General features: G+C 43.1%; 1 long non-coding RNA gene across 2 annotated transcripts; it reads right to left on the reverse strand.

The window, feature by feature from the left end:
- Nucleotides 1–6,605: 6,605 nt before the first annotated feature.
- Nucleotides 6,606–24,242, reverse strand: LOC119335460. 2 transcript variants are annotated; one of them, XR_005161882.1, is made up of 3 exons: nt 24,129–24,242; nt 20,190–20,191; nt 6,606–6,620 (listed from the first exon to the last, which is right to left on the reverse strand). It is a non-coding gene; the product is annotated as an uncharacterized LOC119335460 (long non-coding RNA). The 2 variants fall into 2 exon arrangements; XR_005161881.1 differs by lacking the exon at nt 6,606–6,620 and adding an exon at nt 10,848–10,860.
- Between the last annotated feature and the right edge of the window lie 47,847 nt (nt 24,243–72,089).

Consider the following 72,089-nt stretch of genomic DNA (forward strand, 5'->3'; position numbering starts at 1 on the left):
TTCATTCATCGGTAACTTTACTTGGAGCTATATTTTTATTCACCACATGATATGTGTTTTGCTTGGAGCGTCATTTTATTTTGTTAGTTTTTTCTTGATGATAGTTAGAATAATGTTTTGCATCTTTAGTTTCAATAAAAATGTCAAGGATAGCCTTTGCCATGCTTATATTGCTAAGTATACATGTTGCTGTTTGAAAACAGAAAGTTTACCGCTGTTGCAAAAATTCCCTTGAAAAGTCAGAGAATGGTATAACGTTGAATCTTTTTGAATATTAAGCTCTGATAAATTTATTACAGTGGGAATTTTAGTTCATAACTTTTGGAGTCAGGGAAGTATTGTACTCTTGCATTCTTTACAGACTGTATTGTTTTGGCAGATTGCCGTTATGGTTGCATTGTTTGCATATGTTTCCTTGTTTAATGATTCTGTTTTATGATAGGAGTATTAAAAATGCAGAGGAATTTATTATGCAATGTTGAATAATTATTTAAGTGATTTATTACAGTAGAAAATGATAAGGTTTTGCATTGGTTTATACTAACCTATCTCACGAGTTCTTGTTGAGTTTGTTGTGAATGAAGATTTTGATAAAAAGAGAAACCATGATATGAGAGGAATTAAGGAGACACAAAAGTTCAAGCTTGGGGATGCACAAGGCACCCCAAGATAATATTTCAAGAAGTCTCAAGCATCTAAGCTTGGGGATGCCCCGGTAGGCATCCCACCTTTCTTCTTCAACAACTATCGGTTAGTATCGGTTGAGCCTAACTTTTTGCTTCTTCACATGAGTTCTGCTATCATTGCAATGTAGTTTTATTTAGCTTTTCTTGCTGTTTGAATAAAGTATCAAGATCTGAAATTATTAAATGGGAGAGTCTTAACATAGTTGCATAATTATTCGACTACTCATTGATCTTCACTTATATCTTTCGGAGTAGTTTTAGTTATTGCTCTAGTACTTCACTTATATCTTTTAGAGCATGGTGGTGGATTTGTTTTAAAGAAACTATTGAACTCTCATGCTTCACTTAGATTATTTTCAGATTATTAAATAGCATGGTAATTTGCTTAATGTTAATATACTTGGTATTCAAGATATGTGAAACTTTCTTTTGAGTGAATTGAATACTAAGATAAGTTTGATGCTTGATAATTGTTTAGAGATATGGAGGTGATAATATCAAAGTCATGCTAGTTGGGTGATTATGAATTTGAGAAATTCTTGTGTTGAAGTTTGCAAGTCCCATAGCATGCACGTATGGTTAAAGTTGTGTAACAAATTTGAAACATGAAGTGTACCTAGCTTGTGCATCCTTATGAGTGGCGGTCGGGGATGAGCGATGGTCTTTTCCTACCAATCTATCCCCCTAGGAGCATGCGCGTAGTACTTGATTTTTGATGACTTCTAAATTTTTGCAATAAGTATATGAGTTCTTTTTACTAATGTTGAGTCCATGGATTATACGCACTCTCACCTTTCCGCCTTTGCTAGCCTCTCTAATACCGCATACTTTTCGCCGGTATCATACATACACCATATATCTTCCTCAAAACAGCCACCATACCTACCTGTCATGGCATTTCCATAGCCATTCCGAGATATATTGCCATGCAACTTCCATCATCATATTCATGATATACATTACTTTTGTCGTATTTCCATTGCATGATCATGTAGTTGACATCGTATTTGTGGCAAAGCCACCATGCATTATTTTTCATACATGTCACTCTTGATTCATTGCACCATCTCGGTACACCGCCGGAGGCATTCATATAGAGTCATATCTTGTTCTAAGTATCGAGTTGTAATTGTTGAGTTGTAAGAAAAATAAAAGTGTGATGATCATCATTATTAGAGCATTGTCCCAGTGAGGAAAGGATGATGGAGACTATGATTCCCCCATAAGTCGGGATGAGACTCCGGACGAAAAAAAGAAAGGCCATAAAAAGAAAGAGAAAAGGCCCAAATAAAAAAAGAGAAAAAGAGAGAAGGGACAATGCTACTATCCTTTTACCACACTTGTGCTTCAAAGTAGCACCATGATCTCCATATTAAGAGAGTCTCATATGTTGTCACTTTCATATACTAGTGGGAATTCTTCATTATAGAACTTGGCTTGTATATTCCAATGATGGGCTTCCTCAAAAGTGCCCTAGCCCTAGGTCTTCGTGAGCAAGCAAGTTGGATGCACACCCACTTAGTTTCTTTTGTTGAGCTTTCATGTACTTATAGCTCTAGTGCATCCGTTGCATGGAAATCCCTACTCACTTACATTGATATCTATTGATGGGCATCTCCATAGCCCGTTGATACACCTATTTGATGTGAGACTATCTTCTCCTTTTTATCTTCTCCACACAATCCCCATCACCATATTCTATTCCACCCATAGTGCTATATCCATGGCTCACACTCATGTATTGTGTGAAGGTTGAAAAAGTTTGAGATTATTTAAGTATGAAACAATTGCTTGGCTTGTCATCGGGGGTATAGAAGTTGGGAACATCTTTGTGTGAAGAAAATGAAGCATAGCCTAACTATATGATTTTGTAGGGATGAACTTTCTTTTGCCATGCTATTTTGAGAAGACATGATTGCTTTGATTAGTATGCTTGAAGTATTATTACTTTTATGTCAATATGAACTTTTGTCTTGAATCTTTCGGATCTAAATATTCATGCCACAATTAAGAATATTTACATTGAAATTATGCCAAAGTATTACTCCGCATCAAAAATTCTTTTTTATCATTTACCTACTTGAGGACGAGCAGGAATTAAGCTTGGGGATGCTTGATACGTCTCCAATGTATCTATAATTTTTGATTGCTCCATGCTACTTTATCTACTGTTTTAGGAAATATTGGGCTTTATTATCCACTTTTATATTATTTTTGGGACTAACCTATTAACCGGAGGCCCAGCCCAGATTTGCTGTTTTATGCCTATTTCAGTGTTTCGAGGAAAAGGAATATCAGACGGAGTCAAAATGGAACGAAATCAACTGGAGAAGTTATTTTTGGAAGGAAAGAAACCTGATGGACTTGGAGTGCACGTCAGGGGAGTCTCGGGCTGCCCATGAGGGTGGGGGGCGCGCCCCCCTGGGCGCGCCCCCCTGCCTCGTGGGCCCCCCGTAGCTCCACCGACGTACTTCTTTCACCCATATATACCTACGTACCCTAAAAACTTCCAAACATAAGATAGATCGGGAGTTCCGCCGCCGCAAGCCTTTGTAGCCACCAAAAACCAATCGAGACCCTGTTCCGGCACCCTGCGGGAGGGGGATCCCATCACCGGAGGCCATCTTCATCATCCCGGCGCTATCCATGACGAGGAGGGAGTAGTTCACCCTCGGAGCTAAGGGTATGTAACAGTAGCTATGTGTTTGATCTCTCTCTCTCATGTTCACTCTCGTGTTCCCTCTATGGCACGATCTTGATGTATCCCGAGCTTTGCTATTGTAGTTGGATTGTATGATGTTTCTCCCTCTCTACTCTCTTGTGATTAATTGAGTTTCCCCTTTGAAGTTATCTTATCGGATTGAGTCTTTATGAGAACACTTGATGTATGTCTTGCCATGATTATTTGTGGTGACAATGGGATATCATGTGCCACTTGATGTATGTTTTGGTGATCAACTTGCGGGTTTCGTGACATTGGGAACCTATGCATAGGGGTTGGCACACGTTCTTGACTCTCCGGTAGTAGCTTTGGGGCACTCTTTGAAGTACTTTTATGTTGGTTGGACGAATCTGCGATTGTGTGACGCATATCGTATAATCATGCCCACGGATACTTGAGGTGACAATGGAGTATCTAGGTCACATTAGGGTTTTGGTTGATTTGTGTCTTAAGGTGTTATTCTAGTACGAACCCTTTTATAGATCGATCCGAAAGAATAACTTTGAGGTGGTTTCGTACCCTACCATAATCTCTACGTTTGTTCTCCGCTATTAGTGGCTTTGGAGTGACTCTTTGTTGCATGTTGAGGGCTTGTTATATGATCTATCTATGTTATTATTGTTGAGAGAACTTGCACCAGTGAAAGTATGAACCCTAGGCCTTGTTTCCTATCATTGCAATACCGTTTACGCTCATTTTTACCACTTGTTACCTTGCTGTTTTTATTATTTTAGATTAAAAATACCTTTATCTACCATATATTTTGCACTTGTATCTTCATCTCTTCACCGAACTAGTGTACCTATACAATTTACCATTGTATTGGGTGTGTTGGGGACACAAGAGACTCTTTGTTATTTGGTTGCAGGGTTGTTTGAGAGAGACCATCTTCATCCTACGCCTCCTACGGATTGATAAACCTTAGGTCATCCACTTGAGGGAAATTTGCTACTGTCCTACAAACCTGTGCACTTGCACGCCCAACAACGTCTACAAGAAGAAGGTTGTGTAGTAGACATCAGTGACTAAGGAGTTAGTTACGAGAGGATGTATTATGAAACGAGTAAAGAGACTTGCCAGTAACGAGATTGAACTAGGTATGAAGATATCGGCGATCGAATCTCGGGCAAGTAACATACCGACAAACAAAGGAAATTACGTATGTTGTCATAAAGGTTCGACTGATAAAGATCTTCGTAGAATATGTAGGAACCAATATGGGCATCCAGGTTCTGCTATTGGTTATTGACCGGAGAGGCGTCTCAGTCATGTCTACATCATTCTCGAACCCGTAGGGTCCACAAAATTAATGTTTGTTGATGATATAGTATTATATGAGTTATGTGAGTTGATGACCAAATGTTATTCAGAGTCTCAGATGAGATCATGGACATGACAAGGAGCTCTGGAGTGGTCTAGAGGCAAAGATTCATATATAAGATGATACTATTTGGTCTCCGGAAAGGTTTCAGAATGCACCGGAGTTTTGTCGGAGTACCGGAAAGGGTTCCAGGAGGCCACAGGGATTTCTTGGGATTGTTGGGCCAACGAGGGAGAGCACACCAGCCCACATACGGCTGGTGTGCCTCTCGTCATGGCAGGCGGCCCTAGGGAAGGAAAGGGAGGAGGGCTTTCCCCTCCTCCCTTCCCCTCCACATGAGAGAAAGGAAAGGGGGGAGCCTCCCCTCCTGCCTTCTCCTCGAGCGCCAAGAAAGGAAGGGGAGCGCACCTAGGGCAGGCCACTAGGGTTGGCTGCCGGCTGATACGTCTCCAACGTATCTATAATTTTTTATTGTTCCATGCTATTATATTATCTGTTTTGGATGTTTAATGGGCTTTAATATGCTCTTTTATATTATTTTTGGGACTAACCTATTAACCGAGGGCCCAGTGCCAGTTTCTGTTTTTTTGTCTATTTTAGAGTTTTGCAGAAAAGGAATACCAGACGGAATGAAACCTTCGCGATGATTCTTTCTTGGACCAAAAGCAAACCAGAAGACTTGGAGATGAAGTCGGAGATGCAACGAGGAAGCCACGAGGCAAGAGGGCGCGCCCAGGGGGGTAGGCACGCCCCCACCCTCGTGGGCCCCTCGTAGCTCCCCTGACCTAGTTCCTTTGCCTATATATATACTCTTATACCCTAAAAACATCAGGGGAGCCACGAAACCAGTTTTCCACCGTCGCAACCTTCTGTACCCATGAGATCCCACCTAGGGACCTTTTCCGGCGTCCTGCCGGGGGGGGGGGGGATTGATCTTTCTTGCAATGGGAGAAGTGCTTAGCTTTGGGTTCAATCTTGCGGTGTCCTTTCCTAGTGACAGTAGGGGAAGCAAGGCACGTATTGTATTGTTGCCATCGAGGATAACAAGATCCTATTGCTTGAGTTAATTCCTCTACATCATGTCATCTTTCTTAATGCGTTACTCCGTTCTTATGAACTTAATACTCTAGATGCATGCTGGATAGCAGTCGATGTGTGGAGTAATAGTAGTAGATGCAGGCAGGAGTCGGTCTACTTGACACGGATGTGATGCCTATGTTCATGATCATTGCCTTAGATGTCGTCATAACTATGTGCTTTTCTATCAATTGCTCGGCAGTAATTCGTTCACCCACCGTAATATATGCTATCTCGAGAGAAGCCACTAGTGAAACCTATGGCCCCCGGGTTTCTTTTCCATTTTATTGAATCTCGTTTACATCTTGCTAGTTCCCAATCTACTATTTTGCAATCTTTAATTTCCAATCTATAAACCAAGAATAACAAAAATATTTACTTTACCATTTATCTATCTCTTTCAGATCTCACTTTTGCAAGTGACCTGAACGGATTGACAACCCCTTTATCGCTTGGTTAAAAGTTCTTGATTATTTCTGCAGGTATTCGGTGACTTGTGCATCGTCTCCTACTGGATTGATACCTTGGTTCTCAAAACTAAGGAAAATACTTGCGCTACTTTGCTGCATCACCCTTTCCTCTTCAAGGGAAAACCAACACAAGCTCAAGAGGTAGCAAGAAGGATTTCTGGCGCCGTTGCCATGGAGATCTACGTCAAGTCAAGCCATACCTAGTACCCCTCATAAACTCCTCTCCCTTGCATTACATTATTTGCCATTCGCCTCTCGTTTTCCTCTCCCCCACTTCTAAAACAATTTTCAAAAACCTTTGCCTTTTCTTCGCCCCTCTTCCATTCGTCTCTTTCCGCTTGCTTCTTGTGTGCTCGTTTGTTAGATTGGTTTATTGCCATCATGTCTGAAACGGGGGAGGTTATCATTGAAAATCTTGAAGAAACACTTGAGTCTTGTTCTTTGAATCATGAAACTGAAACTCTACCTAATTACAAAACAAAAATCTTTCGCATGGGGGACGGTAATATTATTTGGAAAAGTGTAATCCAAATTTTTTTTGATTGCACGGGGTCCATGCCTATTAATAAAAAGTCTATTCTTCTTCAAACCAACTGTTATGCAGATGCCATTGTTATGCTTGTTGAGAAATTGGAAAGAAAATTTGTGCATATCCATCCCGCTTTGCAAAAGGTGTTTTATGAACTTCCCAATATCAATCACCCAATAGCGAATTCAATTTTATAATACAAGAAGCTAGGGATATTTTTTCTTTCTTTAAAAAGGATGTTTAACATCCTCCGATTATAGATATTATGTATGATAAAGAAACCATGCATAGTTTGGAAGCTAGAGATTATCAATCTTATAGTGAAAATCTTAGGATGAGAGTTCCCTATTCTGAAATATCTCAGTCTTTGTACCATGAGGCTTTTGAGGAGTTTGATTGGATTACTAGATGAATTTATGTGGGGTTCAATACGGATTGGCTGAATAAAATGATGAAGGAACCCGTTAGAAATGAACTATGCATTTTATATGATGATATATACGGTGATGATCCCGACTATGGGTTCATGAATGTTAAAATTACAAATCAAAGCCATTTCCATGTTTTAAGTTCTTGTTATAAAAGAGAAATAAGGGAAAGGATAGATTTCCTAAGACGAGTTTTGGAGGATTTGATGAGGAAAGAATTGCATGCCGAAGATGGCAATACCTAGACTTATTCGTGTTTTTATGCCTAGCTAGGGGCGTTAAACAATAGCGCTTGTTGGGAGGCAACCCAATTTTTATTTTTGTTCTTTACCTTTTGTTCCTGTTTAGTAATAAATAATATATCTAGCCTCTGGTTATATGTGGTTTTATGTTTTAATTAGTGTTTGTGCCAAGTAGAACCTTTGGGAAGACTTGGGTGAAAGTTAATGCGATCTTGCTGTAAAAAACAGAAACTTTGCGCTCACGAGAATAACTGTCAGTTTTTATATAAGAGTGATTTTAGGTTGATTCTTTTTTCATAAGATTAATAGACAAATTCCTCTCGTCCTCCATTTTAGTTCATAATTTTTGGAGTTACAGAAGTATTGGAGAGTTATAGATTACTAAAGACTGTTCTGTTTTTGACAGATTCAGTTTTTCGTGTGTTGTTTGCTTATTTTGATGAATCTATGAGTAGTATCGGGGGGTATGAACCATAGAGAAGTTGGAATACAGTAGATTTCACACCTATATAAATAAATAATGAGTTCACAACAGTACATTAAAGTGGTGATTTATTTTCTTATACTAATGGAGCTCATGAGATTTTCTGTTGAAGTTTGTGTTGTGAAGTTTTCAAATTTTGGGTAAGGATTTGGTGGACTATGGAATAAGGAGTTGCAAGGGCCTAAGCTTGGGGATGCCCAATGCACCCGAAGGTAAAATTCAAGGACAACCAAAAGCCTAAGCTTGGGGATGCCCCGGAAGGCATCCCCTCTTTCGTCTTTGTCTATCGGTAACTTTACTTGAGGCTATATATTTATTCACCACATGATATGTGTTTTGCTTGGAGCGTCTTGTATGATTTGATTCTTTGCTTTTTAGTTTACCACAATCATCCTTGATGTACACAAGTTTCGGGAGACACATGCATGAATCGTGATTTATTAGAATACTCTATGTGCTTCACTTATATCTTTTGAGCTAGACAATATCAGTCTCATGCTTCACTTATATTATTTTGAGAGTCTTTGAGACCAGCATGGTAATTTGCTTTGGTTATAAAATTAGTACTAATATGATGGGCATCCAAGATGGATATAATAAAAACTTTCATATAAAGTGCATTGAATACTATGAAAAGTTTGATTCTTTATGATTGTTTTGAGATATGAAGATGATGATATTAGAGTCATGCTAGTAGAGTAGTTGTGAATTTGAGAGATAATTGTGTTAAAGTTTGTGATTCCCGTAGCATGCATGTATGGTGAACCATTATGTGATAAAGTTTGAGCATGATTTATTTATTTATTGTCTTCCTTATGAGTGGCGGTCGGGGACAAGCGATGGTCTTTTCCTACCAATCTATCCCTCTAGGAGCATGCGTGTAGTACTTCGTTTTGATAACTAATAGATTTTTGCAATAAGTATGTGAGCTATTTATGACTAATGTTGAGTCCATTGATTATACGCACTATCACCCTTCCACCATTGCTAGCCTCTCGTGTGTCGTGCAACTTTCGCCGACACCATACACCCACCATATACCTTCCTCAAAACAGACACCATACCTACCTATTATGGCATTTCCATAGCCATTCCGAGATATATTGCCATGCAACTTTCCATCATTCAGTTTATTATGACACACTCCATCATTGTCATATTGCTTTGCATGATCATGTAGTTGACATCGTTGTGGCAAAGCCACCGTTCATAATTTTTCATACATGTCACTCTTGATTCATTGCACATCCCGGTACACCGCCGGAGGCATTCACATAGAGTCATATTTTGTTCTAAGTATTGAGTTGTAATTTTCGAGTTGTAAGTAAATAAAAGTGTGATGATCTTCATTATTAGAGCATTGTCCCATGTGAGGAAAGGATGATGGAGACTATGATTCCCCCACAAGTCAGGATGAGATTCCGGACGAAAAATAAAAATATATAAAAAAAGAGGCCATAAAAAAAGAGAAGGCCCAAATAAAAAAATTAGAGAAAAAGAGAGAAGGGACAATGTTACAATCCTTTTTCCACACTTGTGCTTCAAAGTAGCACAATGATTTTTCATGATAGAGAGTCTCCTATGTTGTCGCTTCCATATATACTAGTGGGAATTTTCATTATAGAACTTGGCTTGTATATTCCAATGATGGGCTTCCTCAAATTGCCCTAGGTATTCATGAGCAAGCAAGTTGGATGCACACCCACTTAGTTTCTTTTTGAGCTTTCATACACTTATAGCTCTAGTGCATCAGTTGCATGGCAATCCCTACTCACTCACATTGATATTTATTGATGGGCATCTCGATAGCCTGTTGATACGCCTAGTTGATATGAGACCGTCTTCTCCTTTTTGTCTTCTCCACAACCACCATTCTATTCCACCCATAGTGCTATGTCCATGGTTCACGCTCATGTATTGCGTGAAGATTTAAAAAGTTTGAGAACAGCAAAAGTATGAAACAATTGCTTGGCTTGTCATAGGGGTTGTGCATGATTTAAATATTTTGTATGATGAAGATAGAGCATAGCCAGACTATATGATTTTGTAGGGATTGCTTTATTTGGCCATGTTATTTTGAGAAGACATGATTGCTTTGTTAGTATGCTTGAAGTATTATTATTTTTATGTCAATATTAAACTTTTGTCTTGAATCTTTAGGATCTGAAAATTCATGCCACAGTAAAGAAAATTACATGGATAAATATGTTAGGTAGCATTCCACATCAAAAATTCTATTTTTATCATTTACCAACTCGAGGACAAGCAGGAATTAAGCTTGGGGATGCTTGATACATCTCCAACGTATCTATAATTTTTGATTGTTCCATCCTATTATATTATCAGTTTTGGATGTTTAATGGGCTTTAATATGCTCTTTAATATTATTTTTGGGACTAACCTATTAATCGAGGGCCCAGTGCCAGTTTCTGTTTTTTTTTGCCTATTTTAGAGTTTTACAAAAAAGGAATACCAAACAGAGTCCAAACGGAATGAAACCTTCGCGATGATCTTTCTTGGACCGAAAGCAAACCGGAAGACTTGGAGATGAAGTGAGAGATGCCACGAGGAAGCCACTAGGCAGGAGGGTGCGCCCAGGGGTAGGCGCGCCCCCACCCTCGTGGGCCACTCGTAGCTCCACTGACCTAGTTCCTTCGCCTATATATACTCTTATACCATAAAAACATGAGGGGGAACCACGAAACCACTTTTCCACCGGCGCAACCTTCTATACCTGTGAGATCCCATCTAGGGACCTTTTCCGGCGTCTTCCGTAGGGGGATTCGATCATGGAGGGCTTCTACATCAACACCATTACATCTCCGATGAAGCGTGAGTAGTTTACCATAGACCTTTGGGTCCATAGTTATTAGCTAGTTGGACTCTTCTCTCTCTTTGATTCTCAATACCATGTTCTCCTCGATGTTCTTGGAGATCTATTCGATGTAATACTATTTTGCGTTGTGTTTGCCGAGATCCGATGAATTGTGGATTTATGATCAAGATTATCTATGAATATTATTTGGTTCTTCTCTGAATTCTTATATGCATGATTTGATATGTTTGCAAGTCTCTTCGAATTATAGGTTTAGTTTGGCCTAGTAGATTGATCTTTCTTGCAATGGGAGAAGTTCTTAGCTTTGGGTTCAATCTTGTGGTGTCCTTTCCCAGTGATAGTAGGGGAAGCAAGGCACGTATTGTATTGTTTTTTTGAACCTTGAAAACAGTAGGAGAGGCTCCTACTATGTAATTTAATTAAAGAATCAGTGTGTCAACTGTACAAGCATAATACAAAGCCAAAACTCTAGTAGGGTGCACCTATGTGTAGCTCAAAAGAAAATTACAAGTTGTCTAGGAAAGAGGTAATGAACTCCTTATTGTTGTCCCTCACACTATGGGTGAGGAGAGTCAGTGGCAAGTCTATTCTTCCAGGAGGTGATAGTAGGCGCAATACGTCTGAAAACTTTGTTGTTCCTCTCCTTCCAAATGCTCCATGCAGCAACTAGAAAAACCTCCATGAACATTGGTCTATCCCAAGTATGTTTTGTAGTTTCAATCTTGTGGAGTCGACAGTTGTCCAACGTCCAAGAAATAGACAAGGTGTTCCAGCATTGAACGCTAAAGGAGCAGTCAAAAATCATGTGATTTATGGTTTCTTCAACATGCATGTCACAGAGTGGACAATCATGACCGTCATCACCCACGTTGTAATGTCTCCGCTTTAGCATATTACGGGCGTTTAGTCTGTCATGCATCAAAAGCCAGCCGAACACGTATTGTATTGTTGCCATCAAGGATAACAAGATGGGGTTTTCATCATATTGCTTGAGTTAATTCCTCTACATCATGTCATCTTTCTTAATGCGTTACTCCATTCTTATGAACTTAATACTCTAGATGCATGCTGGATAGCGGTTGATGTGTGGAGTAATAGTAGTAGATGCAGGCAGGAGTCGGTCTACTTCACACGGACGTGATGCCTATGTTCATGATCATTGCCTTAGATGTCATCATAACTATGCACTTTTCTATCAATTTCTCGCTAGTAATGCATTCACCCACCATAACATAGGCTATCTCGAGAGAAGCCACTGGTGAAACCTATGGCCCCCGGGTGTCTCTTCCATATTATTGAATCTCGTTTACATCTTGCTATTTTCCGATCTAATATTTTGCAATCTTTACTTTCCAATTATAAAAGATACAAAAAATATTTATTTTACCGTTTATCTATCTCTATCAGATCTCACTTTTTCCATTGACCGTGAAGGGATTAACAACCCCTTTATCGCATTGGTTGCTTGTTCTTGATTGTTTGTGCGGGTATTCGGTTACGTGTGCGTCATCTTCTACTAGATTGATACCTTGGTTCTCAAAATTGAGGAAAATACTTACGCTACTTTGCTGCACCACCCTTTCCTCTTCAAGGGAAAACCAATGCAAGCACAAGAGGTAGCACCAGCCCCTTTCAGGGCGCGCACCCGCCCCTTTCGGGGCGCCCAAGGGCTGCCTCCCCTCCCTCCTCCACCTATATATATATGAGAGTAGGGAGAGGGGCAACACAGGCAACGATCCCCAAGCCGTGTGCGACGCTAAAAGGATCGAGATGGACCTAGAGGGGGGTGAATAGGTACAATTACAAATTTTTAATTGTTACTTAGCAATTTTTAGGCAATAATGCAGAATATGAAAGTGAGCCTAACAATTGCAAGTAAGATGCTAAGAGCTAACCAAGGTAAACAAGTAACACAAAGTATGTGAGTAAGCAAGCACAAAAAGGTATAAGTAATGACTACGATACAAGTAACCACAAGTAGGAAGTTAGGGTTAGTGATAACCGCAACTCCGAGAGACGGGGATGTATGCCGATGTTCACTTCCTTGGAGGGAAGCTATGTCACCGTTAGGGAGGTGGATGTTACCACAAAGGCACACCAACGCCACGAAGGCTCTCCCTATTCTCCTGTTGAGATAACACCACGAAGGCATTTCTCAACAACTAATGGTAGACCTTGAGGGTGTCTCCAAACTCTCACAACCATTCCGGGGGTAATCACTGATGAAGCCATGTACCTAGGGTAGGGTCATGGACCTGTCCAAGGTACCCTCCCCAAGGACACCTCTAGAAGAAACTGTCTTTCAGTCGACCTGGAAGGATTCCACTCGACGGACTCGAAGACACTCGACCACGAAGACTCACTCGACCACCAGGAGATCCAGGGTCACTCTGTATCCAAACAGTCTGTTATTAAGTAGTCTTTATGGCCATGATATCACTTTATGTAAGACGTTACCAGTAACGCCAGGCCTTTATGTACATTGAACCCTCCGCTACGTGGGCTGGCTGGTGTCCTGGCGTACTCTATATAAGCCACCCCCTCCATAGGCAGAAGGATTCGCACCCTTGTAACTCACACGCATATAATCCAGTCAACCGCCTCCGGGCACCGAGATGTAGGGCTGTTACTTCCTCCGAGAAGGGCCTGAACTCGTAAAACTCTTGCGTGTACAACTACTCCATAGCTACGATCTTGCCTCTCCTTTAGTACCCCCCCTACACTACTGTCAGTCTTAGAACCACGACAATCACAATGGTCGATTCCTCTCCGAATGACTCCTACTGCCTAGGAGTCTCCAACCTCCAAGAGTAACAAGATCAAGGGAACCACTCAAAACTTGCTCAAATCATGAATTCATTTGGTTGAGAGGAGAGAGAGACGATCTATCTTTTGATTGGAAGAACACTCAAGAATCCGCACAAACGCTTTTGGGATCTAAGACTTGGTGGAAGCAAGAGAGAGTGAGAGAGAAAAGTGTTCTTGGAATCTTTGCACTATGTTGGACCACTCCCCCATGGGTGGGGAAGAGGATATTTATAGTCTAAGTGCAAAAGTGGCCGTTGGAGGTTACTTATGCTGCACAGACACCGGACGTCTGACAGGTATCGGATGTCTGAACAGAAAAGTTGAGCCAAACGTCTCGAGGCACCGGTCGTCCGGACAGAAAAGTTGGACCAGACGTCCGGCAGGCACCGGTCGTCCGTCACATAGATAAAACTAGTGTAGTAGGAGAGGGAAGACGCACACGGAGCGGACGTCCGAGAGAGTCGGTCGTCTGGTGAACGGTCGTCCGGAAGGAATGGACTTCCTTTAATTTTGGCTCTGTGAAGTGGCACCAGCTGGCCGGTCACCACCGAACGTCCGGAAGTCAGTCGTCCGAAGGGAACGGAAATCCATGAATAACTCTCTAGGACATGGCACTGGACATCCGGAGAGCACCCCACATCCGGAGAGCAGGGAAGCACCGAACTTCCGGAGACTGATGGTCATCCGGACAGAAATAGAGGCCAAAAAGGCCAACTGAGATTGGAACACTTTCGAAGAGATTTTATTCTAGATTTTGAGCAACTCTTTCGCGAGAATCTGTGATCCCCTCTTAATAGTGCGGGATCCCTATACTCAAATAAAAGTAAAACAGAGAAGGATGTAAAGCCTTGCATCTTGTTTCACCTTCCTTTGAGTATCTTGAATATGTAAGTTTTGAACCACACTAATATCTTCCGAGAACCAAACCTGAGATGCACTTGCAAAACTGATTAGTTCCCTATATGTATGTTGTCAACAACTTATCAAAATAAGATTAAGGGAATGATTGCACTTTCAATCCCCCCTTTTTGGTAGTTGATGACAACATACATATAACTCTCAACAATGCGTAGACTTATGAAGCTTATGAGATATTTGAAACAGAGCTCCCCCTTATTGTATGCATGGTGAAACTGAATATGGTCAAAAACTCACATAGAACATTTCAAAGCACATAATGAGAATCATACAAATAATGCACATTAGAGCTCATCTCAACATACATAGATAGCATCAATGTTAACATATATCACAACATAGAGGTTCAACTTTAACACATAAAACATAACGATCCAACGAGCTCAACATAGTGATTCATCATACATAAATAACGAGCTCAACATAGTGGTTCATCATACATAAATAATAGAGAGGAAAGATAAGTCTATGATAAATCGGTACCCCCCCCCCCTTGGCATCAAGTACCCAAAAGGGGAAGGAACCATAACCCCAGAGATCATCACTGTCATCGTCGTAGCCATGGGCACCACTGCCTCCTGCCTCGTTAAAGAAATCTTCCCATTTAGGACTAGAAGGGAAGCCAAAGTCATAAGGAGGATCAATAGGAAGACGATCATCACTCACATCTGTGCCTCCGGAGGCTCTCAAACGAGCCTTCAGAGCATTCTTCGAAGAGACCATGCGAGTGACCACATCATGATTTTGAGAACAGTGGAAGGAGAAGGCCTTCATCATGGATTAATGGACCTTCCCGAGAAAGCGAGCAATGCGGCTGAAAGATCCCAAGCTAGGGGGAGTAGGGCGAGACTGAGCAACATACTGTCGAGTAGTTGAGGATTTCTTGGGAGCCCAATCATCCACCATATGAGGTGGAATGAATGATATGTCTCCAACGTATCTATAATTTTTTATTGTTCCATGCTGTTATATTGTTGGATGTTTTACAATCATTTTATAATCACTAGTACATATGCCCGTGCGTTGCGACGGGCAAACAAGATTGCAACTCTACAAACTCACACATATGGTTACCCTTGTATCTAGTAACATTGTGAAGTAATGTTATTGTCGGCATGTCTACCAGACTTTCACTAAATTCAAGAAGGCAAAACTTTCTCAAACTTGCGAAACTTGTGTTACTTTTGTATGCTTTTAGCAACTCAATGCTACTTGTCTTACTATTAGGTCAGCTAGAAGTGAAGCTCTGACGAATGTTGAATTATATTGCAGACTGTATTGCAAGGTGAAGAACATCATACCAGAATTTCATCAAACAAATTAACTAAACAGAGCATCAGACAAATATCTTAGCTAATGGTTATTTCCAACCCACAACGCTTAGGAGAAATCTTGAGAAAAGAAGTCGACATATTAATCAGAAATTAAATACGCAAGTCAGACGTAAATCTATGACAAACTGGCGTTAACCTGGTTACAAAGCGTATCAAGAGAATTCAAAACATATTTATTCCTATTTGATCTATGGTTTTTCTGCTTCCTTACTTGCATCTCCTATGAGATGTAATGGTATCTCGTTGTGTACATATTGTTGCCTTGTGATAAACTCCACAGTTGCGGAGGATGGTAGGGCGCAGATGCTCAATTGCAGGAAGGCCGATATATTGGCATGCATTCGTGTGTAGCCCCCGACAGTAGGAATCAGTTTGAATAAAATAGAACTTCAATTTACATAAATGGATGAAAGCATGCACAGAAGCTCCTTCCCTTACGTTGCTTGAATCTTGGTAGTACAAAGAATATATTGATAAGTTTAGAAAATGAAAAAGATTAGATTGATGATATCTACATTAAAATGGGGATACCTTAATTAAACCTATAGCAAATACATCTGCACTATAGAAGTAAAATTAAAGTGCTTAGATCCGAAATTAAATTAGCCAGACATCCACATTTGCTCTGCATTCATTTAAATTAAGACACACCCAAAATGTATATGTTTCAGTTAATGTGGGTGTTACTAAAAATTAGTCCAGATAGAATGCAAGAAAAAAAATTAATCAACATGAAAGATGCATAGTACTGAAAGGTGAAAGCCATGGCATATGCTATTTATTAAAGAATAAAGAAACCAATAGTACTACACACCAAGATTAAATCAGTATCCTTCTATAAGCTGTTGGCAATGGAGCAACATCAACTCAGGCAAAATTCATAGGTAGACCAAGCCATTCGCATTGTTTTAGCCGTTGGAGAAATTGATAGCTGAATTGCATCACCTACAATTACATAATGGCCTCACTTATAATATCAAACACTCCGTGTATAACAGAAATCTGCTCGACTCAGCTAGCTCTAACACATAGAGTTGTTATGTCAGGTTTGACCAAACACCAAATTGCTAGTATAAATTAGTGAAATATGCTTCTCTCACCTACTGGTTTGAGCAATGGCAACATCATCAATTTAGAAAAGATATCAACAATAGACCATCGATTGGTTGGAACATGGATCAACTATGCATGAGAAAAACAAACCGGCTCCAGGTGACCTGATTAGCATGGATCCAATAACCGACCATCAAAGAAATACATTCATAAAATAATACTGATATAATGAATGGCGAAAATGATGAGGATGATCCTAGAGTTGTGACAAACAAACATGATCCAAGATGAAAAATTAGATGAAGCCCCTCGTAATTGCAACCAGAAGACAACAAACAAAGATGAGGAGCTACTCCATGTGTGCTCCAGGAACAGCAGTGATGGTGCAGCAGAGACAAGAACCGCTAGATAAGCACGCTTACCCAACCCAGCACGTCGGACACACGTGCCACATCCACCATGGATCACTTTCCAAGTTGTTGGCGCTACCGACCCTCCAGCGTAGGATTCAGAAGAGAGGTTGCAGACATATTTGAAGCAATGAACTGTAAGTTGCCAGAGAACCAAAAACTGTCGGACGCCGGCTTGTTTTCCATCAAAGTCTGATGAGGCGACATTGGGCAATCTTCCGGTGAAGTAGGTAGAGGCAACATTGAATAGATTCTGCCAGACGGCGTCTTGTTTTCTGGTGAAGTCGGTGGAGGCGACATTGAGTGAATTTTCGGCAAAGTCAACAGAGGCAAGATACTTGTAGGTGACATTGAATAGATTCTGTCGGATGGCGTCTTGTTTTCTGGCAAAGTCGGTGGAGGCAACATTGGGAGAATATCCGGCAGAGTCGACAGTGAATTTGCGATGCAATTTAGCTCGATTTCTAGTCTAGCCTTTCTTTTTATTGCGGGAATTCTTGTGGAATCCTAATCAGGGCATCGATGGCTCCATATTGGAGTAATTCTCCTACACGGATCCGATCGAAAACGGACACGGCGGTGGAGTAAGGCAGCGGCGGCGGGCCGTACGCACGTCGTACACCATGCGTTCTCTCCTAGAACGAGCGATGAAGCGTCCTTACCGCAATATGGGTTGGCAACTAAAATAGACATATGGGCCGGCCGGCACAGTTTCCCTCCCTTCACGTACGTCCTCGTTGCTTAGTTTTTCGTTTCCTGTGCATGTGGGCCGGCTGTCCCGGTATCCTTTGTACGCACATTGTCTACTCTTTGTTTCTAGTTTCCTTTGCACGTACGCTCATATGTTGATCAAAACGGACCAAACCAAAAAATAGTGTAGGTAAAAATCATTAAAACGGGATGAAACAAAGCGGAATCAAACCAAGAATACCTATTAACTTTAATAGTAGGTACAGATTTTATATCATTTTTTTGTACTAACGTATTGACATAGTGCCCAGTGCCAGTTGTTGTTTTCTGCTTGTTTTTTACATCGCAGGAAATCAATAGCAAACAGAGAACAACCGCAGCGAAACTTTTGTGTAGATTTATTCTGGACCATAAGACACATGTTGGGCCAAAGAAGTACCTGAGGAGTGCTCCGAGTTGAGCACAACCCACCAGGGCGCGCCTAGGTGAGTTGTTCCCACCTCGGTGGGCTCCCACACCGCCTCTTTGATCTATAAATATCCCAATATTCTAGAAACCCTAGGGGAGTCGAAAAAATCTATTCCAGCCGCCGCAAGTTCTAGAACCACCAGATCCAATCTAGACACAATCACAGAGGGGTTCATCATCCTCATTGGTGCCTCTCTGATGATGCGTGAGTAGTTCATTGTAGACCTACGGGTCCATAATTAGTAGCTAGCTAGATAGCTTCCTCTCTCTCTCTTTTGATTCTCAATAGAATGGTATCTTGGAGATCCTTGTGATGTAACTCTTTTTGCGGTGTGTTTGTTGGGATCTGATGAACTTTTAGTTTATGATCAGATCTTTGTTTTTATCCATGAAAGTTATTTGAGTCTTCTTTGATCTCATCTATTCATGATTGCTTATAGCGTCATATTTCTTCTCCGATTTTTGGGTTTTGTTTGGCCAACTTGATCTATTTATCCTGCAATGTGAAGAGGTGCTTTGTAATGGACTCGATCTTACGGTGCTTGATCCCACTGACAGAAGGGGAACCGACACGTATGTATCGTTGCTATTAAGGAGAACAAGATGGGGTCTATTTCTACATAAATAGATCTTGTCTACATCATGTCATCGTTCTTATTGCATTACACCATTTTTCCATGAACTTAAGACACTACATGCATGCTGGATAGTGGTCGATGTGTGGAGTAATAGTAGTAGATGCAGGCAGGAGCCGGTCTACTAATCTTGGACATGATGCCTATATAATGATCATTGCCTGGATATCTTCATGAATATTTGAAGTTCTATCAAATGCCCAACATTAATTTGCTTTCCCGCCGTTTGCTATTTTTCTCAAGAGAAGCCACTAGTGAAACCTACGGCCTCCGGGTCTCTTCTTTAACATATTTGCCTTCACGATCTATTTTCATTTGCTTTTATTTTCAGATCTATTAAATCAAAAATACAAAAATACTTTGCTGCAATTTTTAGTATTTTATTTTATCTCGCGTTCCCGCAAGATCTATTTATCCAATCTACTACAATTTTACCTATCTCTTTACCCGTGAGGGATTGACAACCCCTCTCTTACGTCGGGTTGCAAGTATTGGTTCTTTGTGTGTAGGAGCTATTTACGTGGTGTTGTGTGGTTCTCCTACTGGTTCGACAACCTTGGTCTTATCACTGAGGGAAATACCTATCGTTGATGTGCTGCATCATCCCTTCATATTTGGGGAAATACCAACGTAGTTCAAGCAAACATCAAAAGGAATTGCTGGCGCCGTTGCCGGGGACGATCACGTCAAGATAGTCTCCCATCAACTCGCCAATTTTTGGTGCCATTGTCGGGGAGACATCATTAACATCAACCAGGTTCCTAATCACAAATCTCATCTCCTTGAAATTTACATTAATTGTCATTTGCCTCTCATTTTGCTCTCCCCCACTTCACAAAAATTTGCCATTTTATTCGCCCTCTTTTTCGTTCACCGTTTTCTCGTCAGATCCATTTTTTAGTGCAATCTTGTTGTGTAGTCACCATGATCAAGAGAACACAAAGTTGTGTGATTTCTCAAAAACGAACAACAATGATTTTATTAGCACTCTGATTGCTCCTCCCGCCACTAGTGTGGAGTCTTGTCCAATTAATACTGCTTTGCTGAATCTTGTTACGAAAGATTAATTTTCCGGTACTCCTAATGACAATGACGCGTCCCATCTTAACACATTCTTGCAATTATGCGATATGCAAAAGAAAAAAGATGTGTACAATGATGTTGTGAAGTTTAAATTATTTCCGTTTTCTTTGCGAGAACGCGCAAATATTTGGTTTTCTTCTTTACCTCGCAATAGTATCAATTCTTGGAATAAGTGCAAGGTCGATTTTATTACTAAGTATTTTACGCCCGCAAAAATCATTTCCCTTAGAACCCAGATCATGAATTTCAAGCAACTTTAACATGAGCATGTTGCACAATCTTGGGAAAGGATGAAATTGATGCTAAGGAATTGCCCAACTCATGGGTTAAATCTTTGGATGATCATACAAATTTTTTATGTGGGGTTGAATTTTGTTTGTAGAAATCTTTTAGATTCCTCCGCGGATGGTACTTGTATGGAAATTACTTTGGGTGAAGATACTAAATTGCTAGAGAATAGTATGGCAAATTATTCACAATGGCATACGGAAAGAGCTCCTACTAGTAAAAAGGTTAATTCGGTTGAAGAAATTTCTTCTTTGAGTGAAAAAGTTGATACTATTATGAAATTGGTTGCTAATGAAAGTTCTCCTATATAATTTTAATGATGTGCCTTTGTCTACTTTGATTAAGCAAAATAGTGATGCCATAGATATGAGTTTTATCTCGCGAAACAATTTCAATAACAATGCTTATAGAGGTAATTTTAATCCTAGGCCTTTTCCTAGTAATTCCTCTAATAATTATGGTAATTCCTATGGTGATCCTTCTTATAATAATAATAGGAACACCTCAGATCTTGAGAATAATATTAAAGGATTTATCAATGCTCAAAAGGTTTTCAATGCTATGATAGAAGAAAAGCTGAATAAAGTTGATGAGATGTCTAGAAGTATTGATAGAATTTCTCATGATGTAGAAAACTCTCAAGATGAAAATTTTTGTGCCTAAAGTTGAAGAATCAATTAAAGCTCTTTATGTTTCTCTGGATGAAAGTAAGAAAAGAAGCCTCTATGCTTAGAGCTAAAAGAGAATTTTTAGAAAAAGTGTTTTCTAGTGATTGCTTTCATAAAAGTGATGAAGATCTTAAAATCATTGGTGTTTTCTCTATTGATTATTTGTTTAGTAAAATTTAGATTGATGAAAAAGAGACTGGAGAAGAGTCAACTTTAGCTAGAAGGCGTCCCGATAATTCGGAGGGTGAAAACCTGTTGAGAAAATTGATAAAAGTGGGTTTGAAGAGCTCAAAACTTTAACTAGTGATGTGCCCACTCTTTAGGATTACAAAGACTTTAATTATGATAGTTGCTCTTTGTATGATTGTATTTATTTGTTGCAATCCATGATAAATTCACCCCATGCTTACGAACAAAATAAATCTTTTACTACACATATTGTTGATGCCATGATAAAAGCTTTTGAAGAAAACTTGGAATTAGAAGTTTCAATTCCTAGAAAATTACATGATGAATGGGAACCTACCATCGAACTCAAGATTAAAAATTATGAGTGTTTTGCTTTATGTGACTTGGGTGCTAGTGTTTCTACAATTCCGAAATCTTTATGTGATGTGCTTGGTCTTACCGATATTGAAGAATGCTCTTTAAATTTGCACTTGGCGGATTCTACTATTAAAAAGCCTATGGGAAGAATTAATGATGTTCTTATTCTTGCAAATAGGAATTACGTGCCCATAGATTTTTTTGTTCTTGATATTAATTTCAATTCGTCTTGTCCAATTATACTTGGTAGACTGTTTTTACGTACTATGGGTGCCGTGATTGATATGAAAGAAGGCAATATTAAATTACAATTTCCACTAAGGAAGGGTATGGAACACTTCCCTAGAACAAGAATTTGGCCACCATATGAATCAATCATGAGGGCATCATATGTATCTAGAACTAAAGATGACAACACTTAGATCCTTCGCATTATGCCTAGCTAGGGGCGTAAAACGATAGCGCTCGTTGGGAGGCAACCCAACTTGTATCGTTTTGCGTTTTGGTTTTCTTGTTGTTTTCAATAAAATACCCAATTATGCCTCTGATTAGATGTGTTTTTGTGGTTTAAATTAGTGTTTGTGCCAAGCAAAGCCTTTGGGATGATTTGGGTGAGAGTTGATTTGATCTTGCTGAAAAACAAAAACTTTTGCGCTCACGAAAATAATTCCCATTTTTAACAGAAGAGTGATTTTGAGTTCATTATTTTTGGAGAATATTAATATACAAATTTCTCATGTTGTTTTAATGTTTCAGAATTTTTGGAGTTATAGAAGTTTTCAAAATATCCAGATTGCTAGAGACTGTTCTGTTTTTGACAGATTCTGTTTTCTTTGCGCTGTGTTCTTGTTTTGATGATTCTATGGTTTTGTTTGAAGATTTTTTGCCATAGAAAATTTGGAATAAAGTAGATATAATGCAAAAATAATATACGAACGGGTTTGCAACAACAATTATAGTAGTGGTTTGCTTTCTTACACTAACGGATCTCACGAAGGTTTTGTTGAGTTTTGTGTGATTGAAGTTATCAAGTTTTGGGTGATATTACGATGGATGAATGAATAAGGATTAGCAAAAGGCTAAGCTTGGGGATTCCCGAGGCACCCCAAGGTATATTCAGGAAGTATCAAGCAACTAAGCTTGGGGATGCCCCCAAGTGGCATCCCCTCTTTCTTCTAACGACCATTTGTATTTTACTTGGAGCTATATTTTTATTCATCACATATTATGAGTTTTGCTTGGAGCGTCTTGTATGATTTTGAGTCTTTGCTTGTTTTGCTTTTTATTTTAAGTCTTGAATCCTTGCTGGACACACCTTTTTGAGAGAGCCAAAAATTATGTTATGCTTGCTCCTATGCTTCACTTAAATTTTTAGAGCCATGGAATTGCTCCAGTGCTTCACTTATATCTTTTTGAGCATGGTGTGCTTTGTTATTTTTGAGGAAATGCTCTCATGCTTCACTTAGATTTATTTGGGAGTTAGTAAATTTTTTAAGAAATTCTCTCTTGCTTCACTTAAATTATTTTGAGAGAAATAAATACTATGCTCATGTTCTTCACTTATATTTGTTTGAGCTTATTAAAAGCAACATATGAAACAAGTCCCAAAATGATAGATATACAAGGAGGATATAATAAAACTTTCATGAAGATCATTGGACAAAATAAACTTGGTTCTTTGTAATGGTTTTGAGATATGACGATATGATATGTGAGTCATGTTGATGAGTAATTATGCTTTAGTAAGAATATTGGTGTTAAGGTTTGTGATTCCCTATGCAAGCACGACAGTCAATAATTATGCAATGAAAATTACATCCTACTTGTGGTGCATTATTCAGTGTTAGTTATGCTTAATGCCCGCTTATGAGATTTTTCGTTTCTTGGTTGGACACTTCTCAATATTTTTGCTAGCCTTCATTTGCACTAAGTATGACCACTACTTGTGCATCCAAAACCCTTTAAACCAGTTTTGCCATAGGAGTCCACTATACCTACCTATATGCGGTATTTCCATGCTGTTCTAAGAAAATTTGTATGTGCCATCTCTAACTTTCAAAATAAATTCCTCTTTTGTGTGCTTGTACCGCTCGCGAGGCAGTGACGGGTGGATGATATTTTCCCTGCTAGATGTGTTATTCTCACGATGAGTGTTTATTCACTTGTCATTGCACGACCGTACAACAAAGGTATTATGGATGCCTAGTCCCGAAATACAAATTGAATTTACTTTATGTTGTCAAGTAATAAATTCCTTGGAAAGTGTAGGTATGGAGGGCACCGGTGGATACGGTTAGCCATGGAAAGTGAAAGAATGGTGGAAAAAGGAATAAACTTTAATTTCTGTTTGGGAACCGCCTATGATATATCTAGCATGGAAAGTGTCGGGAACTCTAAGTCGTTTTTGTTAGTGGGAAAAGTATGCCTCCCACTTTTCCTCTGGCTACTAAGATGTTTCAGTTCGCCAGGTTGTCTCTTGCCTGCTCATGGATTCAGCAGGCAGTTTAAAAGGTTGACCTATTTGGGAATCTTCGGATCTATGCTATCTCTCAATTTTCACTTTGAGCTATGGCACCTCTACAAATCCCTACTTCCCTCTAGAAAGGGCCTTTCTTTTACTTTATGCAACTTTTATTTTTTTACTTGAGTCTCCATCTTCTCTTATAAAGCAGCAACTAAGGGGCACTATGATCGTACTTGAGCATTGGGTATAGTTAGTATTTGAGTGTTTCATGAATGGATCAATGGTTGAGCATAATGGGCTAGGGATAACTTGCTTTAGTGTTAATATTTTGAAAGACATGGTTGCTTGTTGATATGCTTGAGTATTAAAGTCTTCATGTAAAAACTAGACTATTGCCTTGAACCATATAAAAGTCCAAATGTCCATGCTACAAAGAAAAGAATATGTGATGAACATGTTAGGCAGCATTCCATATCAAAGATTCTGTTTTTATCATTTACCTACTCGAGGACGAGCATGAATTAAGCTTGGGGATGCTGATATGTCTCCAATGTATCTATAATTTTTTATTGTTCCATGCTGTTATATTATCATTCTTGGATGTTTTACAATCATTTTATATCATTTTTTGGTATTAACCTATTAACATAGTGTCAGGACCCCGACTCAATGTCACACCGATCTAGCATGTAATACCTCATATCACTTTGCGACCTCACGCACGGTATTCCCATGGGTGTCGCCTTACCAGGCCCGGGACCGTTTGCACCTTTTGGCACACGTATATCATAATGTCGCTAGCATCCATATGAAAAGGAGCCCGGGCTAACATTGCTAGTCGTGAACCCAAAGTTGCACTAACTTACAGGGACATGCATACATGACCCAGGAATGACGTGTCGGGCATCAGCTAATGAATCCGGGCTGTAGAAACTGGGCTAGCAGGACTCTGATAAACCGGACTGTAGTAGGCTAATAGGACTCCGGTAGACACCACGTGACATTTGCTCAAAGGGACAAACACATGAACGAAGAAGGACACATGCCGGCCAGCCTAAGTGTTCCAAAGTAGTAGCAAGCTACCAAGGCTCAGTGGAAGCACTAGGAGACATTTCCTGGTAAGAGAGGCTACCAAGGATAAACAACTAGATAGTCAGATCCCACACATACCAAGCATTTCAACCATACACACAATATGCTCGATATGTGCAAATACAACATGGCATCACAAGATTACTCTACAACATCAAGTACTTTATTTAAAGCTCCAGAGAGCATACATAACATTCACACAGATATGGGTCACACAAGCCAGCATTCAAGTCATACAAACATACAAGCCAACAGCGTAAGTAACATGTCTGAGTATAGACATCTAGAAAATAAAAGAGGCTTGAGGAAGCCTGGCTATCCTACACGGTCCATCGTGTGCTCAGGATCACCACCTGGGCCTCAGCTACTCATCAACATCAAGGTCTACGAAGAACCCACCGGAAGGGGTTGCAACATCTTCTATAAAACGTAAATTAAGCAAACATGAGTACAAAGGTACTCAGCAAGACTTACATCAGATCCTACATACATGCACATTATCAAGAAGGGATGGTGGGGTTATTGCAGCAAGCCAACTTTGACTCTTGGCTAAGCTATCTTATGAGACACCAACTTGTAATTGTTTTGCGCACTCGAGTCCACTAGACACCTCTTCAATACACTACCGGGGATCCACCTCCGTCATCCTACGAAAGGGCCATCCTCAACACTCACACCTATCTTGAGGCTTTTAGTAGTTTCCAGTTACTTGTCTATGCACTGCATAGGCAACCAAGTAGTCCTTTACCGTGGACGTGAATATTCAAAGAGATGATGTTAACCCTACAGGGGTGTACTTCGTCATACACGCTTCCACCACTTATCGTCGTTTACACGACATGTACTCGGCAACCTTCAAGCGGAAGCCCAACGTGGGTGCCGGCCATAGCCTACCTAAACACTCAAGTCCCTAGTCCAGGTTTATCGCCTATTCAGGTTCCATCCACAGGGAGTCCGGCCGCGGTTTCCACATACGGCCCCGAATGATGTGTACAGGGTTCCGAGGCACTTAACGGGTGCCCGGCATGCCCAGCCACGTACCTACCGCATCACAGCCCACCCCGAGGGTCAGCGCTGTCCACGGCCTCCAGTATGCTACAAACACCAGAAACTACATGCAACTCCTGGACAGAGGACTAGGGTGGTTAAGAAGCCGAGAGGGTCAATTAAGGATCCTAATGCATGGTAGTAGCTGATTCTTAAATCACACATATAGATCTCAGTGCTTAAGGTTGGTTCCAATGAAACAACCCACCATGTACTCCTACATGGCCTCTAATCGATACCTTTACCAAATCATGTTCAACACATCACTCTCATTACCGACACTATCATTTCACTCTAGCCCATCACCCAGATGAACCAGACCTGACACGACTCTAAGCATAGCAGGCATAACAAGGTAGGAAACACAATCATGGCTCAATAAACTCCTACACATGCTAGTGGGGTTCATCTAGTTACTGTGGCAATGACAGGTCATGCAGAGGAAATGGGTTCAACTACCATAGCACACAACAGTTTGAATCGCGTTGTCTTAAATGCAGTAAACGAGAGTAGAAGCGAGAACATGGGATTTTATTGATATGATCAAATGGGTGGTTGCTTGCTTGGCAGGTCCGTAGTCTGATACTAGTCTTCATACGGGTTGTCACGGTATTCTTCCGGGGCTGAACATACCGCAGAGAGCACCGAAGCACAATCATTACCAAACAATATGCAACAATATGATGCATGCATGACACATGGCAAAATGAGTGTATTGGGCTAATGCAGCTATGACCAGATGAGTTTGAGCCATTTTGAACCGAAGATTCAAATTCCAAACTCATGTGTGATCTTAAATACTGCTTAATCTTGTTTTGCACTAAATAGTAAGTTAACTTGTTTAAACATGCATGAAACCAGTATAGATGGATAGATTGGATTTTTTGATCATTTTTCATATATAACACTTTGCATTTGGAGTTACAGATTAATTTCTATGATTTTTTGAAGTTAGCACTATTTTCTGAAATTTCCTGAATAAGAATAAATCTGGAAAAGTGAATTACTGCGTTAGCATTGTGTCAGCAGGTCAACAGGGGCATCCAGGTCAAACCTGACTAGTGGGACCCACTAGTCAGTGTCTCTGTTAATTAACTAAGTTAATTAGAATTAGTTTAATACTAAACTAGATTTGACTAGATGGTAGGGCCCACATGTCAGTGACCCAGGGGAGTCAAACCCCTGGTCAAACTACACTGACTCGCTGGCGTTTAGCTTCAGGTGACGTCCAGACGCGGCGGAGGCTGCGGGATTCGCCCTACGGCAACCAAATGGACGGCAGAGGACATCTACAGGTAGCTAGGAGTGAGTCGCGTCGAGTGGTGGTGGTGGTTGAGCTCCAAGTCACCGGAAACATCGCCGGTGACGAGTCTTGCAGCTGCTGGAGCTCAGGCAAGGACGAACTTTTCGATGTGGTGATCTTGGAGGCTCGAGGTCAACTCCTATGTGGTCCATGTGGCGTTGTGAGGTTAGTGGACATGGTGGCTTGGCTGCTGGGTGGCCGGAGCTACGTCGGCGATGAGCTCAGCGACGGCAGGTCTGGTGGAGCTCGTTGTGGTCGAAGCAGAGGGCGGCAGCAAGAACGATGGGGAGAAGAAGAAGCTCACGACGATCACGATGAGCTCGGCGGCACGGTCGGGGACGAGCTAAAGCTGCGGTGATAGCGAAGGGGATCTCCAGCGATGGCGGAGTCGGGTGAGGTCGGTGCAGTGGCGTTGGGGCAAGCGAGCGCTCGGGGTTCGGCCTGCTCGATGGAGTGGAGGACAGCGGAGCTGCTGGACACGGTGAGGCAGATCAAAGACAGCGGTGGCCGCGTCTATGACGGCGAGGCGGTTGCGGCTGCGTCGACCATGGCGGAGGGGAGGGAAGGAGAGGCATTGGGGGAGAATAGGGTTGTCCAGGTGGTCGAGGGTGCGACGTGGAGGTCGACCAGCACGTCCAGGGGTGAAGCGGCAAGCAGGTGGCGGTGTGGCGAGCTCACGCTCGTCGGCGTCACCTCCCTGCCTGCCTGGCGGGGACGAAACAGCTAGCTAGCATGGGCCATCACAATGCTGGGCCGCCAGGTGGGCCGAGTGGTGGAAACGACCAGGTAAGTCCTGTTCCTTTTATTTTCTGTTTTCTTTTATTTCTGCAAGTTTGTGGCATTTCTAAAAATAGCTAAACATTATCAAAAATCACCAAACTGCACATGCCCACTGTTTAGAATATATCCAACATGGAACATTTTAGTTTGGGATTATTTGGACATTTGAAATATTTTACAATATTTAAATGCCCAAATTCAAATAACTAATGATTTAATCCAGTGACCTTAGGATGTCCTAGAAATTTGTGCACCATTTTTGTCAAAGGTTTAAGACCAAGGCAAAGATGATGGACATTTTAGAAGGCCATTTCCGGTTCATTGAAAATAATTTTAGTAAACCCTAGTTGGTTTCAGGGGGTGCTGGGGGTTCTGTCATCCCCATTTCCAAGTTTCTGATGAAGATAAACATGAGGCAAGCACTCTAATGCATGAACTAGCTAGGGTGTGACAACTCACCCCCACTCAAAAAAATCTCGTCCCGAGATTTAGAATCCTCCGGAAAGAAGGCGGGGTACTCGAGTCGAAGACGATCCTCCCTTTCCCAAGTGGATTGTTTCTCGGAATGGTGTGACCATTGAACTTTGATAAACTTGATGTTATGGCGTCGAGTGGTACGCTCAGCTTGATCAAGGATACAAACGGGGTATTCTTGATATGTGAGATTATCTTGGAGATCAAGCGTTTCATGGTCCACTCCATGGATAGGATCCGAGAAGCAACGCCTGAGTTGAGAAACGTGGAAGACATCATGGACTCTGGAGAGGTGCGGAGGTAGTTCCAATTGGTAGGCAACTTCTCCTTGTTTGGCAAGAATGTGAAAGTGTCCAATGTAGCAAGGAGCCAATTTGCCTTTGATACCTAAGCGATGGGTTCCCTTCAGAGGAGTAACCCGAAGGTAAGCCTTCTCGTCAACTTCAAAATTCATAAGCTTATGCTTACAATCACATTGGCTCTTTTGACAAGATTGGGCTATTTTCAATTTTTCATGAACAATGCGAAGTTGCTCTTCCGCTTCATGGATCATATCCGGGCCAAAGAATTGTCTTTCCCTAGTTTCTGACCAGTTAAGAGGCGTTTGACACCTTCGCCCATAGAGAACTTCAAAAGGAGCTTTGCCCAAGCTAGATTCATAACTATTGTTATAAGCAAATTCTGCAAATGGAAGGCATTTCTCCCAATCCATTCCGAATCAGATAACAGAAGCTCGAAGCATGTCTTCTAGAATTTGATTGACGCGTTCTACTTGACCACTTGATTGAGGGTGAAAGGCGGTGCTAAAAGAGATACGAGTTCCCATAGCATTTTGGAAACTTTCCCAAAATCGAGAGGTGAAGAGACTCCCACGATCCGAGTTAATTTCCAATGGAACACCATGGAGAGACACTATTCGGGAGATATACAAATCTGCTAGCTGGCTAGCTGTTATACTCTCGCGAACAGGCAAGAAATGTGCTACTTTGGAAAGATGATCGATAACGATGAAGATAGCGTTATTCCCTTTCTTGGTCATGGGAAAACCGGTAATGAAATCCATACGAATTTTATTCCTTTTCCATTCAGGAATAGCTAAGGGTTGAAGGGTGCCAGCAGGCTGTTGATGCTCTGCTTTAACACGACGACAGACGTTGCAATTAGCAAGAAATTGAGCAATTTCTCTCTTCATCCTAGTCCACCAGAACCTTTGGCGTAGGTCCTGATACATCTCAGTACTACCGGGATGAATGGTGAGAGGAGGGTCATGGGATTCCTTAAGGATCAATCGCCATAGTTTCCGCTTCTTGGGAACCACTAAACGGTTTTTGAAGGACATGACACCTTGATCATTCACAGAGAAACATGTAGCAGCTCCGCTAGCAATGTTCTCCTTGATCCGAGATATCCCCTTGTCATACCGCTGAGCAGTTATGATATGATCCGTAAGGGTAGGTTTCGCCACCAAGGTGGAAAGGAATCCTTGAGGAACAATGTGAAGATTAAGCTTTCAAAATTCCTCATGGAGAAGTGGCTGACTTTTTTGTAACATTAAATTGTTACAATAAGATTTACGACTTAGTGCATCAGCCAGGACATTGGCTTTTCCTGGGGTGTAAGTTATTCCTAAGTCGAAATCTGTGATCAACTCGACCCAACGTCTTTGCTTGAGATTCAAATCCGGTTGGGTGAATATATATTTTAGACTTTGGTGATCGGTGAAGATTTCGCAATGATTACTGAGGAGGTAATGTCGCCAGGTCTTGAGTGCATGGACTACAGCTCCAAGCTCTAGATCATGTGTAGGATAGTTTTCCTCATGTTTATGAAATTGTCGTGGAGCATAGGCAATTACATGACGATCCTGCATGAGTATGCAACCTAGTCCTTGTCACGAGGCATTGCAGTAGATAACAAAGTCCTTGGAGAAGTCTGGTGGTACTAGTACGGCAGCAGACATCAGGCGTCTTTTCAGTTCCTGAAAGTTTTGCTCACATTGTGGGGTCCACTCAAACTTTTTATCTTTCTTGAGGAGTTCAGTTAGAGGTTTAGCAACTTTGGAGAAGTTCTCGACAAAGCGGCGACAATAGTTCGCTAAGCCAAGGAAACTCCTAACTTGCTTGACCGATTCAGGTGGAGTCCGTTAAGAACGTATTGAACGCTCGGGATTGACAGCAATACCCTTACCAGAGATTACATGGCCTAGATAGGTCACTTCTGGCAACCAAAATTCACACTTAGAGAATTTGGCGTAAAGGCGATGCTCTCGAAGTTTCATCAACACTAGCATTAGATGCTCGGCATGTTCTTCCTCATTCTTGGATTAGATGAGTATATCATCGAGGTATACCACGACGAATTTATCCAAATACTCCATGAAGATCGAGTTCATTAACCGAGAGAAAGTGGCTCGGGCATTGGTTAGACCGAAGGACATAACGGTGTACTCTTGGCCATAACGAGTAACGAAGGCCGTTTTGGGAATGTCTCCGTTCTTGATTTTGATTTGATGGTATCCCAACCTCAAATCCATCTTTGAGAAGACTGAGGATCCAACAAGCTGATCATATAGATCTTTGATCCTGGGGAGCGGATAACTATTCTTTATTGTGACCAAATTGACGGGTTGATAATCTACAACCATCCGATCCATACCATCCTTCTTCTTGAAGAAGAGGATGGGACAAGGCCATGGAGAAGAACTAGGATGGATGAAACCCTTTCTCAAGGACTCATCGAGTTATTTCTTAAGCTCGGCTAGTTCTAGTGGTGCCATCTGATAGGGTCTCCTAGAGATTGGGATGGTTCCTGGGATAAGATCTATCATGAACTCGACATCTCTGTTAGGTGGAACACCTGGCAGTTCTTCTGGAAAGACATCCGGAAAGTCACGGACTACCGGAATGTCTTCGAGGTCTGGCAAAGGACTTGCATTAAGAGAGTAGAGCTGTCTCTTAGCTACTCGGGTCAAGACATTGACTACCTTGCCCGATGGGTGTCTAAGTTGAACAGTCCTAGAGAAGCAATCAATCTTAGCATGATGGGCTGACATCCAGTCCATACCCAAGATGATATTCATGTCCGAGGATTTGAGAGCTATCAAAGAAGCAAGGAAAACAAGTCTATCGACATGAATTTCACTCCCATGGCTCACTTTAGAAGTTTGCCATCTGGAACCAGGGGTAGAAATTTCCATGGTAGAGGGCATGTCACAGAATGTGGTGTTATGCAGATGAGCATAACTCTCGGATATAAATGAATGAGATGCTCCAGTATCAAAAAGAACAGATGTCGGATGGCAGTTAACAAGGAGCGTACCAAGAACAACGTTGGGATCATCCTGAGCCTCTTCAGCTGAGACACAGTTCACATGGCCACGTGCAGCAGTGGCTGGCTTGGCGTAGTATACCTTCCCTGTTGGCTTGCCATGGCCAACAACCTTTCCGGTCTGGTTGGGGTTGGGGTTGACTTGGGGACACTCTCACATGTAGTGACCTGGTTCTCCACACTTGAAACATGTCACTGTGCTAGTGCGTGGGGGAGCATTGTTGGTTGATCCACCATAAGACTTGGGCGGTGCAAACTGCTGGGTTGGACGAGGCGCCTGATAGGATGGCCTCGATGTGAACCTCGGTGGCAGAGCGGTTTTAGGCACCCACACCCGACGCTTCTGAGAGCCAGAACCAGATGAGGAACCAGTGTCACAGCCATGCTTGCATGTAGCTTCGAAATCAGTCTGACCTGTCTCAGCACTGACGGCCTTGTTCACTAACTTTTGGAAGGAAGTGCACTCGTGTAGTCGGAGATCACGGCAAAGCTCGGGGCTAAGTCCCTTGCAGAACCTTGCCCGCTTCTTGGCATCGGTGGAAACTTCCTCAGTTGCATAATGTGCTAGGTTTCCAAACTCTCTGATGTATGCATCCACAGTGAGTCTACCCTGGGTGAAACTGCAGAACTCCTGCCGCTTGCGATCCATAAGACCTTCCAGAATGTGGTGCTCACGGAAAGCCTCACTGAACTCTTCCCAAGTGGTAATCTGTCCAACTGGGCGGATAGCCTCATAGTTCTTCCACCAGAGACTAGAGGGGCCTTCAAGACGATAGGCAGCGAAGATGACCTTGTCAGCTTCGGCTATACGTGTGCAGACCGTAGCTTATGGGTAATGTTGTGTAGCCAATCATCAACGTCGAGGGGCTCGACGGGATGATGGAAGGTGGGTGGGTGCAACTTGATGAAGTCGCTGAGAGACACCAAGTCGTTCCTCTGGCGTAGTGTTGTGTTCTTCTCAATGCGTTCCAGCAAACGGTTGGTCTCACGTTTGTTCCTCTCAGCCTCCAGCATGACCTCATCCAAAGAAGGAGGATGAGCCAGATTTGCATCTCTATCCCCACTGCCTTCCGCCTGCTCCGGGGCAGTAGGGTTGTTGACCATCCTAGTAAAACAAAACAGCGGTTTAGACAAGGATGACAAAATTCTGACATAGAAGTGCATAATGTAATGGATAACTCGGAATGCAAGATGTTCATCCGTATGACGTGGAAATACAGAAACTGCCACATTTATTCCAACGTCATACACACCATACATTGTTTAGTACAAGACCAAATTGAGTACAACTGCGGTGAAAGGAAAGATTACATCTCATCAGAGGCATCCCAAGCTCCTATATATTATTTTTCTACACCTCTGGAATCTAGTACACACTACGTCGTATTCTACAAGATGCGCAGGACTGTGGAAATACAACTGCTACAAACTACTAGTGTCGAGATCCAGCTCAGTCATCTCCAGCTCCGTAGTAGTCCTCATAGAGATCTCCCGCATAGCCTGGAAGCGGAACGTGTGGATCCGGGAACTCATGATCACATCGGGACTGTGGACCATATGGACTCGGATGAGGCCTCGGCCCCACGAAGGGTGGAAGACGGCGCCCATGCGGAGGCGTGATACCTCCAACATCTGCATAATCCATGCAAGACGGAAGACGTGTGCGGACAGGGTACAAGTCACGCATATCTAGGTAACCGGTCTGCACGGCTGGTGGGAGCCGTGTTAGGGTAGCCCAGTGGTCCTAGCGGGTGTTGTACAACTCCTTGCGTAAGGCACGGTTCTCGCAGTCTTTCTCCTCCAACATCTCAGTAGGAGTGTGAAGAAGTGGCTCCTCGTGAGAAGCATCGGCATAAAGTCCAGTGTAATAGCCCTCTTGGCCAGTGTGTGCCGCCGGCAGATAGTGGAACTCAGAATCATTTAGTAATGCATACCCGGCTCGAATGATGGAGATCATGGACTAGGCAGCGTCCTGCACAGACATCTCCATGGTGATACCAAGCCCATAAGACCAGTGTAGAGGCTTGGTAGAACCAGGATAAGATGGAAAGATCCTCACAGTGCAGATAAACTGACTCTGATTGAAATCACGAAACTGCTCCTCGACGGTATATTCAGGATACCATCTGTAGTCGGTCTGAGTCATCACTCATACTAACATGGCCGTATGCCCGGGCACGACAATGCCGCTGGTCAGTCGAACCACCTGGTGAACAGTGTGAGACGACATCTAAAACACCAAATAATGCAAAGGCATTAGAATTTCTAGCAGGAATTGGACAACATAACGATTGTAAATGCTCAAAAAGGATTGTGAGACACCTTGCAAAGGATTGCATAGAAACTCAACAACATCATATCAAGGTTCTGGGTCCAACTGGCAATATAATGGATTAGTAGAACTGAACTGGGGCTTGTAACCATCAATCCTATAAGTTACTACGGATTAGTAACACGTGAACCTGATAGAGAGAAGAGATCCTAGTCCTTAACCCCCGGTGGAAAGAATGGACTGACTCAGATCAGAATGCCATGAGGTAAAGGAGTAAAAGAGCCTTACATTCCATCCCACAATCAATTCCCCTACATATAACTAAAGCATTTCTAGACTCAACATCGACCAATTTGGTTTGGAGGACCTACAGGCAGTCCTGCTCTGATGCCAACGCTGTCTGGACCCCGACTCAATGCCACACCGATCTAGCATGTAACACCTCATATCACTTTGCGACCTCACGCATGGTATTCCCACGGGTGTCTCCTTACCAGGCCCAGGACCGTTTGCGCCTTTTGGCACACATATATGATAGTGTCGCTAGCATCCATATGACAAGGAGCCCGGGCTGACATGGCTAGTCGTGAACCCAAAGTGGCACTAACTTACAGCGAAATGCATACATGACCCAGCAATGAATGTGTCGGTCATCAGCGTGTGAATCCACGTTGTAGCAACTTGGCTAGCAGGACTCCGGTATACTGGGCTGTAGCAGGCTAACAGGACTCCGGTAGACAACGCATGACATTTCCCCTAAGGGACGGACACAGGAATGAAGAAGGACACATGCCGGCCAGCCTAAGTGTTCCGGAGAAGTAGCAAGCTACCAAGGCTCAGTGGAAGCACTAGGAGACATTTCCTGGTAAGAAATGCTACCAAGGATAAACAACTAGATAGTCAGATCCCACACATACCAAGCATTTCAATCATACACACAATATGCTCGATATGTGCAAATACAACATGGCATCACAACATGACTCTACAACATCAAGTACTTTATTTAAACTCCAGAGAGCATACATAAAATTCACACAGATACGGGTCACACGACCCAACATTCAAGTCATACAAACATATAAGCCAACAGCGGAAGTAGCATGTCTGAGTACAGACATCTAGAAAATAAAAGAGGCTTGAGGAAGCGTGGCTACCCTACACGGTCCATCGTGTGCTCAGGATCACCACCTGGGCCTCAACTACTCGTCGACATCAAGGTCTACGAAGAACCCATCAGAAGGGGTTGCAGCATCTTCTGTAAAACATAAATTAAGCAAACATGAGTACAAAGGTACTCAGCAAGACTTACATCAGATTCTACATACATGCACATTATCAAGAAGGGATGGTGGGGTTATTGCAGCAAGCTAGCTTTGACTCTTGGCTAAGCTATCTTATGAGACACCAACTTGTAATTGTTTTGCGCACTTGAAGCCACTACACACCACATCAATACACTATCGGGGAGCCACCTCCGTCATCCTAGGGAAGGGCCATCCTCGGCACTCACACCTATCTTGAGGCTTTTAGTAGTTTCCATTTACTTGTCTATGAAGTGTATAGGCAACCAAGTAGTCCTTTACCACAGATGCGTCTATTCGAAGAGATGATGTTAACCCTGCAGGGGTGTACTTCGTCATACACGGTTCCACCAATTATCGCCGTTTACACGACATGTACTTGATAACCCGCAAGTATAGGGGATCACAATAGTTTTCGAGGGTAGAGTATTCAACCCAAATTTATTGATTCGACACAAGGGGAGCCAAAGAATATTCTCAAGTATTAGTAGTTGAGTTGTCAATTCAACCACACCTGGATAACTTAGTATCTGCAGCAAAGTATTTAGTGGCAAAGTAGTTTGGAAGTAACGGTAACAATAACAAAAGTAACAGTAGCTGTTTTGTAGTAATTGTAACAGTGGCAATGGTAAAGTAACTAAGCAAATCACAATATGTGAAAAGCTCATAGGCATTGGATCAGTGACGAATAATTATGTCAGATGCGATCCTTCATGTAATAGTTATAACATAGGGAGACACAGAACTAGCTCCAGTTCATCAATGTAATGTAGGCATATATTCCAAATATAGTCATACGTGCTTATGGAAAAGAACTTGCATGACATCTTTTGTCCTACCCTCCCATGGTAGCGGGGTCTTAATGGGAACTAAGGGATATTAAGGCCTCCTTTTCATAGAGTACCGGACCAAAGCATTAGCACTTAGTGAATACATGAATTCCTCAAACTACGATCATAACCGGTAAGTATCCCGATCATTGTCACTTCGGGGTTAACGGATCATAACACATAATAGGTGACTATAGACTTTCAAGATAGGATCAAGAACTCACATATATTCATGAAAACATAATAGGTTCAGATCTGAAATCATGGCACTCGGGCCCTAGTGACAAGCATTAAGCATAGCAAAGTCATAGCAACATCAATCTCAGAACATATTGGATACTAGGGATCAAACCCTAACAAAACTAATTTAATTACATGGTAAATCTCATCCAACCCATCACCGTCTAGCAAGCCTATGATGGAATTACTCACTCACGGCGGTGAGCATCACGAAATTGGTGATGGAGGATGGTTGATGATGACGATGGCGACGGCTCTGTATCGTAAAACACAATGAACCCTTCTTCACTTATTTTTTCCCCCGCAAAAGCAAATATATGGAGTTGGAGTTGAGGTCGGTGGACGTCCAGGGGGCCCACAAGGTAGGCGGGGCGCCCTAGGGGAGGGGGCGCGCCCCCCACCCTCGTGGCCAGGGTGTGGGCCCCTGACGTTAATTCTTTCGCCACTATTTTTTATTAATTCTGAAAAGTGCCTCCGTGGATTTGTAGGTCATTCCGAGAATTTTTATTTTTGCACAAAACTAACACCATGACAGTTCTGCTAAAAACAGCGTCAGTCTGGGTTAGTTCCATTCAAATCATGCAAGTTAGAGTCCAAAACAAGGGCAAAAGTGTTTGGAAAAGTAGATATGACAGAGACATATCAACTCCCCCAAGCCTAAACCTTTGCTTGTCCTCAAGCAATTCAGATGATAAACTAAAAGTGATAAGAAAAACTTTTACAAACTCGGTTTGCTCTTGTTGTTGTAAATATGTAAAGCTAGCATTCATGTTTTCAGTAAAGATTATAAATAACCACATTCACAATAACACTTAGGTCTCATGTTTACTCATATCAATGGCATAATCAACTAGCGAGCAATAATAATAAAACTCGAATGACAACACTCTCTCAAAACAATCATAATATGATATAACAAGATGGTATCTCGCTAGCCCTTTCGGAGACCGCAAAACATAAATGCAGAGCACCTTTAAAGATCAAGGACTGACTAAACATTGTAATTCATGGTAAAAGAGATCCAGTCATAGTCATACCCAATATAAACTAATAGTAATACATCCAAATGATAGAGGTGCTCTTCAGCGGGTGCTTTTTAATAAGAGGGTGATGACTCAACATAAAAGTAAATAGATAGGCCCTTCGCAGAGGGAAGCAGGGATTTGTAGAGGTGCCAGAGCTCGATTTTTAAAACACAGATAATAGCATTTTGAGCGGTATACTTTCACTGTCAACATAACAACTATGAGATCTCAATATCTTCCATGCTACACACATTATAGGTGGTTCCCAAACAAGCATCAATCCATGGCTTGCCCGAAACAACGGGTGCCCCCAACTAACAACAATCCTGGGGGAGTTTTGTTTAATTATTTTGATTTGATTTGAGCATGGGACTGGGCATCCCGATGACCAGCCATTTTCTCGTGAATGAGGAGCGGAGTCCACTCCTCTTGAGAATAACCCGCCTAGAATGGAAGATACAGACAGCCCTAGTTGATACATGAGCTATTCGAGCATACAAAACAGAATTTCATTTGAAGGTTTGGAGTTTGGCACATACAAATTTACTTGGAACGGCAGGTAGATACCGCATATAGGAAGGTATGGTGGACTCATATGGAATAAATTTGGGGTTTATGGAGTTTGGATGCACAAGCAGTATTCCCGCTTAGTACAGGTGAAGGCTAGAAAAAGACTGGGAAGCGACCAACTGAGAGAGCGACACAGTCATGAACATGCATTAAAATTAATAAACACTGAGTGCAAGCATGAGTAGGATATAATCCACCATGAACATAAATATTGTGAAGGCTATGTTGATTCATTTTCAACTACATGCGTGAACATGTGCCAAGTCGAGTAACTCAATTCATTCAAAGGAGGATACCACCCTATTATACCACATCACAACCATTTTAATAGCATGTTGGCACACAAGGTAAACCATTATAAACTCATAGCTAATTAAGCATGGCATAAGCAACCATAATCTCTAATTGTCATTGCAAACATGTTTATTCATAATAGGCTGAATGAGGAATGACTAGCTAATCATATTTACAAAAACAAGAGAGGTTGAGTTCATACCAGCTCCTCTTATCACAATCATTTCATCATATATCATCATCATTGCCTTTCACTTGCACGATCGAACGGTGTGGATAATAATAATAGGCACGTGCATTGGACTAAGCTGGAATCTGCAAGCATTCATTTCAAGAGAGAAGACAAAGTAATATGGGCTCTTGGTTAAAGTAAATCAATTATGCATATGAGAGCCACTTAGACATTTTCATTATAGTCTTCTTCTCTCGACCCCCAAAGGAAAAGAAAAGAAATAAAACTATTTACACGGGAAAGCTCCCAAAAAGCAAAAAGAAGAATGAGAAATCTTTTTGAGTTATTCTTTTAATTATTACTATTACAGGCATGGAAATTAAACTAACTATTTTTGTTGGTTTTTCTTAAGGTTTATCTAACACACAAGAAGAAAGCAGAAAAATAAATTAAACTAGCATGGATAGTACAATGAAAGAGTATGAGCACCGACACTAGAATGAGTGTGTGAACATGAATGTAATGTCGGTCAGGAATACGTTCTCCCCCAAGCTTAGGCTTTTGGCCTAAGTTGGTCTATGGCCATGGGCCAGAGCTGCTCCCTCCAGTGTATTGAGGTGCCTCATTTGGGTACCACTGGCTGGCAAACTCCTCCGGATTCCACTAATAAAAGGATGGTCGATAATGGTAAAGTTGTGGTTCCGGCTCAGGCTCTGGGATGATGTCTAGCCTTGGTAAGCACGAGTGGCCTCCGGTAAGACGAGAAACGTGCCTGAAGATAAATCAAACAAAGAGGGTGCAGGCAGGATAATAGTTTCACTGTGTTCCTTATGATATCTCAAATTATATTTAAGCATATTCTCATCATTTGCAACAATAAACTCGTGTGCTACCATGCTCTTGTAATCTAGAAAAGTAAGGGGCAACAGTTTTTCTTCATCCTCATAGTGCCTAATAGGTATCTCGAAGTGTTGAGCGAGGCGTGAAGCATAGATACCTCCAAATATGGGGCCCTTAGTACCGTTCATGCTTAATCTTCTAGCAATAATAGCCCCCATATTAAAAGTGTTGTCATATAATAAGGGATGGAACAAAATGATAATATCAGGAATATTGAGGTTTCCACAGTTTTCGCGACCAATCAAGCATCGACTAGCAAATATTGCAAAGTAGCGTAAGACAGGAAAATGAATGCTAGTTATTCGTGCATCAGAAACTTTCCTCATTTCCCCTATAGTGATAGTGTCAAGAAATCCTTCCACATCTTTATGTTGTGGTTCCTCTAGGCTGCCCCAAAGGGTATCTTGCAAACCATGCAAAATTCATAGAGTGACATCTCCCTATCAATATCATATAATTTAAACTCTACTGAATGAGGTGACTTCTTAGGGTAAAAGTAGAAATTTTGCACAAAAGTAGAAATTTTGCACAAAAGTATTGGTGAGTAAGAGATACTGTTCAAGCTGGTTGTGGAGGAAGTCGGTGAGGCCCGCATTATCAACCAAAGAATAGAAATCATCATATATCCCGGCTGCTATCAAGAAATCATCACAAGGCCATTCACACGGCCGTACTTCTGCCACACGAGGAAGATTATACTTCGGCTTTTGATTCTCCTTAGCTTGTTTATCCTTAGAGCCTTGGCTAGAAGAGCCCCTCAAGAAGAATCTCTTTATCATTTTCTAGAAATATTTGAAATTTAGTAACTCAAAATAAAAGTGAAACAAACTAAATAAAATTGGTAGCAACTACTCCCACAAGTGCCTAGAGCCTCTATCATGCATTAGAATTACTTGGGACCTCATAAATTTAACATGCAAGCTCAAGAACAGGGCCACCTAAGCAGCAAGAATTTGCAATGAATAAAGCACTAGAGAAAAAATTAATTGGATCATTGGAGGAGTCACATATCAAAGAACAATCCCCCAAAGCAGTTTTGTGAATGCAGCTTTGAGCAAGGAGATCGAAAATGGCAGCAAAACGAGCTAGAACTCATGCGTGAGCTAGTAGTGATTTTTTTGGGAGGAAGATGGAGTGTGTGGGTGCAGGAATAAGTGGAGGGGAGCCACCATGGGCCCACAAGGCAGGGGGCGCGCCCTGTAGGGGTGGGCGCGCCCTGGACCCTCGTGGCCAGGTGCTTGCTCCCCCTGCTATGTTCTCAGTGCCAAATATTCTCAAATATTCCAGAAAAAATCATATTAAATTGGCATGGCATTTGGAGAACTTTTATTTTCGGGATATTTTTTATTGAATGGATAATTCAGAAAACAGACAAAATATACTATTTCTACTTTATTTATTCTAAGTAACAGAAAGTAAAGAGAGAGTACAGAAGGTTGTGCCTTCTAACTTCCTCCATCTCAAGCTCATCAAAAGGAATCCACTAACAAGGTTGATCCAGTCTTGTTAACAAACTCATTCCGAATCACATGAAACCGGAGAAATTTCAAAGTGACACTAGGTTACCTTAACGGGGATATGAACATCCCCAATAATAAGAATATCATACTTTTTCTTTGAAGTAGGAAGAGGAAATTCAAAATCTCCAAAAATTATTGATGGAATTTTCCCAATAGAATTTATGCTTTGAACTTGAGGTTGTTTCCTCGGAAAGTGTATTGTATGCTCGTTACCATTAACATGAAAGGTGACATTGCCTTTGTTGCAATCAATAACAACACCTACAGTATTTAGAAAGGGTCTATCAAGGATAATCGACATACTGTTGTCCTACGGAATATCAAGAATGACAAAGTCTATTAAGATAATAACATTCACAACAACAACAGGCATGTCCTCACAAATACCGACAGGTATAGCGGTTGATTTATCAGCCATTTGCAAGGATATCTCAGTAAGTGTCAACTTACTTAATTCAAGTCTACGGTATAATGAAAGAGGCATAACACTGACACCGGCTGCTAGATCACATAAGGTAGTTTTAACATAATTTCTTTTGAGGGAGCATGGTATAGTGGGTACTCCAAAATCTCCAAGTGTCTTAGGTATTCCACCCTTAAAGGTATAGTTGGCAAGCATGGTGGAGATTTCAGCTTCAGGTATTTTTCTTTTATTTGTAATAATATCTTTCATGTATTTAGCATAAGGGTTTGTTTTAAGCATATCGGTTAAGCGCATGCGTAAGAAAATAGGTCTAATTATTTCAGCAAAGCGCTCAAAGTCCTCATCATCCTTTTTCTTGGATGGTTTAGGAGGAAAAGGCATGGGTTTCTGAACCCATGGTTCTCTTTCCCTACCATGTTTCCTAGCAACAAAGTCTCTCTTATCATAACGTTGATTTCTTGATTGTGGGTTATCAAGATCAACAGCAGGTTCAATTTCTATATCATTGTTATTGCTGGGTTGAGCATCTACATGAACATCATTATTAGCATTATCATTAGGTTCATGCTCATCTCCAGATTGTGTTTCAGCATCAGAAATAGAAGTATCATTAGGATACTCAGGTGTTTCTACAATAGGTTCACTAGAAGCATGCAAAGTCCTATCATTTTTCTTTTTCTTCTTTTTAGAAGGACTAGGAGAATCTAACTTATTTTTCTGAGAATCTCATTCAGTTCTCTTAGGGTGGCCTTCAGGATACAAAGGTTGCTGAGTCATTTTACCAGTTCTAGTAGCCACTCTAACAACAAAGTCATGTTTATTATTTAATTCATCAAGCAATTCATTCTCAGCCTTAAGTACTTGTTCTGCTTGAGTAGTGACCATAGAAACATGTTTACTAGTGAGTTTAAGTTCACCCTTAACACTAGACATATAATCACTCAAGCGTCCAATCATATAAGCATTATTTTTCAATTGTCTACTAACATAATCTTTGAAATTTGCTTGTTTATCCATAAAATCATCAAATTCATCTAAGCATTGGCTAGCAAACTTAGTAGACGGGACTTCAACTTTATCCTATCTATAAAGAGATTTTACCTTCACTACCTGTGTCGGGTTATCAAGACCTTGTATTTCTTTAGGTGGTATATTGAGGCCATGAATTTCTTCAACATGAGGTAAATTTTTAACATCTTTAGCTTTAATACCTTTCTCTTTCACAGATTTCTTTGCCTCTTGCATATCTTCAGGACTGAGAAATAGAACACCTCTCTTCTTTGGAGTTGTCTTAGGAGTTGGTTTAGGTGGTGGCCAATTATTTTCATTTGCCAACATATTATTTAATAGCAATTCAGCTTGGTCGACTGTCCTGTCCCTGAAAACACAACCAACACAACTATCCAAGTGGTCCTTGCTACGTCTTGAGCTTGCGTTGGTTTTCCTTGAAGACTAAAGGGTGATGTAGCACAGTAGCGTAAGTATTTCCCTCAGTTTTTGAGAACTATGGTATCAATCCAGTAGGGGGCTCCTCACAAGTCCCACGCACCTACCCAAACAAACAAAGAACTCGCAACCAACGCAATAAAGGCGTTGTCAATCCCTTCACGGACACTTGCGAAACTGAGATCTGATAGAGATAGTATGATAAGATAAATATATTTTTGGTGTTTTATAATATAGATTGGAAAAGCAAAGATGCAAACAAAAGTAGATTGCAAGCTTATATGATAAAAGATAGACCCGGGGCCATAGGTTTCACTAGTGGCTTCTCTCGAGATAGCATAAGTATTACGGTGGGTGCACAAATTACTGTCGAGCAATTGATAGAAAAGCGAATAATTATGAGATTATCTAGGCGTGATCATGTATATAGGCATCACGTCCATGAAAAGTAGACCGACTCCTTCCTACATCTACTACTATTACTCCACACATCGACCGCTATCCAGCATGCATCTAGAGTATTAAGTTCATAAGAACAGAGTAACGCATTAAGAAAGATGACATGATGTAGAGGGATAAACTCATGCAATATGATATAAACCCCATCTTTTTTATCCTCGATGGCAACAATACAATACGTGCCTTGCTGCCCCTGCTATCACTGGGAAAGGACATCGCAAGATTGAACCCAAAGCTAAGCACTTCCCCATTGCAAGAAAGATCAATCTTGTAGGCCAAACCAAACTGACAATTCGAAGAGACTTCCAAAGATAACTTAATCATACATAAAAGAATTCAGAGGAGATTCAAATATTTCTCGTAGATAAACTTGATCAGAAACCCACAATTCATCGGATCTCGACAAACACACCGCAAAAAGAGTTACATCGATTAGATCTCCAAGAAGATCAAGGAGAACATGGTATTGAGATTCAAAGAGAGAGAAGAAGCCATCTAGCTAATAACTATGGACCCAAAGGTCTGTGGTAAACTACTCACAACTCATCGGAGAGGCTATGGTGTTGATGTAGAAGCCCTCTATGGTGGATTACCCCTCCGGGGAGCGCCGGCGACGGCTCCAAGATGGGATCTCGCAGATACAGAAGGTTACGGTGGTGGAAATAGCTTTTCGTGGTATCCCCTGATGTTTTCGGGGTACGTGGGTATATATAGGATGAAGAAGTACGTCAGTGGACGCCCGAGGGGCCCACGAGATAGGGGCGCGCCCATTAGGGGGGCTCCACCCTCGTGGCCGCCTCGGCAGCTTCTTGACTTGCACTACAAGTCCTCTGGATCACGTTCGTTCCAAAAATCACGCTCCCGAAGGTTTCATTCTGTTTGGACCCCGTTTGATATTCCTTTTCTTTGAAAAACTGAAATAGGCAAAAAAACAGCAATACGGGTTGGGCCTCCGGTTAGTAGGTTAGTCCCAAAAATGATATAAAAGTGTAAAGTAAAGCCCATAACCATCCAAAACGGGTAATATAATAGCATGGAACAATCAAAAATTATAGATATGTTGGAGACGTATCAAGCATCCCCAAGCTTAATTCCTGCTCGTCCTCGAGTAGGTAAATGATAAAAATAGAATTTTTGATGTGGAATGCTACCTTGCATATTTCTCAATGTAATTTTCTTTGTTGTAGCATGAATGTTCAGATCCAAATGATTCAAAATAAAAGTTCATATTGACATAAGAAATAGTAATACTTCAAGCATACTAATCAAAGCAATCATGTCTTCTCAAAATACCATGGCTAACGAAAGTTCATCCCTACAAAATTATATAGTTAGGCTATGCTTCATTTTCGTCACACAAAAATGCTCCCATCTTAGACACCACCGATGGCAAGCCAAGAAATTGTTTCGTGCTTAAATAATCTCAAACTTTTTCAACTTTCACGCAATACATGAGCGTGAGCCATGTATATAGCACTATGGGTGGAATAGAATATAATGATGGGGATTGTGTGAAGAAGACAAAAAAGGAGAAATACATTGACGAGGATAATCAACGGGCTATGGAGATGCCCATCAATCAATGTCAACATGAGGAGTAGGGATTGCCATGCAACGTATGCACTAGATCTATAAATGTGTGAAAGATCAACAAAAGAAACTAGTGGGTGTGCACCCAACTTGCTTGCTCACGAAGACCTAGGGCATTTGAGGAATCCCATCGTAGGAATATACAAGCCAAGTTCTATAATGAAAAATTCCCACTAGTATATGAAAGTGACAACATATGAGACTCGCTATATGAAGAACATGGTGCTACTTTGAAGCACAAGTGTGGAAAAAGAGATAGTAACATTTGCCCCCTTTTTCTTTTTTTTGGCCTTTCTTTTTTTCTTTTTGGCCTTTCCTTTTTTTGGCCTTTTTTTTCTTTAGGGAGAATGCTCTAATAATGATGATCATCACCACTTCTATATATTTACAACTCATGAATTACAACTCGAAACTAGAACAAGATATGACTCTATATGAATGCCTCTGACGGTGTACCGGGATAGGCAATGAATCAAGAGTGACATGTATGAAAATTTATGCATGGTGGCTTTGCCACAAAAACGATGTCAACTACATGATCATGCAAGGCAATATGACAATAGTAATGTATGTCATGATGATAAAGGAAACGGTGGAAAGTTGCATGGCAATATATCTCAGAATGGCTATGGAAATGCCATAAATAGGTAGGTATGGTGGCTGTTTTGAGGAATATATAAGGAGGTTTATGTGTGATAGAGTGTATCGTATCACGGGGTTTGGATGCACCGGTGAACTTTGCACCAACTCTCAAGGTGAGAAAGGGCAATGCACGGTACCGAAGAGGCTAGAAATGATGGAACGATAAAAGTGCGTATAATCCATGGACTCAACATTAGTTAAAAGAACTCATATACTTATTGCAAAAAATCTACAAGTCATCAAGAACCAAGCACTACGCGCATGCTCCTAGAGGGATAGATTGGTAGGAAAAGACCATCGCTCGTCCCCGACCGCCACTCATAAGGATGCACAATCTAAGAACACCTCATGTTTCAAATTTGTTACACAACATTAACCATACGTGCATGCTACGGGTGAGGGAGTCCTGGATAAGGGGGTATCCGGACAGCCGGACTATGTACTTTGGCCGGACTGTTGGACTATGAAGATATAAGATTGAAGACTTTGTCCCGTGTCCGGATGGGACTCTCCTTGGCGTGGAAGGCAAGCTTGGCGATTCGGATGTAGATCTCCTGCTTTGTAACCGACTCTGTGTGACCCTAGCCCCCTCCGATGTCTACATAAACCGGAGGATTTAGTCCATAGGATAACAACAACAATCATACCATATGCTAGCTTCTAGGGTTTAGCCTCTCTGAGCTCGTGGTAGATCAACTCTTGTAATACCTATATCATCAAGATCAATCAAGCAGGAAGTAGGGTATTACCTCCATCGAGAGGTCCTGAACCTGGGTAAAGATCGTGTCCCCAGTCTCCTGTTACCATTAGCCTTAGACGCACAGTTCGGGACCCCCTACCCGAGATCCGCCGGTTTTGACACCGACATTGGTGCTTTCATTGAGAGTTCCTCTGTGTCGTTGCTGTAAGGCTTGATGGCTTCTCAAACCTTCAACAACTCCGTCCATGGTGAGACTTTTCTCCCCGAACAGATTTTTGTGTTCGGCGGCTTCGCACTGCGGGCAAACTCGCTTGGCCATCTAAAGCAGATCGACAGCTATGCCCCTGGCCGTCAGGCCAGGTTCGGGAACCTAAACTATATTGCCCACATCCATGGAGACTTGTTCTTCGACGGATTCGAGCCCATGTTAGGAGCGTCGAACGATCGCCACGCGCATGACTTAGATCTGCCGTCGGACAGTATTCGGCATATCGCCCCTGCCATGGCTCCGGACATTGATCCAGAGCAGATCGTCCCATGGAGGCTGGATGGACCCCGCCATGGAGGCCGCACACCTATCGGCGTTGAAGCCGAACACAGACTCCACTTCTAAGGAAATCTATGTCTCCGAACCCCCAGACTTGTTCTAGGTCGTAGGCCCCGGACCGTGTGCATCCATGCCCATCGAATCTGATTGGGCTCCAGTCATGGAATTCACTGCCGCGGATATCTTCCAGCACTCCCCCTTTGGTGATGTGCTAAATTGGTTAAGGTCTCTCTCTCTCTGTCAGGAGACTCCTGGTCGAACTATATCCAGCCCGAGTGGGGAACGGATGATGAAGAAAATCGCCTCCCACCCACCACCCACTTCATAGCCACTATCAATGACCTAACAGACATGCTTGATTTTGACTCCAATGACATCGGCGGTATGGATGTCGACGCAGGGGACGATCTGGAACCACCGCCCACGGGGCGCTGGACAGCCACTTTATCATATGACATCTACATGGTGGACACGCCCAAGGAAGACAACGGTGACAAGACGGACACGACGCAGGGATAAAACCCCCGGACAAAATAAAAAATGACGGCGCAGGCGCCACTCTTAGTCCAGTCACAGTAAAAATAGCGATAACAGCGCGAGGAGGAACGACAATCCGGTTGACTCCAAAGGCGACAATTCGAACCCAGCAATAGGGCAAGAAGATCCAGGCCACACCGAACAAACGCCCGATCACAGCGATCCCGAGGGCCGAAATCATCAAACTACCCACGAAGGGGAGGACAGTCCGATTGATGATGCACTCATCATCCTGGAAAAACGTGTGAAGCAAGATAACCTCCGCAGAAAACTTCTGGCCACGGCAAGGAGCCTGAAGAAGCAGAAGCAAAGGCTTAAAACCGCGCAGGACACGCTCAACCGAAGATGGAACAAGGTGCTGGACACCGATGGAAAATGTGGCGACGATTGCCACACAAAGAGCTACCCAAAGCGCAAACTGCTACCCGAATTTGATGACGAGGCCGCAACGCCCATTCCGCCAACGAACAATATGGCCACTCGGCCGGACCAACCACCTTATGGCCGCGATAGAGCAGCCACTGATACCGCACACGATTTACGTGAGCTCCTGGACAAAAAGGCCAGTGCGGCCAGGTCCATTTACGGGTCTAGATGACATGCTCCGACGCGGGATTATGGTCACCACAACGATCATACTGATCGAATACCAGTTCGGAATCAACACCGGGCGCAACAATAGCCGACAGCATGCCGTGACACGGCGAGATACAGAGGGGCTGTGCACCCTCTGTGCTTCACTGATGAGGTGCTGGATCATGAATTTCCACAAGGATTCAAACCCGTGAATATAGAGGCATACGATAGAACAAAAGACCCTGGAGTCTGGATTGAAGATTTTATCCTTCACATACACATGGCTCGTGGGGATGACCTCCACTCCATCAAATACCTTCCCCTCAAGTTGAAAGGACCAGCTCGGCACTGGCTGAAGAGCCTCCCCGAAAACTCAATTGCATGTTGGGAGGAACTTGTTGATGCTTTCAGGGCCAACTTTCAAGGAACCTATGTCCGCCCTCCAGATGCAGACGATTTAAGTCACATAATACAGCAGCCCGGAGAGTTAGCCCGCAAGCTTTGGAACAGATACCTCACTAAGAAGAATCAAATTGTCGACTGTCCAGATGCCGAAGCCTTAGCGGCCTTCAAACACAGTATCCGAGACGAGTGGCTTTCCAGACACCTCGGCCAAGAAAAGCCAAGGACGATTGCAGCCTTAACAAGCCTTATGACACGCTTTTGTGTGGGTGAAGACAGCTAGTTGGCCCGTAGAGGCACTAGTGACCCGGGCACATCCGAAATTTGGGATGGCAACGGGAAGCCACGGCGCACTAAGCACAAGCGTCAGAATGACGATAGTCCGGACAACATGGCGGTCAACGCTGGATTCAGGGGCTCTCGACCCAGTCAAGGAAAGCAGCCATTCAAAGGCAGTAAAGAGGGACCATCCAGCCTGAATAAAGTCCTGGACAGATTGTGCCAAATCCATGGCACTTCCGACAAACCTACAAATCATACCCATAGAGAATGTTGGTCTTCAAGCAGGCCGGCAAATTAAACGCCGAACACAAGGGAAGGGAAACACCAAGCGAAGACGAGGATGAGCCTCGGCAGCCGAACACGGGGGGCCAGAAAAATTCCCACCAGAAGTCAAAACGGCAAACATGGTACATGCAACTCACGTAGAGTTCGTCGCCCCAAAACTCAATTCCTGGGTGGCCTACCCAATCACTTTTGATCACAGGGACCACCCGGCCAGTATCCAGCATGGAGGATCGGCTGCCTTGGTACTCGACCCAATAATTGATGGATACCATCTCACTCGAGTCCTAATGGATGGCGGTAGTAGTCTCAATCTGATATATCAAGACACCATCCACAAGATGGGGATAGACCCATCCAGAATAAGCCAAAATAGCGCCACCTTCAATGGAGTGATACCAGGCGTTGAGGCCCACTGCTGGGGCTCCCTTGTATTAGAAGTGACATTTGGTTCTCCCGACAACTTCAGAAGCGAGGAACTACTCTTCAACATCGCTCCCTTCAACAGGGATTATCATGCATTACTCGGAAGAACGTCCTTCGCTTGCTTTAACGCAATACCGAACTACGCCTACCTTAAACTTAAGATGCCCAGTCCACGTGGCATCATAAAGGTTAGTGGAAAAGCAGAGCAGTATGCGGCAGCTCCTGCTGCCGGACTCTAGGCGGCCTCTCTCGCTAGAATGCATGATCGATCGTTCAGACCACGGACACAGCTAGACGAGTCCAGTGCACCACCATCAACAACAGCCCAGATAAACCCTGGCTAGGTGCTAAACATAAATCTCCATGAATGGTACTAGGGGCTGGTAACACATAATAAAGCCCACAATTCGTCTTGCCTTATCAATAGGCCAATATCTCTTATTTCTAATACCCATTGAGAATAACCAAATTCCCGCACGCTTACTCCTCTCTATGAGTTTTCATTTTTACAGACACTACTCGTGCGACACCCTTCCAGGATACGGCACTACAAAGACAAAGGCGCAGACGTGCAGCAGGGCCCCGCCCAAAGGTTTCACTTTGGATTAAGCCCCTGTGTAAACCTTCTTTACTGTCTTTTGTTGCTTGACATCCCACGGGTATTTCATACACCCATAAGGGACACTGGCGTTATAGGCTTTTCGCAACGACAGATCAATGCACGTACCTGGAATTACAGGATCAAGGGTGTTATTCATCCCAGTATATGTTATAAAGTCTGAATACCTTCGGGAGTGTTCGGCGTCGCGAGTTTGGCCTTATATGCATCAGCTCCGAATCATGTCTTTGGTCAAATGTTGGGTTAGCCCGGCTCCTGGGTTTGCTGCCTTACATTCTATTCTATCGGCTAAGGCGACCAAAGGAGAACTACTCCGATTGAGCCCTAGTTATTCCGGATGAGCACCTCAGTAGAGAAAGCCGAAAACTAACTGTCATGATACAATGAGAGACTGGTCAACCACTCGAGGACTCATCGGAATCTATAGGATTCCTCCGCATCAATGAAGGACCGGTTATCCGGTCAAGTACGCGCACCGTATCCGGATGCACGCGGAAGTACCATGGGCTACATAGTAGCCCCACCTTTTCAACTCCCATGGCTAAGTGAAAGTGTTACAGCTATATAGTCCGGTTGCCTGGTTTGACGTGCGATCACCTCCTTAATGGACCAAGACATTGGATCAAGTGTGTTTACGCCTATTTTTCAAACACCCCCGCATTATATGTGTGGGGGCTAAAGCCAACGACTACTAACTTTCACGCTATATGCATACATAAACATCCACACAGGAGACATTATAATACTTTCAGGCAAAAGTATAAAAGCAACATCTATAATTAAACACATAATTGTTTACAATTAATAGATTCGTCACTCGAACATGACATTCTTCGAGCAGTGAGCCTCTATTCTAGGGACACCTTCTATGACCTGCTCAAAATAGTGCTCGGCTGGGTCTTGGCTTTCTGCCGGACCCCGGGTTGCAATGCTGGTGGCCTCCATATATGCCCAATATGTCTTCACACGGGCAAGAGCCATCCGCGCACCCTCTATGCACGCCGGCATTTTCTCGCCATCTATTCGCGCTCTGGCGCCAAATAATTGTTGCACCAAACCAAAGTAACTGTCCGGCTTCGGTCCCCTCGGCCACAGATGGTCTATTACAGACCTCATTGCAAGGCCGGACAGCCTATGGAGCTCGGCTATAGCGGCCATCTTCTCACTCAATGGTAATGAGCGCGCTGGGGCATTAAATTACGACCAGAACAACCTTTCGATTTCATTATCTTTATGATCCTTGAACAACTTGGTCGCATCAGCCGCACTCTTCGCCAAGTCTGCATACTCATCTGCAGCGCTCCATAGCTTATCCAACGGAGCATACTTTGGATCTAAAAACTTCATCCGCAACAAATAAGGATTTCCAGCTGCGATTTCTCCGGCTTGTCGAAGTTCCTCCCGCGCGTCTCTAATGTTAGAGCGCATCTCCTTAGCCGAATCCAGCGCCTTCTTCAGGTCAGCCGCCTTTGCCTGATTCTCCTTCTCGAGAAGCTCATACCGGCTGGCGGCGTCCCTCAGCTCCACAGCCATCTCGGCTATATTTTCTTCGCTTCATAGATGAGCAGCCCGTTCGGCCTTCAAGTCTTCGGCTGCCTTTAGGGCAGCCGCATTGCTGACCCGGGCTTGTTCCTTGGCTAGGGCAAGTTCCGCCCTCAGGGCCTCAATGGCAGCAGCTCCGCCTGCAGCCACATCACATCATATTAATATTACAACCATCTTACAATTTCCTAAAGCAAATATGGATGTAAGAGCACATACTCTGCGACTCCTCGAATCGCTTGTTTACAAGTGTGATGTCGGCATCCACCACGTCAATCTGTCACCTCAATTCGGTGCATTCAGCGGTCTGGTACGTCAATCGCCGGACCCTTAGCAACCTGCACATCAATACAAGTGCGATGATTACCTGGGAGTGTGATCCTCTATTTGCCGCCATGGGCTGGCAACCACAGTCTCAGGGGATACTATCTATACAGAGCACATCTATCGCGTGCGGTGCAACCAAAAAAACTGCATATTTTGTTGCTTACCTCAAAGCCTTTGAGCAAGCTCCTAAAAGCTTCATTTAACCTGCTTCTGGCAAAGGAATTTTTTTCCAACACCGTACCCATTAGTGTACGGTGATCCTCTGAGAGAGCGGCTGACTCCAGGAGGCCCGTCAGTATGTTTGGCCGGACACCGGACTCTCCCGGACCCTTTTCATTGTCCTCCACTAGAGCCGAACACGCTGGGCTCGGGGCGGCCGAAGTATTAGCTTCTGGCTTCAGTGGATCTGGACTCGTCCGTGACGACACCTCAGGGTCGCCTGCCCCATGGGACGGAGAGGTAGGTGGGGTTTCACTCTCTAGCATCTCCGGAAGAAGATCCCCCGAGGACGAACCCTGTTGAGACGAACTGCTAGCCAGACTGCAAAACATAGGTCATGGTTATTACTCTCAGAGGAAAAAGCTATAAGCTTCTTGTTTATTAAACTTATAGCTCGGTGGAGGGCTGGCCCGTTAGTGGGCACGGTGCGGTAAGAACACCCTTCAGGGCAGGGCCCTTTGGTGAAGTTTTCTTCCCTTGTTTAGGAGCCTCCGTTGCCAAGTCTTCGGAGGCGGCCCTCTTCTTTCCGCGTGGGGAGGAAATCTCAGATTCACATCCCCGATTCTCCTCCTTCGTGGAGACATTAATTCCCTCGGTTCGGATGCACAATGTGTGAGGCTCACTCTTGGCTTCTCCACTCTTCCCTTCACCTTTCTCTGATGGCACTTGACCTAGCGCCCGTTTAAGCATCCTGGCTATTGCCGGACCGGGCGAGCATCCGGGAAGCGGGGCCGGACGCCTGATTCTCTCCGCCTTACTGAGCCAATCCTGGTCGTGGACAGTTTTTCAAAACAATGTTATGACAAATATAAACGAAGTGTTCGGTCACAGGGTTACTTACTTGGGTATCTGGGCGGTTGTAGCTCAGGCCCACATCATCGGTGGTGTCCGGACACTTTATTCATGGTTCGAAGAATAACTTATACATTCCTTCAGGTGTCGTGCCGAAGAAGTGTTGAATGGTTCACGGACCTTATGGATTGAACTCCCACATCCGGAGAGGTCGACATTTACACGACAGGGCCCGCCGAACTAGCATTACCTGGATTATTTTGACAAGACTAATGTCCCTCTCCAGAAGCTCCCGGATGCGGCTCTGCAACGTTGGTACATCATTTGCAAGCCCCCAGTCCAGTCCCACGTTGACCCACGACGCCAGTTGAGGCGGAGGGCCCGAGCGGAAGGCGGGGGCGGCGCCCACTTTGAGCCTCGAGGAGCTGTGACATAGAACCACCTCCGTTGCAATAGATCGGATAAAGGGATAGGCCTCGACCCCTCTATTAAGGGGGAAGAATATCAAGCGTCCCCGGCATAACCGTTCGGGACTTGCATAAAAACACGGAGTCATACCAACATGCACGGTTGGATTACCCTTACCCGTATTGACGAGGATCCCACGATAAGAGGGACACGATCTCCGCTTCGACAAGACGTGCCAAAGGAACCGCCTCGTAATTCGTGCGATAGCTGGTTATAAAAAAACGGTTCAAATAAAAGCCGGACCATGAAGTGATGTCACGTTTCGAAGAGTTGTCAGCAGATTAGATTCGTGGATTATTATTCTCTTTATGGTGGTATATGGAATTTATCTTGCAGAACCGGACATGGTCCTTGTGTTCGAAATTTATCTTGGAGTATTCGGGGATGGAACCCGCCTCACAATGCCGAAGACAATCTACGCGCCGGACTCATCGTCATTGAAGCCTGGTTCAGGGGCTATTGAGGGAGTCCTCGATAAGGGGCTATCCGGACAGCCGGACTATGTACTTTGGCCGGACTGTTGGACTATGAAGATACAAGATTGAAGACTTCGTCCCATGTCCGGATGGGACTCTCCTTGGCGTGGAAGGCAAGCTTGGCGATTCGGATGTAGATCTCCTTCTCTGTAACCGATTCTGTGTGACCCTAGCCCCCTCCAGTGTCTATATAAACCGGAGGGTTTAGTCCGTAGGACAACAACAACAATCATACCATAGGCTAGCTTCTAGGGTTTAGCCTCTCTGATCTCGTGGTAGATCAACTCTTCTAATAATCATATCATCAAGATCAATCAAGCAGGAAGTAGGGTATTACCTCCATCGTGAGGGCCCGAACCTGGGTAAACATCGTGTCCCCAGTCTCCTGTTACCATTAGCCTTAGACGCACAGTTCGGAACCCCCTACCCGAGATCCGCCGGTTTTGACACCGACAACGGGACTTGCTAACTTCAATACAAGCATTCTTTAAATTCATAATCACCCAACTAGCACGACTCTAATATCACTACCTCCATATCTCAAAACAATTATCAAGTATCAAATTGATCATAGCATCCAATTCGATCACTTCCTATGATAGTTTTTATTATACCCAACTTGGATGCCTACCATTCTAGGGCCAATTTTATAACCATATCAAATACCATGATGTTATAAGAGACTCTCAAAATAATATAAGTGAATAATGAGAGATCAACAATTTCTTCAAAATTAGGCCACCATCGTGCTCTAAAAGATATAAGTGAAGCACTAGAGCAAAAATTATCTAGCTCAAAAGATATAAGTGAAGCACATAGAGTATTCTAATAAATTCCAATCAAGTGTGCTCCTCCCAAAAGGTGTGTACAGAAAGGATGATTGTGGTAAACTAAAAAGCAAAGGCTAATATCATACAAGACGCTCCAAGCAAAAAACATATCATTTGGCGAATAAAAATATAGCTCCAAGTAAAGTTACAAATGAACGAAGATGAAAGAGGGGATGCCTTCCCGGGGCATCCCCAAGCTTAGGCTTTTGGCTATTCTTTAATATCTTGGGGTGCCATGGGCATCCCCAAGCTTAGGATCTTTCCACTTCTTATTCCATACTCCATCAAATCTTTACCCAAAACTTGAAAACTTCACAACACAAAACTCAACAGGAAATCTCATAAGCTCCGTTAGTGAAAGAAAGAAAAACCACCACATAATGTACTGTAATGAACTCATTATTTATTTATATTGGTGTTAAACCTACTGTATTCCAAGTTCTCTATGGTTCTTACCCTTACATACTAGCCATAGATGCATCAAAATAAGCAAACAACACACGAAAGGCAGAATCTGTCAAAAGGAGAACAGTCTGTAGCAATCTGTAATTTTCGAATACTGATGGAACTCCAAAAATCCTACCAAAATAGGAAGTCTTAGGAAATTTGTCTATTGATCTTAAGTAAACAGAATCAACACAAAATCACGTTTCTGTGATTTATTGAATTTTTTCTCGTGAGCGCAAAGTTTCTGTTTTTCAGCAGAATCAAATTAACTATCACCATAGGTTATCCTATAGGTTCTACTTGGCACAAACACTAAATAAAATATGAAAAAATATCTAAACAGAAAGTAGATGCAAAATTTATTACTAAACAGGAACAAAAACAAAAAACACAAATAAAATTGGGTTGCCTCGCAACTAGCGCTATCGTTTAACGCCTCTAGCTAGGCATAAAAGCGAGGATATATCTAAGTAGTGCCATCCTTGACACTTGGAAAGGAAAGGAAGAGTTTCCTTTCTATGGCATTCATTCTTCTATTTTGGGAAAGCACATTGCCATTAATGGATGAAGTGAGATTAAGCACGTTACGGAAATTTGCATATAAGCTAGCCTTCATTTCTTTGATAATTTCATTTTGATAAAAGCATAAGAGAGTGGTAGATTCAACCTTATCATTCATAAGATGCCCAAATATAGTTTTCATTTTTTCATAGGTATCTATAGAATCCCCCTCAAGAAAACCCCCTTCAAAAATAGAATCTAGAACTTGCTTGAAAGAAGTGGGTAAGCCAACATAGAAACTTTTTAGGTAAACTTCAATTTGGTATTGTGCCACATAGCTGCCCCGAATTCTTAGTAACCTATCCCAAGCATCTTTCAAAGACTCATCAAGTAAATAACGAAAAATTCCAGAGTCATCTTCATAAAAATTATTCAAGCTCTCATTGGTGACCCCATTGGGTCTTTCCATATCATCATTATTTATGAGCTTAGAGAGGATAGATGGACTATACAAGGTACTAAAACCCTGGATTGGGAAACGGGAAGGCAAACGGAAAAGAGAGAGGAGATTGGGAAAGAGAGGGCGAATAAAACGACAAGGGTGAAGTGGGGGAGAGGAAACCAAGAGGCAAATGACAAATAATGTAAATGCGAGGGAGATGAGTTTGTGATGGGTACTTGGTATGTCTTGACTTGAGCGAAGACCTCCCCGGCAACTGCGCAAGAAATCCTTCTTGCTACATCTTGAGCTTGCGTTGGTTTTCCTTGAAGAGGAAAGTGTGATGCAGCACAGTAGCGTAAGTATTTCCCTTAGTTTTTGAGAACCAAGCTATCAATCCAGTAGGAGGCTCCTCACAAGTCCCACACACCTACACAAACAAACAAAGAACTTGCAACCAACGCAATAAAAGGGGTTGTCAATCCCTTCACGGCCACTTGCGAAAGTGAGATCTGATAGAGATAGTATGATAAGATAAATATATTTTTGGTGTTTTATAATATAGATTGGAAAAGTAAAGATGCAAATAAAAGTAGATTGAAATCTTATATGATAAAAGATAGACCCGGGGGCCATATGTTTTACTAGTGGCTTCTCTCGAGATAGCATAAGTATTACAGTCGGTGAACAAATTACTGTCGAGCAATTGATAGAAAAGCGAATAATTATGAGATTATCTAGGCATGATCATGTATATAGGCATCACGTCCTTGAAAAGTAGACGGACTCCTGCCTGCATCTACTACTATTACTCCACACATCGACCGCTATCCAGCATGCATCTAGAGTATTAAGTTCATAAGAACAGAGTAACGCATTAAGAAAGATGACATGATGTAGAGGGATAAACTCATGCAATATGATATAAACCCCATATTTTTATCCTCGATGGCAACAATACAATACATGCCTTGCTGCCCCTGCTGTCACTGGGAAAGGAATCGCAAGATTGAACCCAAAGCTAAGAACTTCTCCCACTTCAAGAAAGATTAATCTAGTAGGCCAAACCAAACTAAAAATTCGAAGAGACTTGCAAAGATAACTTAATCATACATAAAAGAATTCAGAGGAGATTCAAATATTTCTCATAGATAAACTTGATCATAAACCCACAATTCATCGGATCTCGACAAACACACCGCAAAAAGAGTTACATCAAATAGATCTCCAAGAAGATCAAGGAGTACATGGTATTGAGATTCAAAGAGAGAGAAGAAGCCATCTAGCTAATAACTATGGACCCGAAGGAATGTGGTAAACTACTCACAACTCATCCGAGAGGCTATGGTGTTGATGTAGAAGCCCTCTATGGTGGATTCCCCCTCCGGCGGAGCGCCGCCGACGGCTCCAAGATGGGATCTCGCGGATACAGAAGGTTACGGTGGTGGAAATAAATTTTCGTGGTCGCCCCTGATGTTTTCAGGGTACATGGGTATATATTGGAGGAAGAAGTACATCGGTGGATGCCCGAGGGGCCCACGAGATAGGGGCGCGCCCAGTAGGGGGGGGGGGCGCCATCCACCCTCGCGGCCGCCTCGACAGCTTCTTGACTTGCACTTCAAGTCCTCTGGATCACGTTCGTTCCAAAAATCACGCTCCCGAAGGTTTCATTCCATTTGGACTCCGTTTGATATTCCTTTTCTTCGAAACACTGTAATAGGCAAAAAAACAGCAATACGGGCTGGGCCTCCGGTTAGTAGGTTAGTCCTAAAAATGATATAAAAGTGTAAAGTAAAGCCCATAAACATCCAAAACGGGTAATATAATAGCATGGAACAATCAAAGCATTAATGGAAACTAAGGGATATTAAGGCCTCCTTTTAATAGAGTGCCGGACCAAAGCATTAACACTTAGTGAATACATGAACTCCTCAAACTACGGTCATCACCAGTAAGTATCCCGATTATTGTCACTTCGGGGTTAACGGATCATAACACATAATAGGTGACTATAGACTTGCAAGATAGAATCAAGAACTCACATATATTCATGAAAACATAATAGGTTCAGATCTGAAATCATGGCACTCGGGCCCTAGTGATAAGCATTAAGCATAGCAAAGTCATAGCAACATCAATCTCAGAACATAGTGGATACTAGGGATCAAACCCTAACAAAACTAACGTAATTACATGGTAAATCTCATCCAACCCATCACCGTCCAGCAAGCCTACGATGGAATTACTCACGCACGGTGGTGAGCATCATGAAATTGGTGATGGAGGATGGTTGATGATGACGATGGCGACGGATTCCCCTCTTCGAAGCCCCTAATGGACTCCAGATCAGCCCTCCTGAGAGGTTTTAGGGCTTGGCGGTGGCTCCGTATCGTAAAACGCGATGAACCTTTCTTCACTTATTTTTTTCTCCGCGAAAGCAAATATATGGAGTTGGAGTTGAGGTCAGTGGACGTCCAGGTGGCCCACGAGGTAGGGGGCACTCCCTAGGGGAGGGGCGTGCCCCCCACCCTTGTGACCAGGCTGTGGGCCCCCTGATGTTAATTCTTTCACTAGTATTTTTTTAATTCTGAAAAGTGCCTCCATGGATTTGCAGGTCATTCCGAGAACTTTTATTTCTGCACAAAAATAACACCATGGCAGTTCTGCTAAAAACAGCGTCAGTCCGGGTTAGCTTCATTCAAATCATGTAAGTTAGAGTCCAAAACAAGGGCAAAAGTGTTTGGAAAAGTAGATACGACGGAGACGTATCAGTACTGGGCAAGCTTCAAGCGGAAGCCCAATGTGGGTGTCGTCCACAGCCTACCTAAACACTCAAGTCTCTAGTCCAGGTTTATCGCCTATTCAGGTTCCATCCGCAGGTTGTCCGGCCGAGGTTTCCACATACGGCCGTGAACGATGTGTACAGGGCTCCAAGACACCTAACGGGTGCCCGGCATGCCCGGCCACATACCTACCTCATCACAGCCCACCCCGAGGGTCAGCGCTGTCCATGGCCTCCAGTATGCTACAAAGACTAGAAACTACCTGCAACTCTTGGACAGAGGACGGGGGTGCTTAAGAAGCCGAGAGGGTCAATTAAGGATCCTAATGCACAGTAGTAGCTGATTCTTAAATCGCACATAAAGATCTCAGTGCTTAAGGACGGTTCCAATGAAACAACCCACCATGTACTCCTACATGGCCTCTCATCGATACCTTTACCAAATCGTGTTCAACACATCACTCTCATTACCGACATGATCATTTCACTCTAGCCCATCACCCAGATGAACCAGGCCTGACACGACTCTAAGCATAGCAGGCATAGCATGGTAGGAAACACAATCATGGCTCAATCAACTCCTACACATGCTAGTGGGGTTCATCTAGTTACTGTGGCAATGGCAGGTCATGTAGAGGAAATGGGTTCAACTACCGTAGCACACAGCAGTTTGAATCGCGTTGTCTTAAATATAGTAAATGAGAGCAAAAGCGAGAACATGGGATTTTATCGATATGATCAAATGGGTGGTTGCTTGCCTGGCAGGTCCGTAGCTTGATACCGGTCTTCGTACGAGTTCTCGCGGTATTCTTCCGGGGCTGAACCTACTGCAGAGAGCACTGCAGCACAATCATTACCAAACAATATGCAACAATATGATGCATGCACGAGACATGGCAAAATGAGTGTATTGGGCTAATGCAGCTATGACTAGATGAGTCTAAGCCATTTTGAACAAAAGATTCAAATTCTAAACTCATGTGTGATCCTAAATAGTGCTTCACCTTGTTTTGCACTAAACGGTAAGTTAACTTGTTTAAACATGTATGAAACCAGTACAGATGGATAGATTGGATTTTTCTGATCATTTTTCATATATAACACTTTGCATTTGGAGTTACAGATTAATTTCTATGATTTTTTGAAGTTAGCACTATTTTCTGAAATTTCCTGACGAAGAATAAATCCAGAAAAGTGAATTACTGCATCAACATTGCATCAACATTGTGCCAGCAGGTCAATAGGGGCGTCCAGGTCAAACCTAACCAGTGGGACCCACTAGTCAGTGTCTTTGTTAATTAACTAAGTTAATTAGAATTGGTTTAATACTAAGTAGATTTGACTAGATGGTAGGGCCCACATGTCAGTGACCCATGGGAGTCAAACCCCTAGTCAAACTACACTGACTCGCCGGTGTTTAGCCGCCGACGCCGTCCAGACACGGCGGAGGCTACGGGATTCGCCCTCCGGTGACCAAATGGACGAAGCAGGCCATCTATAGGTAGCTAGGAGTGAGCAGCGTCGAGTGGTGGTGGTGGTTGAGCTCCAAGTCACCGGAAACATCGCCGGCGACGAGCCTTGGGGTTGCCAGAGCTCGGGCAAGGATGAACTTGTTTTTGTGGTGATCTTGGAGGCTCGAGGCCAACTCCTATGTGGTCTACGTGGCGTTGTGAGGTTAGTGGACATGGTGGCTTAGCCGCTGGGTGGCCGGAGTTGCGTCGGTGACGAGATCAACGGTGGCGGGTGCGGTGGAGCTCATTATGGTCGAAGCAGAGGGCGGCAGCGAGAACGATAAGGATGGGGAGAGGCAGAAGCTCACGACGATCATGATGAGTTAGGCGGCGTGGTCGGGGACGAGCTGAAACTGCGGTGATGGTGAAGGGGATCTCCGGCGATGGCAGAGTCGGGCGAGGTCGGTGCAGTGGCGTTGGGGCAAGCGAGCGCTTGGGGCTAGGCTTGATCGATGTAGAGCAGGACGGTGGAGCTGGTGGTCACGGTGAGGCGGCGCAGAGACAGCGGTGGTCGCGTCTACGACGGTGAGGCAGTTGCCGCTGCGTCGGCCATGGAGGAGGGAAGCGACGGAGAGGCGTTGGGGGAGAATGGGGTTGTCCAGGCGGTCGAGGGGTCGACGTGTTGGTCGACCAGCGCGTCCAGGGGCGAAGTGGTAAGCAGGTGGCGCCGTGGCGAGCTCGCGCTCGTCGGAGTCACCTCCCTGCCTGCCTGGCAGGGACGAAGCAGCTGGCTGGCATGGGCCAGCACAGTGCTGGGCCACCAGGCGGGACGGGTGGTAGAAACATCCAGGTAAGTCCTTTTCCTTTTATTTTTTGTTTTCTTTTATTTCTGCAAGTTTGTGGCATTGCTAAAAATAGCTAAACATTATAAAAAATCACCAAACTGCACATCCCATTGTTTAGAATATATCCAACATGGAACATTTTAGTTTGGGATTATTTGGACATTTGAAATATTTTATAGTATTTAAATTCCTAAATTCAAATAACTAATGATTTAATCCAGTGACCTTAGGATGTCCTAGAAATTTGTGCACTATTTTTGTCAGAGGTTTAAGACCAAGGCAAAGATGATGGACATTTAAGAAGGGCATTTCAGGTTCATTGGAAATAATTTTAGTAAACCCTAGTTGGTTTCAGGGGTGTTGGGGGTTCTGTCAACCCCATTTCCAAGTTTTTGATGAAGATAAACATGATTCAAGCACTCTAATGCATGAACTAGCTAGGGTGTGACACATAGTGCCCAGTTCCAGTTGTAGTTTTCTGCTTGTTTTTACATTGCAGGAAATCAATACCAAACGGAGTCCAAATGCAGCGAAACTTTTTGTGGATTTTTTCTGGACCAGAAGACACCTGTTGGGCCAAAGAAGTACCAGAGGGGTGCTCCGAGGGGAACACAACCCACCAGGGTGCCTGGGGGCCCAGACGCACTCAGGTGGGTTGTGCCCACCTCGGTGGGATCCCGCACCACCTCTTTGCTCTATAAAATACCCCAATATTCCAAAAACCCTAGGGGAGTCGACGAAATCAATTCCAGCCGCCGCAAGTTCTAGAACCACCAGATCCAATCTAGCACCATCATGGAGGGGTTCATCATCCTCATTGGTTCCTCTCCGATGATGCGTGAGTAGTTCATTGTAGACCTACGGGTCCGTAGTTAGTAGCTAGATGGCTTCCTCTCTCTCTTTTGATTCTCAATACAATCGTCTCTTAGAGATCCTTATGATGTAACTCTTCTTGCGGCATGTTTGTTGGGATCCAATGAACTTTTAGTTTATGATCAGATCTATGTTTCTATGCATGAAAATTATTTGAGTCTTCTTTGATCTCTTATATGCATGATTGCTTATAGCCACATATTTCTTCTTTGACATTTGGGTTTTGTTTGGACAACTTGATCTATTTATCTTTCAATGGGAAGATGTGTTTTGTGATGGGTTCGATCTTACGGTGCTTGATCCCAGTGACAAAAGGGGAACCAACACATATGTATCGTTGCTATTAAGGATACCAAGATGGTGTCTATTTCTACATTATCTTGTCTACATCATGTCATCGTTCTTATTGCATTACTCCGTTTTTGCATGAACTTAATACACTAGATGCATGCTGGATAGCGGTCGATGTGTGGAGTAATAGTAGTAGATGTAGGCAGGAGTCGGTCTACTAATCTTGGACATGATGCCGATATAATGATCATTTCCTGGATATCATCATGAGTATTTGAAGTTCTTTCAATTGCCCAACATTAATTTGTTTTCCCACACTAATTTGTTTTCCCACCGTTTGCTATATTTCTCGAGAGAAGCCACTAGTGAAACCTACGACCCCCAGGTCTCTTCTTTAATATATTTTCCTTCATGGTCTATTTTCATTTGCTTTTATTTGCAGATCTATTAAATCAAAAATACAAAAATACCTTGCTGCAATTTTTAGTAATTTATTTTATTCGCGTTCCCGCGAGATCTATTTATCCAATCTACTACAATTTGACCTATCTTTTTACCCGTGAGGGATTGACAATCCCTCTCTTACGTCGGGTTGCAAGTATTTGTTCTTTGTGTGCATGAGCTATTTATGTGGTGCTGCATGGTTCTCCTACTGGTTCGATAACCTTGGTCTCATCACTGATGGAAATACCTACCATTGTTGTGCTACATCATCCCTTCCTCTTTGGGGAAATACCGACGTAGTTCAAGCAAACGTCAATGACCCACCGCGGATGAACATAAGTGCGAGCAATGGGAAAAGGAGCAATACTCTCAATGAAGGCCTGAAGAAAAGGAGCATGAGGAAAGGCCCGCTTGTATTGAAGACTAGCAAGACGAATCTCATGGCACACGAAGTGAGGAACGTTGATCTTTCCGTTAGGATGTTCATAGAGACGATATGAGATCAATAGAATACCCGTTACGGGAACCTTTGTCACCCATCTTGGGATAGATGGTGCGGATGACACACTGATAGATAATGAAAAAGGGAGATCGCCAAATAGATACTTGATTGAGTTCTTTTGCCTTTTCCACTTCATCAAGCTCAGTAATAGGTTTGAGAAGATGGCCACATGCCTCAATGTTTTTTGGAGCATAATTTGGGTCAAATTTATGAATTTTGAAACCAATGTCAGGAAACCCAGGAGATGCAACAAACTGAGCATAAGAGGCGATGAGCTTTGTGCCGGAAGTCATCCAGGTGACAGTCTTGTCAAGACCAAAGAAACACGTGGCATAAAACTGATGGATGGCAGCGAGATCGTAGTCATGGTGGTAAGCAAATGAAGCAACAAGACCAGAGCACTCAATGAGTTCAATGCTCCCGGATATTTCCCGGGATGAGAACAAATATGCTCTAAGTCAACATAGTGATTAGTAGACAGCCCCTTAGGAAAAATGACCGTGGTGAAAATGTCGGCCTGAACATCGGTACGAAAACAAGAATCCGTCATGTCATGCTCAACAGAGAATTGGTGAACATCGTGACGAAACTTAAGGTAGGCAGGTTTAGATACTAAAGTGAAATCCTTGATTTCATGACCCAGAGATGGAGGAGGCTCAAAAGAAATGCAGCGAGCATCACCAGGAGGTTGATTTGGAGGTGGAGGAGGCTGTAGGAGGGCTTCCCTGTTCCAGGCTTGGGAGCATTTACCCGAATAGATGCACACTTAGCATGTTCTTTGTATTCCATCTCCTCTTCATATTCAGATCCTTCAGGTGAAGAAGTGTCCTCATAGACAGGCTATTTCCCAGCCTGCTTGCATGGACAAAGACGCTCTTGCGAGTAATCCGAGCCATCACGACGAGACACTAAAAATCAGCATGAAAGGGGATACTCATTACCACAAGGAAACAAGGAATTGGGGAGATGAGAGACCATGTTGATAAGAGTTGGGCAATAAAATTACCGCGAGACGACGAGCCCCCGGTATTTTTGTGAGCGGTGTGCTTGACCTTCGGCATGGTATGGACAACCACACCTATAGAGGCGACCACCAGTGATAAGGGGATCACGACAATGCGTAAGAACAAATAATAGGAGGAGACAGATGGACAGGGGAATTACCGAGCCGAATCTAGGTGAGGGAGTGTTGGCGGAAGATCTGCCTAGCAGTGAAGGACTCCAGCGACAGTGAGGCACTACGGCAGCGGCACGATGAAGCCACCCCCAGGTGGTGCGGTGGCGGACAAAGGAAGAGGATGGGGAAGGGGAGAAAGATTAGGGTAACGGCCCGGTCAACCCCTTCCCCGTTTTTCTATAGGTCGTGGATTTTACTGGATGACCGACAGAAGTCGGACATCTGGGGGCTGATGAGAGCACCATATATGTCAGGTGACAAACGACCAAAGATCCCCGGACGTCCGAGAGCTAGGAGGACTGCTGAGGTACGAAGAGAAAAACTGCACAGCCACTGGACGTCCGAGAAGAGCCGATCAACCGGTTGTTGTGAGTCACCGGACATCCGACATGTGTTGGAAATCTGGTGTCAAATAACACCGAGGACAGAAGGATATACTGAAATATATATTTATATATATGATGAATCTCACATAGTGTTTAGCTAGACATGCAAATAGTGTTTTGACTAAGAGAAGTGGCACATAGAGCACAAATAACATGAACATATGACAAAGAATTAATTACCCACGAGAAACTACATAAGCTGCTCTAATCATTGGGCGGTGACCTAGGATACCATGTTTGAGTAACCGTGGTATAGTGCTGCAAGAATAAGAACCTTGAGCCCATTTGCCACAACTTCATCACTGAAAGTACCATGATCACATAGTGATATCATAGTGACTTTGAGAGTGTTTGGTTTATTTGTGCATCATGTAAGGCAAGAGAACTCATGAGTTGAATGTTTCCCCCTAAATACATGCCTACATCAAGACAAGGCATGAAGTAAATGTATTCATGGGTACTAGATTTCACATAATGTTGTCAATCTCCAAGATACCAAGTTCACGCCTAAGTTGACAAAACCTTGCTTCATCCAATGGTTTGGTGAAAATGTCTGTAAGTTGCATGTCTGTACCAACATGAGCAATATCAATGTCACCCTTTTCCACATGATCTCTCAAGAAATGATACCTAATATCAATGTGCTTGGTGCGAAGATGATCTTTGGGATTCTCAGCAACACTGATGGCACTTTCATTATCACATAGAAGAGTCACATGTCTATAGATGATACCGTAATCCTTCAATTTTTGCCTCATCCATAGTAATTGAGTTGCACAACTGGTAGTTGCAATGTATTTGGCTTCGGCGGTGAAGAGGGCAACACAATTTTGCTTCTTCGATGGCCAACTTACCAAGGAGCATCCAATAAATTGACATGCACCAGAGGTGGACTTCCGTCCCACTTTGTCTCCAGACCAATCCGCATCTGTGTATCCAATGAAATCAAACTTAGCATCCTTGGGGTACCATAGACCCAACTTTGGGGTGTGAACAAGGTATCTAAGAATATGCTTAACCGCCTTATGACGACTTTCCCCAGGGGAAGCTTGAATCTCGCACACATGCATACACTGGACATGATGTCTGGTCTAGATGCACAAAGATAAAGCAATGAACCAATCATAGAGCGGTAAATAGATGGGTCGAAAGGGATACCGTTTGTGCCTTCAGTGAGTACAATTTTTGTTGGCATGTTAGTCTTACATGGGCTAGCATTTGTCATGTCAAACTTCTCTAGAATATAGTTGAGGTATTTTGCTTGACATAAGAAAAATCCTTCTTAAAATTGTTGTATTTGAAATCCTAGAAAGAACTTCAAGTCCGCATTGAGTGACATTTCAAAGTTCTTGGTCATGGAAGCCGCAAACTTCTTGCACAAATGAATGTTAGGAGAACCAAAAATGATGTAGTCTACATAGATTTGGCATAAGATCAAATCACCCTTTTCCCTCTTAGTAAAAAGAGTGGGATCGATCACCCCTCTCACAAAACCATCATCGGGTAAAAACTTCTTAAGACAATCATATGTAACACCCCGGATGTAACTTTCCATATTTGTAACTCCAATTCTAGCCATTTCCGGCTATGTGATATGTTATTTCCTCCGTGGTTGGGTTTTGTCTTTCGTTTTACATTTTGTTCATGTCATGCATTTCATCTCATGTCATCATCCGCATTGCATCGGCATTGCATCGGCATTGTTTTCTTAAAACTCTTAGTCAATTCGTAGTTGTCGTGTCTCTCGGTTGTTATCGTTGTCCATTCCAAGACAAACCACACACTTGCACACATTGGTCTTATCTCCTGTGCACAGCCACCGACCCCCTCTTGCGCGCGTCCGAAAACTGCTCCAAACCCGAATCGGGCTGTCGTGACCATTGGGTCCGGATCATCCCCAAACATCCCCTATTTGTCTTCGATTTCTCTTTTGAACTCGCTAACCCATTTATTCCGGACTGCCCGATCGCGATCGGAGGAGCCAAATCATCCCCCTTTTGGTATATATATAGACCAACCCCTACTCGGTCCAAACCCTAGTTTCTAGGAGAGCTGTCCCATCCTCCAAATCCCTCCGCCGTTGCCGCCAGTTTGTCCCTCCTGGATTTCGTCCCTGCCCAACCAGCCACACCCTCATCGGGATCCCTTCCGATCCACCCATTCCACCAACCAGAGCCTCCTCTGCTCGATCCCGAGGGGATCACGAGCAGTTCGTCCCCGTTGGCAACCGAACCAACAGGTCCCAACGCAGTCGCACCCGATCCTCTCGACCTCCACCTCTCCAGCAGCGCCCACGGCCAGCTTCTTCCCCGAATTCCCCGCTCCCGTGCCTGTCCAGCACCTCGAGCCCTAGGTCCAGCACGTAGGCGCCCGAGCGCCTCCTCACATCGTCCCCGTGCTAATCCGCCAGGCTAGCCACGCTCGCGCGTCTCCTTCCTTTCCCTTTCTTCTCCTGGTTTCTTTCCCTCTCATGCTCCCTCTCTCTGTAGGAACCGAATAGCACCACCCGGCCATGGATGCCGCCATGTCGCCTCGACCTCCTCAAGCCCGTTCCCGGACAGATCTGGACGCCCAGGACCTTGCCGCCCCATCACCCTGCTCGCGGGAGCTCTGCTCCCAGCCACCGCCGTCTTGCTCGTCTCCTCTGCTTCGCCCTTGCGTGAGGAGGACGACCCAGCGCCAAGTCCCTCTTTGTCGTTGACTGGTCCTCGCTCGATCTGGTCGAGTCATCAACCCGGATACAGCCGCGCAGGCCTAGCTCCCTTCGCTTGTTGACCTCGGCCTCCTCAAGCCCGGTGCCGCCAAACTGCTTCCTCTGCTTCTTCCAGGACGAGCGCTCGCCCGCGGGCGTTGACCACGTCCATGATGCATCGACCGCGACCCCCAAGATGGCCTTGATAACCCACAAGTGTAGGGGATAATTGTAGCCTCTTTCGATAAGTAAGAGTGTCGAACCCAACGACGAGCTAAAGGTAGAACAAATATTCTCTCAAGTCCTATCTGCCACTGATATGACTCTACGCACGCTTAGCATTCTCTTTACCTAGAACAAGTATGAAACTAGAAGTACTTTGTAGGTGTTGTTGAATAGGTTTGCAAGATAATAAAGAGCATGTAAATAAAAAGTAGGGGCTGTTTAGATAAAGAAACAATAATAGTAAATATAGCGAGTGTGGAAAAGTGGTGGTAGGAGTTGTGAAATTGTCCCTAAGCAATTGACTACTTTACTAGACCGATAGCACAACGAAAATCTACTCAGACATCATAGGATGGCAACACATCATTGGATAATAATATGAAGCATAAAGCACCATGTTCAACTAGAGGGTACAGCGGGATGCGGGAGAGTGGACCGCTGAATATAGATGGGGGAAGGTGATGGAGATGTTGGTGAAGACGACAGAGGTGTTGGTGTAGATCGCGGTGATGATGACACTACAAAAAAAATACACTTCCATGATGATACATGTTTGTCACAGTATGTCGCATTTTTTGTCATGCATGTACATCCATGACAAATTTATGACAGAATCAAGATAGTCATACTTGTGCTGTCGTAGAAGTGTTCCATGACATTACCAAAATTATCATCATGGAATTGTCCACTTCCATGACGATAAATCACGCCTCAGAGAAGTGCTTTCGTCAAGGGTGACCAACACGTGGCATCCACCGTAACGGAACGTCGTTAAGCTATCGGGTCGGGTTTTGGATCCGATAACCCGTTAACAGCCTCGACCAATGGGGATTTTCCACGTGTAAAATCATCATTGGCTGGAGGAAACACGTGCCGGCTCATCATTGGGACAGATGTCATCCACTCATTGGACAGAAGGCGCCTATGATACGTCGACACGTGGCACGGCCCAACAAGTTTAAATGGGCCGGACCAACTAAAGGCCCACAAGATTTTGCGGCCCTTAATGGGTCGGCCCAGTTAAAGGCCCACGAGATTTTGTGGACTATAATGGGCTGGCCTAGCTAAAGGCCCACAAGATTTCGCGGGCCATAATAGGCCGGCCTAGGTAAAGGCCCACAAGATTTTTCTGTGCCATAATGGGCCGGCCCAGGTAAAGGCCCACAAAATTCTTGTGGATCATAATGGGCCGGCCCAGCTAAAGGCCCACGAGATTGCACCGACATTAATGGGCCGGCCCAGCTGTAGGCCCATAAGATTTTGAGGACCCTAGTAGGCCAGCTCATTAACTGGCTGCCATGTTTTGGGCCAAATGCCGGCCCATAATTCATCCTGTCCATTAATGGCCTGCCATGTTCTGGGCCTAATAATGGCCCATATAAGATCCGGCCCGTTAAAAGCCTCCCACTTTCTGGGCCAAATCACGGCCAAGATCAGGTCCGGCCCTTTAAGAGGCTTTGGGCTCAATTATGGCCCATATCAGATTCTGTCCGTTGACTGGACGCTATGATTTTGGGCCCACTTGCTAAAGGCCCATTTAGTAATTCAGCCTGATATTAGTTTCGGCCTGTTAAGAGCCCATTTAACATTTTGACCCTATATTAATTTCGGCCTGTTAAAAGCCCGTCATATAGTTGGGCCTAACTACGGCCCGGTTTGCATCCGGCCTGATCGCAGCCGATATCTGATTGGGCCAAACAAGGACCGAGACAACTTTGGCCTGCTAAAAGCCCGTGAATTGATTCGCACAATCATGGGTCGGGGTCCATTTCGGGCTGCCGCCGGCCCGTGAGCTATTCGGCATGTTTTAGGCCTAGCCTACTTCTCAGCCTCCTAAAAGCCCATTGAATTTTAGTGCGAAAAGAGGGTCGGGGGTTACTCGGCCTATTAAAGGCCCGAATCTACTAGTGGGCAAGTTTGACGGGGCCCATGATGCGGATCATACATCGTGATTGCATGACGGCCCGATTATGTACCGTAATTTTACGGTTTGGCCGGTTTACTGCGAAGACAGGACATATATACAGTAAAATAACTACAGCATCATGAATAAGAAAAAACCTATACTATACAATAAAGAAATTATGGCATATTACATCCATTGGGCATCAAAGTTTGCCACTATGATAATAAAGCACAAGAAGACATCAGATTACATACACTGGGCATCAAAGATCGCCACCAGTGCAAATAAACACGCCGACAAAATAATATACAAAACCGACAGCACTTCAATAGAGTTCAAGAAAGGTTAGCCTTGCTGGGGAGCTGCAGCGCAAGCAGCTGAGCAAGATGATGAGACTGCGCTTGTTGAACACTGATATCTTCCTCACTCTGAAAGATAAACAAGCAGACAGATGATAGATTTCGCACATAAAAGTATCAGTGCTGACAATTCATCACATTTCTTACTGACGAATAAAGTGACATAGTTTAAAATTGCATTAACACAATATGGTATTGTTCAGGTCAAGACATGGTAGGAAATCACATTGTGAAGGAGTTGGCAACTTCACGACACCACTGGATTACAGATCGAGAACTCATAAGTATCAATGGTTAGTGTGCTGTCAATTTATCCCATTTCAGATTGGCAAATAAAGAGACAGTTTAAATAATAGTAGAATGATATGACATTGTTCATAGTTAAGACATTGCAGAATATGACATTGTGCTCTAGTGGGTAGGTTCACCACACCACTGGATTACGGATGAAGAACAGAAGCATACATGCAGTGCAAATGAAGATCACTTGCTCTGAATAGTTTAATTTACATGGTATGAAGAAGGAACTTGGTTGTACAACTGAAAACTTTAATTGAGAAGGACAAACTTTTGTTTATGAACTACATAATAAACTTTAAACATGCAATTTGATGCAAACACCAAAAATAAACAACTGTTGCAGTCATGCCTAACCAAATATACACAACAAAGTTTGAAGGCTTGAGTAGGACAAACTTACCTTACTGGTGAAGACAGGCTCTATAAAGCCCTTGTCCATGCTGATGGGGGGGCAATTCAAGAAGTTTAGCATAGAATCTTCTTCATAAGCATTGCCTTTATTCTACATTTTGTTAAGAGTAAATATAGATGTGATAATATACGAAAAAATGGAGAATATTTAAGATAAGATGAAGAGTGATGCTACATAACCAAGTAGCTATAAATGTATGTGCAGTGGTACAGGAAAAAGGCATAGCCAAGAGCAATGCACAGCTAAACTTCTTCAGTACCAACCTTATGGTAAGAGTGAATATAGATCTGATGTGTAGAAAATGGAGGGCAAAGGAAAATAAGCTGCAGAGTGATGATACATGAACAACTACCTGTCAATATAAGTACATTGATAAAGGACAACATGTACTTACAATAACAATGCAGAGCTAAAAAATTCATTGGCATTGGACATATTCTACACAAATGTAACCATTCATACAGATCAGATAATTTGGAGCGAACAATTGATAAGCAAGCTATCATGCATACTGCTATCACATAATGAACCGGGTATGTATGCAAGTACAGTGATACAAGACAACATGTACTAACAAGAGCAAAGCAGCGGGCAGCATATTTGCGATATCCTGTCGTTCTTTTCAAACCGGAATTCTTCTTCGAGCTGATTTCCTGCAAAAAAAGATCCACAAGGCACATGCGGAAAAGTAGAAGTTCAAATTGTCATGTGATTTCATAGACAGTACCTCATCCTGGGAACGAGACCAGTGCATAACAAGGTTTTTTCCATTCAATGTCTTCTAAATTTAGCACAGTAGACTTCACTGGAAATTCGTTTATAGACTTGCTATCAAAGTGTGATTTCCTCAGGTAACACCGATACTGCTGCAATGCTTCCTTGAAAAGCACAAGCAAGCTTTGCTCGTCATGACTATCCAGATTGACCCTCACCTAGTTAAAACAATGTAATGTAAATCATTGATGTGTTCGATCAGCAGAAAATAGGAAAATAATAACCATGAATAATAGCACTTACACGTAAGTTGGACAGGAAGATGTGAAAATGGTGTTTGTCTTCACTATAATCTTCCCATGATGGGAATATATGCACGTAGTCCATAACAACATTGAAAGCATTGTCTTTTAAACTGGGAATAAATGGAATGGGGTTCCAATCTAC

This window comes from Triticum dicoccoides, chromosome 7B (genome assembly GCF_002162155.2).
Source record: "Triticum dicoccoides isolate Atlit2015 ecotype Zavitan chromosome 7B, WEW_v2.0, whole genome shotgun sequence".
Classification (NCBI taxonomy): domain Eukaryota; kingdom Viridiplantae; phylum Streptophyta; class Magnoliopsida; order Poales; family Poaceae; genus Triticum; species Triticum dicoccoides.